Source organism: Triticum urartu, chromosome 2A (assembly GCF_056163025.1).
Source record: "Triticum urartu cultivar PI428250 chromosome 2A, HENAU_Tu73, whole genome shotgun sequence".
Lineage (NCBI taxonomy): Eukaryota > Viridiplantae > Streptophyta > Magnoliopsida > Poales > Poaceae > Triticum > Triticum urartu.
This window is the reverse complement of record NC_141874.1, coordinates 556,105,391-556,177,479: the sequence shown is the minus strand read 5'-3', so window position 1 is coordinate 556,177,479 and position 72,089 is coordinate 556,105,391. Positions and strand designations below refer to the sequence as shown.

The 72,089-nt window shown below is 43.0% G+C and overlaps 1 pseudogene; it reads right to left on the bottom strand.

Moving 5' to 3' along the window:
* Window positions 1-70,691: 70,691 nt before the first annotated feature.
* LOC125537268 (NAC domain-containing protein 67-like) lies at window positions 70,692-71,590 on the bottom strand (annotated as a pseudogene).
* Between the last annotated feature and the right edge of the window lie 499 nt (window positions 71,591-72,089).

The window sequence follows — 72,089 nt, the reverse complement described above, 5'->3', positions numbered from 1 at the left end:
AATATGCTGGCAAAGTAACACATAAAGAGTAATTGAATGAAACAGCTATACTATATGCATATTTGGCTGGTGGAAAGCTCTATGGTTACCGTTTTGCAAAAAGCCAATTTTTCCCTACTGCAAAGGAATAAATTTTATTTAACTATCATGGTAGTTGTTAAACATTGAGAATGGTTAACAGCATTCTCAATCCCAATTAAGCATCATCATTAAACAAACCCAACAAAATTAATTTTTTTAGAGTAACATGTTGAGATTCACATGATAATCCAAATACTAGATACTCAAGCTGTCCATAACCGGGGACACGGCTAACCATGATTAGTTTATACACTCTGCAGAGGTTTGCGCACTTTTCCCCACAAGACTCGATCGCCTCCATTTGGTTTCTCACACTACATGGTGTTTGAGAAACGGATGACCGAGACATAGTCTTTCAGAAGCGCTAGCACCTTACGATGGATAGACCGTTACACCTACTTTCCCCTACATCTGCTAGTTGAAGGAAATATGCCCTAGAGGCAGTAATAAAGTTATTATTTTATTTCCTTATATCATGATAAATGTTTATTATTCATGCTAGAATTGTATTATCCGGAAACATAATACTTGTGTGAATACATAGACAAACTAAACGTCACTATTATGCCTCTACTTGACTAGCTCGTTAATCAAAGATGGTTATGTTTCCTAACCATAGACATGTGTTGTCATTTGATTAACGGGATCACATTATTAGGAGAATGATGTGATTGACATGACCCATTCCATTAGCTTAGCACCCGATCGTTTAGTATGTTGCTATTGCTTTCTTCATGACTTATACATGTTCCTATGACTATGAGATTATGCAACTCCCGTTTGCCGGAGGAACACTTTGTGTGCTACCAAATGTCACAACGTAACTGGGTGATTACAAAGGAGCTCTACAGGTGTCTCCAAAGGTAAATGTTGAGTTGGCGTATTTCGAGATTAGGATTTGTCACTCCGATTGTCGGAGAGGTATCTCTGGGCCCTCTCGGTAATGCACATCACATAAGCCTTGCAAGCATTGTAACTAATGAGTTAGTTGCGAGATGATGTATTATGAAACGAGTAAAGAGACTTGCCGGTAACGAGATTGAACTAGGTATTGAGATACCGACGATCGAATCTCGGGCAAGTAACATACCGATGACAAAGGGAACAACGTATCTTGTTATGCGGTCTAACCGATAAAGATCTTCGTAGAATATGTGGGAGCCAATATGAGCATCCAGGTTCCGCTATTGGTTATTGACCGGAGACATGTCTCGGTCATGTCTACATTGTTCTCGAACCCGTAGGGTCCGCACGCTTAAGGTTTCGATGACAGTTATATTATGAGTTTTGATGTACCGAAGTTAGTTCGGAGTCTCGGATGTGATCACGGACATGACGAGGAGTCTCGAAATGGTCGAGACATAAAGATTGACATACTGGAAGCCTATGTTTGGACATCAGAAGTGTTCCGGGTGAAATCGGCATTTTACCGGAGTACCGGGAGGTTACCAGAACCCCCCGGTAACCTAATGGGCCTTAATGGGCCTAGTGGAGGAAGAGGAGAGGAGGCCTAGGGGCTGCCGTGTGCCCCTCCCCCCCCCCCAAGTCCGAATTGGACAAGGAGGGGGGCGGCGCCCCCCTTTCCTTCCTTCCCTCACCTACTTCCCCCCCCCCCCCAAGTCCTAATCCAACTAGGGAAAGGGAGGGGAGTCCTACTCCCGGTAGGAGTAGGTCTCCTCCTGCGCGCCTCCTCCTAGGGCCGGCCGCACCCCCCCTTGGCTCCTTTATATACGGGGGCAGGGGCACCCCTAGACACACATGTTGATCTCCAAGATTGTTCTTTTAGCCGTGTGCGGTGCCCCCTTCCACCATAGTCCTCGATAGTATTGTAGTGGTGCTTAGGCGAAGCCCTGCGACAGTTGAACATCAAGATCGTCACCACGCCGTCGTGTTGACGGAACTCTTCCCCGACACTTTTCTGGATCAGAGTCCGGGGATCATCATCGAGCTGAACGTGTGCTAGAACTCGGAGGTGCCGTAGTTTCGGTGCTTGATCGGTCGGGCCGTGAAGACGTACGGCTACATCAACCGCGTTGTCATAACGCTTCCGCTGTCGGTCTACGAGGGTACGTAGATCACACTCTCCCCTCTCGTTGCTATGCATCACCATGATCTTGTGTGTGCGTAGGAAATTTTTTGAAATTACTACGTTCCCCAACAGTGGCATCCGAGCCAGGTTTTATGCGTTGATGTTATATGCATGAGTAGAACACAAGTGAGTTGTGGGCGATATAAGTCATACTACTTACCAGCATGTCATACTTTGGTTCGGCGGTATTGTTGGACGAAGCGGCCTGGACCGACATTACGCGTACGCTTACGCGAGACCGGTTCTCCCGACGTGCTTTGCACAAAGGTGGCTAGCGGGTGTCAGTTTCTCCAACTTTAGTTGAACCAAGTGTGGCTACGCCCGGTCCTTGCGAAGGTTAAAACAGCACCAACTTGACAAACTATCATTGTGGTTTTGATGCGTAGGTAAGAATGGTTCTTGCTAAGCCCGTAGCAGCCACGTAAAACTTGCAACAACAAAGTAGAGGACGTCTAACTTGTTTTTGCAGGCATGTTGTGATGTGATATGGTCAAGACATGATGCTAAATTTTATCGTATGAGATGATCATGTTTTGGAACTGAGTTATCGGCAACTGGCAGGAGCCATATGGTTGTCATTTTATTGTATGCAATGCAATTGCGCTGTAATGCTTTACTTTATCACTAAGCGGTAGCGATAGTTGTGGAAGCATAAGATTGGCGAGACGACAATGATGCTACGATGATGATCAAGGTGTCGCGTCGGTGATGATGGTGATCATGACGGTGCTTCGAAGATGGAGATCACAAGCACAAGATGATGATGGCCATATCATATCACTTATATTGATTGCATGTGCTGTTTATCTTTTATACATCTTATCTTGCTTTGACGGTAACATTTTAAGATGATCTCTCACTAATTATCAAGAAGTGTTCTCCCTGAGTATGTACCGTTGCGAAAGTTCTTCGTGCTAAGACACCACGTGATGATCGGGTGTGATAGGCTCTACGTTCAAATACAACGGGTGCAAAACAGTTGCACACACGGAATACTCAGGTTATACTTGATGAGCCAAGCATATACAGATATGGCCTCGGAACACGGAGACCGAAAGGTCGAGCGTGAATCATATAGTAGATATGATCAACATAGTGATGTTCACCGATGAAACTACTCCATCTCACGTGATGATCGGACATGGTTTAGTTCACTTGGATCATGTGATCACTTAGAGGATTAGAGGGATGTCTATCTAAGTGGGAGTTCTTTAGTAATATGATTAATTGAACTTAAATTTATCATGAACTTAGTACCTGATAGTATCTTGCTGGTTTATGTTTGATTGTAGATAGATGGCCCGTGCTGTTGTTCCGTTGAATTTTAATGCGTTCCTTGAGAAAGCAAAGTTGAAAGATGATGGTAGCAATTACACGGACTGGGTCCATAACTTGAGGATTATCCTCATTGCTGCACAGAAGAATTACGTCCTGGAAGCACCGCTGGGTGCCAGGCCTGCTGCTGGAGCAACACCAGATGTTATGAACGCCTGGCAGAGCAAAGCTGATGACTACTCGATAGTTCAGTGTGCCATGCTTTACGGCTTAGAATCAGGACTTCAACGACGTTTTGAACGTCATGGAGCATATGAGATGTTCCAGGAGTTGAAGTTAATATTTCAAGAAAATGCCCGGATTGAGAGATATGAAGTCTCCAATAAGTTCTATAGCTGCAAGATGGAGGAGAACAGTTATGTCAGTGAGCATATACTCAAAATGTTTGGGTATAATAATCACTTGATTCAATTGGGAGTTAATCTTCCAGATGATTGCATCATTGACAGAATTCTCCAATCACTGCCACCTAGCTACAAGAGCTTCGTGATGAACTATAATATGCAAGGAATGAATAAGACTATTCCCGAGCTCTTCGCAATGCTGAAAGCTGCGGAGGTAGAAATCAAGAAGGAGCATCAAGTGTTGATGGTCAACAAGACTGCTAGTTTCAAGAAAAAGGGCAAAGGGAAGAAGAAGGGGAACTTCAAAAAGAACAGCAAGCAAGTTGCTACTCAAGAGAAGAAACCCAAATCTGGACCTAAGCCTGAAACTGAGTGCTTCTACTGCAAGCAGACTGGTCACTGGAAGCGGAACTGCCCCAAGTATTTGGCGGATAAGAAGGATGGCAAGGTGAACAAAGGTATATGCAATATACATGTTATTGATGTGTACCTTACTAATGCTCGCAGTAGCACCTGGGTATTTGATACTGGTTCTGTTGCTAACATTTGCAACTCGAAACAGGGTCTACGGATTAAGAGAAGATTGGCTAAGGATGAGGTGACGATGCGCGTGGGAAATGGTTCCAAAGTCGATGTGATCGCGGTCGGCACGCTACCTCTACATCTACCTTCGGGATTAGTATTAGACCTAAATAATTGTTATTTGGTGCCAGCGTTGAGCATGAACATTATATCTGGATCTTGTTTGATGCAAGACGCTTATTCATTTAAATCAGAGAATAATGGTTGTTCTATTTATATGAGTAAAATCTTTTATGGTCATGCACCCATGAAGAATGGTCTATTCTTATTAAATCTCGATAGTGGTGACACACACATTCATAATGTTGAAGCCAAAAGATGCAGAGTTGATAATAATAGTGCAACTTATTTGTGGCACTGCCGTTTAGGTCATATCGGTGTAAAGCGCATGAAGAAACTCCATACTGATGGACTTTTGGAACCAATTGATTATGAATCACTTGGTACTTGCGAACCGTGCCTTATGGGTAAGATGACAAAAACACCATTCTCCGGTACTATGGAGAGAGCAACACATTTTTTGGAAATCATACATACAGATGTATGTGGTCCGATGAATGTTGAGGCTCGTGGCGGATATCGTTATTTTCTCACCTTCACAAATGACTTAAGCAGATATGGGTATATCTACTTAATGAAACATAAGTCTGAACATTTGAAAAGTTCAAAGAATTTCAGAGTAAAGTTGAAAATCATCGTAACAAGAAAATAAAATTCCTACGATCTGATCGTGGAGGAGAATATTTGAGTTACGAGTTTGGTGTACATTTGAAACAATGCAGAATAGTTTCGCAACTCACGCCACCTGGAACACCATAGCGTAATGGTGTGTCCGAACGTCGTAATCGTACTTTACTAGATATGGTGTGATCTATGATGTCTCTTACTGATTTACCGCTATTGTTTTGGGGTTATGCTTTAGAGACGGCCGCATTCACGTTAAATAGGGCACCATCAAAATCCGTTGAGACGACGCCTTATGAACTGTGGTTTGGCAAGAAACCAAAGTTGTCGTTTCTGAAAGTTTGGGGCTGCGATGCTTATGTGAAAAAGCTTCAACCTGATAAGCTCGAACCCAAATCGGAGAAATGTGTCTTCATAGGATATCCAAAGGAAACTATTGGATACACCTTCTATCACAGATCCTAAGGCAAGACTTTTGTTGCTAAATTCGAAAACTTTCTAGAGAAGGAGTTTCTCTCGAAATAAGCGAGTGGGAGGAAAGTAGAATTTGATGAGGTAACTGTACCTGCTCCCTTATTGGAAAGTAGTACATCACAGAAACCGGTTTCTGTGACACCTAGACCAATTAGTGAGGAAGCTAATGATGAAGATCATGAAACTTCAGAATAAGATACCACTGAACCTCGTAGATCAACCAGAGTAAGATCCGCACCAGAGTGGTACAGTAATCCTGTTCTGGAAGTCATGCTACTAGATCATGATGAACCTACGAACTATGGAGAAGCGATGGTGAGCCCAAATTCCACAAAATGGCTTGAAGTAACATACGGATGATCGAATCTCGGGCAAGTAACATACCGTTGACAAAGGGAACAACGTATGTTGTTATGCGGTCTGACCGATAAAGATCTTCGTAGAATATGTGGGAGCCAATATGAGCATCCAGGTTCCGCTATTGGTTATTGACCGGAGACGTGTCTCGGTCATGTCTACATTGTTCTCAAACCCATAGGGTCCGCACGCTTAAGGTTTCGATGACAGTTATATTATGAGTTTATGAGTTTTGATGTACCGAAGTTAGTTAGGAGTCCCAGATTGTGATCACGGACATGATGAGGAGTCTTGAAATGGTCGAGACATAAAGATTGATATATTGGAAGCCTATGTTTGGACATCGGAAGTGTTCCGGGTGAAATCGGCATTTTACCGGAGTACCGGGAGGTTACCGGAACCCCCCGGTAACCTAATGGGCCTTAATGGGCCTAGTGGAGGAAGAGGAGTGGAGGCCTAGGGGCTGCCGCGCGCCCCTCCCCCCCCCCCCCCCAAGTCCGAATTGGACAAGGAGGGGGGCGCCCCCCCTTTCCTTTCTTCCCTCTCCTCCTTCCCCCCAAGTCCTAATCCAACTAGGGAAAGGGAGGGGAGTCCTACTCCCGGTAGGAGTAGGACTCCTCCTGCGCGCCTCCTCCTAGGGCCGGCCGCACCCCCCCTTGGCTCCTTTATATACGGGGGCAGGGGGCACCCCTAGACACACAAGTTGATCTCCAAGATCATTCTCTTAGCCGTGTGCGGTGCCCCCTTCCACCATAGTCCTTGATAATATTGTAGTGGTGCTTAGGCAAAGCCCTGCGACAGTTGAACATCAAGATCATCACCACGCCGTCGTGCTGACGGAACTCTTCCCCGACACTTTGCTGGATCGGAGTCCGGGGATCGTCATCAAGCTGAACGTGTGCTAGAACTCGGAGGTGCCGTAGTTTCGGTGCTTGATCGGTCGGGCCGTGAAGACGTACGACTACATCAACCGCGTTGTCATAACGCTTCCGCTGTCTGTCTACGAGGGTACGTAGATCACACTCTCCCCTCTCGTTGCTATGCATCACCATGATCTTGTGTGTGCGTAGGAAATTTTTTGAAATTACTACATTCCCCAACACTAGTCTGCCCTGTAAGAGTTCGCACGACTTAATAAACTATGTTAGAGCCCATAATAGCTTGTGGCTGCACACGGAAGTTTCTGGTATGAAAATCTCATGATCCCTTTGGGCCTGGGTGGCGGTCCATAAAGAAAAATAGGCAATCCTGGAATATCCAGGTACCTCAATCCACCCAGATGTGTGTTTAAGTTGCCACCTTAGATAAACCATTAATTAACAAACTCACATCTGTCATGGATATCACTCACCCAATCCACGTCTACTAGCATAGCATGGCATAATAGGCAAACATAAAGTAACTCCCAAAGGTTTGATAATACAACAGGTAATAGGTACTACCTCAACTACTTCCCATCCCACAATTTAATTAGATCCTAATCATGCAACGTTTGAGGATTGATCTAATGCAATAAAACTGGGTAGTAGGAGGTATGATCAAAGTGTTACTTGCCTTGCTGATGATCCGTGAAACCTAGAGATTCGAAGTAACAGGCGGTGCACTCCGGGTATTCTATCGCAGACAAATAAACAAGCATACAATAAGTATTCATCTAATGCACGGGTAAAACTCAAATAAGATATCTAACCAGAAGGTTCAACTTAAGAACTCCGGTTTGCAAAAAGAATCAAATCAAACGAAGCAACGAAAGTCAAACGGCAAAAGAAACAAGCTTCGTTTACTATTATGGATCTAGGGAAATTTTTACAGTGGAAAAAACTTGTTTAAGTTGGTTAAACGGATAGAGGGTTTCGAGACGAAACTCCAGGCGCTTGAATTGCCTGATTCCGATAAACGAGCGAAAAGTTATACTAAAACGAAAATCGGATCAGGAATCGCGATCAGAAAAATCGCGGATTTAATCCGAGAAAAAGAAAAACGACGAATGTTCGCTAGAACGAACGAACGGACGAACGCTCGCTAAATAAATAAACCGAAAAACCCGATCTATTTAAAAAACCGAAACTAAAAAAATAAAAACCGTGACTTTTTTTCTTTCTAAAAAAAACGGGCGGCGAAAACGAGGTTGACCTCGGGCGGCGGGTCCGGCGGCGGCGGCGGCGGCTGATTAGGGTTTCGGGCGCGGTGGGCTGGCAGCTCGGGTCGGGCGGCTTATAAAGGCTGCCCCCGGGCGGAGTCCTGCTCGGGTACGGCCCAAAGTCGGGTCGTGTTTTTTTTATTATTATTCCACGCAGAAAAAAAAAATAAAAGAAATACTAAACGGACTCCAAAAATCCCGAAATAAATTTTCCCGGGATTCTAAAATCAAGCCGCACAAGGTGAACATTTATTTGGGGCCTAAATGCAATTTTGAAAAACGCACATTTTTCCTAAATTCAAATAAAATACCGAAAAACTCCGAAATAAAATCTTATTTGATTTTGTTATTAAGTCCTCAATATTTATTTATTTTGGGAAAGTCATTTTATTCCCTCTCTCATATTTTTGTAGTAGAAATAATTGATGATAAAATAATTAAAATCAAATGATCCTATTCGCAAGATTTGAGAAAACTCAAATATGAAAATAACGAAATCCCCAACTATCTCCGTGGGTCCTTGAGTTGCGTGGAATTTCTAGTATCAAAACCAAAAGCAAATAAATTATGATATGCAATGATGGTCTAATGTATAACATTCCAAATTGAAAATTTGGGATGTTAAATGAAAGAACGGAAATAAATGAAATATATTCTTTAAATAGGGACCTATTTTGAAACACAACTTGTCGAAATTCTAGGGGATCCTCCTCCACCCAAGGGTGATCCCTTATTTGAACTTAAACCATTGCCTAATACTCTTAAATATGCTTATCTTGATGAAAAGAACATATATCATGTTATTATTAGTGCTAAACTTTTTGAGCAAGAAGAAGAGAAATTATTGAAAACTCTGAAGAAGCACCATGCTGCTATTGGATATACTCTTGATGATCTTGAGGGCATTAGTCCCACTCTATGCCCGTACAAAATAAAACTAGAGAAATACGCTAAACCGGTTGTTGATCACCAACGGCGGTTAAATCCTAAGATGAAAGAAGTGGTAAGAAAAGAAATAATAAAGCTTTTGGAGGCAGGTATAATTTATCCCGTTGCTGATAGTCATTGGGTAAGTCCTATCCATTGTGTCCCTAAGAAAGGAGGTATTACTGTTGTTCCTAATGATAAAGATGAATTGATCCCACGAAGAATTGTTACTAGTTATAGAATGGTAATTGACTTCCGCAAATTAAATAAAGCTACTAAAAAGGATCATTACCCTTTACCTTTTATTGATCAAATGCTAGAAAGATTATCCAAACATACACATTTTTGCTTTCTAGACGGTTATTCTGGTTTCTCTCAAATACATGTGTCAAAAGAGGATTAGGAAAAGACCACTTTTACTTGTCCTTTCGGTACATTTGCTTATAGACGTATGCCTTTTGGTTTATGTAATGCACCTGCTACCTTTCAAAGATGTATAACTGCTATATTCTTTGACTTTTGTGAAAAGATTGTTGAGGTATTCACAGATGATTTTTCTGTATATGGAACTTCTTTTGATGATTGCTTAAGCAAGCTTGATCGAGTTTTGCAGAGATGTGAAAAACTAATCTTCTCCTGAATTGGCAGAAGTGCCACTTTATGGTTAATGAAGGTATTGTCTTGGGGCATGAAATTTCTGAATGAGGTATTGAAGTTGATAAAGCTAAAGTTGATGCAATTGAAAATATGTCATGTCCTAAGGACATTAAAGGTATAAGAAGTTTCCTTGGTCATGCCGGTTTTTATATGAGGTTCATTAAAGACTTCTTAAAAATTTCCAGGCCTCTGACTAATCTCTTACAAAAAGATCTTCCTTTTGTCTTTGATGATGATTGCGTAGAAGCATTTGAAATACTTAAGAAAGCTTTGATTTTTGCACCCATTGTTCAGCCACCTGATTGGAATTTACCCTTTGAAATTATGTGTGATGCTAGTGATTATGTTGTAGGTGATGTTTTAGGAAAAAAAGTTGATAAGAAATTAAATGTTATCCAATATGCTAGTAAAACTCTAGACACTGCCCAGAGAAATTATGCGACTACTGAAAAAGAATTTTTAGCAGTCGTATTTGCTTGTAATAAGTTCAGACCTTATATTGTTGATTATAAAGTAATTGTTCACACTGATCATGCTTCTATTAAATATCTTATGGGAAAGAAAGATGCTAAACCTAGACTTATTAGATGGGTCCTCCTACGACAAGAATTTGATTTGCATATTATTGATAGAAAAGGAGCTGAGAACCCCCTTGCAAACAACTTGTCTAGGTTAGCTAATGTTCTTGATGACCCACTACCTATTGATGATAGCTTTCCTGATGAATAATGAGCTGTCATAAATGCTTCTCGTACTGCTCCATGGTATGCTCATTATGCTAATTACATTGTTGCTAAATTTATACCACCTAGTTTCACATACCAGCAAAAGAAAAAAGTTTTTTCTATGATTTAAGACATTACTTCTCGGATGACCCACACCTTTATAAAGAAGGAGTAGATGTTGTTATTAGATGTTGTGTACCTGAGCATGAACAGGAACAGATCCTACGCAAGTGTCACTCCGAGGCTTATGGAGGACACCATGCTAGAGATAGAACTGCACATAAGGTATTGCAATCTGGTTTTATTGGACTACTCTCTTCAAGGATGCCCGTAAGTTTGTCTTGTCTTGTGATGAATGTCGAAGAATTGGTAATATTAGTAGACGTCAAGAAATGCCTATGAATTATTCACTTGTTATTAAACTATTTGATGTTTGGGGCTTTGATTATATGGGACCGTTTCCTTCCTCTAATGGGTATACACATATTTTAGTTGCGGTTGATTACGTTACTAAGTGAGTAGAAGCTATTCTGACTAGTAGTGCTGATCATAACACCTCTATTAAGATGCTTAAAGAAGTTATTTTTTCGAGGTTTGGAGTCCCTAGATACTTAATGACTGATGGTGGTTCACATTTTATTCATGGTGCTTTTCGTAAAATGCTTGCTAAGTATGATGTCACTTATAGAATTGCATCTCCATATCATCCACAGTCTAGTGGTCAAGTAGAACTGAGTAATGGAGAGCTTAAATTAATTTTGCAAAAGACTGTTAATAGATCTAGAAAGAATTGGTCCAAGAAACTTGATGATGCATTATGGGCCTATAGAACTGCATATAAAAATCCTATGGGTATGTCTCCATATAAAATGGTTTATGGAAAAGCATGTAACTTACCTCTCGAACTAGAACATAAGGCATCTTGGGCGATTAAAGGTCTCAATTATGATTTCAAACTTGCCGGTGAGAAGAGACTATTTGACATTAGCTCACTTGATGAATGGAGAACCCGGGCCTATGAGAATGCCAAACTGTTTAAAGAAAAAGTTAAAAGATGGCATGAGAAGAGGATACAAAAACGTGAGTTTAATGTAGGTGATTATGCATTGTTATACAACTCTCGTTTAAGATTTTTTGCAGGAAAACTCCTCTCTAAATGGGAAGGTCCTTACATTATTGAGGAGGTCTATTGTTTCGGTGCCATAAATCAACAACTTCGAAGGGACAAATCTAAGGGTGGTGAATGGTCAAAGAATCAAACATTATATCTCAGGTAACCCTATAAATGTTGAAACTAATGTTATTGAAACCGTAACCCCGGAGGAGTATATAAGGGACACCTTCCAGAACATCTCAGCCTCCGAAAAGGAGGAGGTAAGTGGTACGGTAAGTAAACCAAATCTAAAATAGTTCTAATAGAAATTTTCCTCCATTTCGGAATATTTAAGAAAATAGGAAAATAAGAAGTAGTCCGAAAAGGACACAAGGCGTCCATGAGGGTGGAGGGCGCGCCTAACCCCCTGGGCGCACCCCTGCCTCGTGGGCACCTCGTGTGCCCTCCGGACTCCATTGAGGGAGTCCTGGATTAAGGGGTCCTCGGGAGTCCGACCTGTTGGACATGGGCCTGACTAATGGGTCGTGAAGATACAAGACAGAAGACTCTCTCCCATGTCTGGATGGGACTCTCCTTGGCGTGGATGGCAAGCCTGGCGTTCGGATATGAAGATTCCTTTCTTTGTAACCGACTTTGTACAAACCTAGTCACGTCCGGTATCTATATAAACCGGAGGGTTTAGTCCGTAGAGGCAATCATAATCATACAGGTTAAACTCCTAAGGTTTAGCTATCATGATCTCGTGGTAGATTAACTCTTGTAACCCTCATACTCATCAATATCAATCAAGCAGGACATAGGGTATTACCTCCATCAAGAGGGCCCGAACCTGGGTAAAACATTGTGTCCCTGCTTCCTGTTACCATCAACCTTAGACGCATAGTTCGGGACCCTACCCGAGATCCGCCGGTTTTGACACCGACATTGGTGCTTTCATTGAGAGTTCCATTGTGTCGCCACCAAAAGGTTCGATGGTTCCATCCATCATCTGCAACGAGGCTACCCTAGGGGTGCTTTTTCTCCCCAGCTAGATCTTCGTATTCGGTGGCTTCACACTGCGGGCGAACTCGCTTGGCCATCTGGAGCAGATCGACAGCTACGCCCCAGGTCACCAAATTAGTTTTGGAAACCTGGATTATGTCGCTGATATCTGAGGAGACTTGATCTTCCAAGGATTCACGACCCCAACCTTTTCTCTGGCCTTAGAGCCGGAGCACCTCGCTAGGACCGAAGACGGGATTTCTAAACTCGCCGGATTATCTGTGGCCACTAGGCCCAGTACGGGAGAGCCGGAGGAAGTAGTGTCGCCTGCAACCATCACCAAGCCGGACTCTTCCCTGGACGTTGGCTCCGAACTCTCGGAGTCAGCATCGTGTGAGCTCGGCCGAGGAATTCCCTTCCCGCCATACTCCATGGATTCTTTTCTCCCTCGACAAACCTAGCCTTTAAGCGAGGTTCTAGACTTGATGTGATCCCTCGTGATTATGGAGGAGCAACGTCTGAACTATGCCCAGCCCGGACTAGGGGCTGAGAGCGGGGAATTTTATGTCCAACCCACCACCCACTTCATCTCCATAGTAGAGGACTTAACTGACATGCCCGATTACGGCTCTAAAGACATTGACGGTATGGACGATGATGCCGGAGAGGAGCAAGCCGAAAACCCGCCGTTTACCGAACGCTGGACGGCCACCTCTTCGTATGACGTGTACATGGTGGATACACCCAAGGAGGGTGACAGCGATAATGAGAAAAATCTAGTAGAGGATAAACCTCCCAAGATACAACCAAAGCGCTGATGGCGCCACTCTAAATCACGTCGCAGCAAAGACAGCAATACTGGCACGAGAGACAACAACACTCTGGACAATGCCGAAGACCAAGAAAACCCTGTCGAGCAAAACTCTGAACAAGACGATCGGGAGGATGGGAAAGTTAGCCCTGATGAACAGCATGCAAACGAAGACTTGGAGGATAGTAATTACCTTCCACCCTCCGAGGATGAGGTGAGCCTCGGTGACGAAGACTTTATCATGCCTGAGGAACCTCTCGAGCAGGAGCACTTTAAGCAACAACTAATAGCCACTGCAAGGAGCCTGAAAAGGAAGCAGCAGCAGAAGCTTCAAGCTGATCAAGATCCGCTCAACGATAGATGGACTAATGTCCTGCAAGAAGAGGAATACGGCCTCGAGCGCCCAACCAAAAGTTACCCGAAGCATAAACTACTACCTCAATTCAATGACGAGGCATTTGAGCCTGTACCATCAGCGAGTTAATGCGGCTGATTGACCACCACATGGCCGAGACAAAGCGGCAACTCAAGCCAAACACCAGCCCGTCCTACCTCATCATAAAGGGAGAGATAAAACAGCTTGGGAATATACATATGACCTGCGACAGGACCTGAAAAATAAAGCAGGTCCGGCCAGATTGATCTATGGATCGCGGGGGCGTGCCCCAATGCGCGACGATGGCTATCAAGCCGAACATAGCAAGCACAATCATGTCTGGGCCGAAAACCATAGACGGACTCCATCCGAACTACGTCACGATCTGGCTCGATATAGAGGCGCCGCACACCCCTCTGCTTCACTGATGAAGTAATGGAACATGAATTCCCAGAAGGGTTCAAACCCGCGAATGTCGAATAATATGATGGAACCACAGATCCCGCGGTATGGTTTGAAGACTTTATTCTCCATATTCATATGGCCCACGGCGATGATCTTCATGCCATCAAATACCTCCCCCTATAACTCAAGGAACCAGCCCGGCACTGATTGAACAGCCTTCCTGAAAACTCTATTGGCAGCTGGGAAGACCTAGAAGACGCCTTCCGCGACAACTTCCAAGGCACATACGTCAGACCTCCGGATGCCGATGACTTAAGTCACATAATCCAACAGCCCGGAGAGTCAGCAAGGAAATTCTTGACTAGGTTCTTAACTAAAAAGAACCAAATCATCGACTGTCCGGATGCCGAAGCCCTAGAGGCCTTCAAACATAGCATCCACGACGAATGGCTCGCCCGACACCTCGGCCAAGAAAAGCCGAAGTCCATGGAGGCCTTCACGGCACTCATGAACCACTTTTGCACGGGCGAAGATAGCTGGCTAGCCCACAGCAATAACAATGCAAGCGAACCTGGCACCTCGGAAGCCAGAAATAGCAACGGCAAGCCCCGACGCAACAGGCAGAAGCGTCGAAACAATGGTGACAATACTGATGACACGGCAGTCAATGCCGGATTCAGTGGATCCAAGTCCGGTCAGCGGAAGAAGCCATATAAAAGGAATAATCAGGGCCCTTCTAGCCTGGACCGCATACTCGATCGTCCATGTCCGATCCATGGCACCCCTGATAAACCAGCCAATCATACCCACCGGAGTTGTTGGGTCTTCAAACAGGCCGGCAAGTTAAATGCCGAAGACAAGGAGAAGGGGTCGCAATGCGAGAATGACGACGAGGAGCCCCGTCCACCGAACACAGGGGGACAGAAGAAGCTTCCCCCTCAGGTCAAAACGGTGAACATGATATACGCTACCAATATCCCTAAGAGGGAGCGCAAGCGCGCGCTCAGGGACGTCTATGCGATAGAGCCACTCGCCCCAAAATTCAACCCATGGTCATCATGCCCGACCACCTTTGATCGCAGGGACCATCCAACGAGTATCTATCATAGCGGTTCAGACACACTGGTTCTCGACCCAATAATTGATGGATTCCACCTCACATGAGTCCTCATGGACGGTGGCAGCAGCCTCAACCTGCTCTATCAGGATACAGTGCGCAAAATGGGCATCGATCCGTCAAGGATCAAGCCCACCAAAACTACCTTTAAAGGAGTTATACCAGGTGTAGAGGCCCGTTGCTCGGTCTCAATCACATTGTAAGTCGTCTTCGGATCTCCGGACAACTTCCGAAGCGAAGAGTTAATCTTCGATATCGTCCCCTTCCGCAGTGGCTATCACGCACTGCTCGGACGAACCACGTTTGCTCGATTCAATGTGGTGCCACACTATGCTTATCTCAAGCTCAAGATGTCTGGACCACGCAGTGTCATAACAGTCAATGGAAACATGGAGTGCTCCTTCCGTACCGAGGAACACACCACGGCCTTGTTAGCGGAAGTACAGAGCGGCCTTTTAAGGCAGAACTTTAATTCAGCGGCCAAGCTCCTGGACACTGTCAAACGAGTCCAAACTACTCCGCAGCATGACAGTCCGGCTCATCAGGAGTTAGACTAGCAATTCGACCTCCGTATCAGCCCCGACCAAGTGGCGGCATACATATCGCGTGTACATAACTATGCACTAAAAATACCATGGGCAGAGACGAAGGCATAACCAGACTGTGGCCCACAATACGGCTCGACCTTCTCGGGACATGCATACTCTTACTTTTTATCCTTTTCAGGTTTCTTTTTCCACAGGCCCCTCTCGACGGCCTGATAATTGGTCCTCTCGAAGGACGGATATAACAAGGTGGCAAGTAGCACAGACGTATGGGGAATCTCCAGATGTTCTTCTTAACGATCATTCTACCTGTTTTCAGGACCCGTACGCAGCTCCCCTTGGTCTTGGCATGTTAAATAGCCACTGTTGCTTATCTACTATTTGTACAAATACGCTTTGATGTATTAATCAAAATTATAATGGAAACAGTTTGCGGCGCAACTTATGTGGCACTAGCTTACTACTTCATTTTTATTTCGCTATTCTTATTTGCATCCGTACACTTTGGTATGCTATAGTTCGCCAGGGGCTTTATTGCGCTCCATACTAAGACATCAAGTCTAAATACTTTTACAGTATAGTTTGGCCCTCGAATTTAGCATTATATGCATCGGCTCCGAACCATGTCTTTGGTCAACAATTGGGTTGCCCGGCTCATGTGCTTACTACTTTACGTTCCGCTCTATCGGCTAGGGTAGTAAAGGGAGAACTACTGCGACTGTGTCCTGGTTTATCCAGATGAGCACCTCATAGAGAAAGCCGAAAACTGACTGTCATGATGCAGCGTGAGCCGGACAGCTCGTCGAAGGATAAAAATCTTTTGCGATTTTTTCCGCATTATGCGATGAATCGTCCTTCATCCGATCAGGTGTTTACAGCACCCTAGTCTGGATTAAATGCTAACTTGGGGCTGCGTCTACATTTTTATTGTCAAACTCCTATGGCTAAGTGAGGGTGATAAAGCCACATAGTCTGATTGCCTAGTTCGTTGCGCTAAACACCTCCTTCAAGGACCAAATTCTTGGATCAAGAGTGTTTAGATTCCATCCCGAACACCCCCGTACTACCTACGTGGGGGCTGAAGCCGACGACTGGCCAACTCTCAGATTTAATACAAACGGCCGCACAGGAGGAAAAATTTCAAATAATAAACAAGCATTATATTACATAATGGCTTTGTTTCATCATACAAGACAAGATGACATGAATGTGTTCATTCAAAGATAATGTCTTTTGAACATTGGCCCTCTATAATGCGGGACCCCTTGAGGACATCGTCAAAATATCATTCCGGCATGTGGTGCTCCTTGCCAGGGGGCGGTACCTCGGTCGCGAGCTTGACGTCGTCCATCTTTGCCCACTTCACCTTGACACGGGTGAAGGCCATCCACGCACCTTCAATGCAGACTAACCGCTTGATGACGTCAAGCCGGGGGCAGGCATTGACCAGCCGCTTCACGAGTCCGAAGTAGCTGCTGGGTATGACTTCGGCAGGCCATAGCCAGATTCTTAAATCCTTCATGGCTAGTTCGGCCACCCTATGCAGTTCGACCAGCTATTTTAGCTGATCGCTAAAGGGCACCGGATGTTCTGGCGCAAGGTATTGCGACCAGAACAGCTTCTCTGTCGAGCTCCCCTCTTCGGCTCGGAAGAACTCCACAGCATAGGCAACACTGTGCGGTAAATCCGCAAACGCTCCTGGAGAACTCTAAATCCGGGTTAGTAAGAGATGCATCTTCTTCACATATTTGCTCTGCAGAATGAAGGCCTTACCCACCGCGATTTTTCTAGCCTCTTGGATCTCCTGGAGGGCACCTTGGGCTTCGACCCAGGCATCTTGTGCGCTTTGGTGGGCATTGGCGAGTTCGGAATCTTGATCCGCAATGTGCCGCTCCAAGGACTCGTATTTCTTCACGGCATCCTGGAGCTCCTGCTGGACCTCGCCGACCCTGGCCTCATGCTTTTCACGGGCGGCTTGTTCTTTTGCCACTTTCTCCTCAGCCTTGGCCAGCGCCTTCTTGAGGGCCTCCACCTCGGTCGCCGCCCCTAATAAATATCATGGCACTATGGTCAGCACAAACCATTCATCCTTTCTGGATATACACAAGGTCATTGCATACCTTGCTTGTCTTCTAGTTGCTTTTTTACATGGCCGAGCTCTTCCTCTGCTCGCTCCAGACTCTGCTTTAGTCCGGAGACCTCGGCAGCATGAGAGGTTGCGGCCAGCAACGACCCCTGCTTATTAACATAAGACATATTTAGTTAGTCTCCTGCGAAAATTACTTGATCCCCTTTCCGGCTTTTCTTTCCGAACACCGGACAGAGTCTCAGGGGCTACTTTCTATATTATGACATTCTTTTTATACAATTGCGTCGCTTACCTCAAAGCCTGTTAGAAGGCTTGTGCAGGCTTCGGTCAGTCCGCTCTTTGCAGACTGAATCCTCTCAACCACCGTACCGATGAGGGTACGGTGTTCCTCAACAATGGAAGCACTTCGTAGTGCTTCCAGTAGAGTATCCGGTGCCTCTGGATGGACAGAGGGCACCGGTGGAATTGGTGCACCTCCTTCTTTCGAAGGAGGTTGGTTGCCGGATTCTGGAGCTGTATAGGTCTCTGGGATCGTATTCAGCTGGGGGCCAAATTGGATATTGCCCCCATCGCCAGTCTCCATGGGGATCTGCTCCCCCATGTGTTCGGTGGCCGAGGTATTATCCTCTGGTGCCACCGTGACGGCTTCCTATGCCTCCCCCTGAGCCAGGGGGGTCCTTCGGGACATCACTTCAGTGTCCTCCGTAGCCTTGGGAGAGGAGGTCGCCGGAAGGGAACCGCTGTCCATCACCTTCGGATCCAGCGAATTTCCTGAAGATTAGGATCGCTCGAGGTCGGAACGATCCGGACTACAAGTGCATGATTTAACATGTTAAAATTTTAAGTAAAGAGGCTGGGTATTTGTGTGCATCTTTGAGTACTTATGATTCAGCCAGGGGCTTATTCATGGGGCGCCACTTGGAGCTGCTATCAACCTCCCACGTGGAGTTGTCCGCGGCAGAGGCCTTCCCCTTCTTGGACGCCTCTACCTCCAAATGCGTGGAGGCCGCCCTTTTCTTCCTTACCCCCTCAGGGGGAGAATTGCTTTCCTCCTCTTCCTCTTCATCGGTGGAAGGAGGGGAGTGGGTTTCGGCGTCTTTGGACATCACATCCGAAGTGCCCTTATGGCGGAGACCACCTCTGGTCCCCTTGGCCTTCTTCTCCGATGCTTGATAGGGCGCCGGAACCAGCATCTTCGTTAGAAGCGGGATAGCTGGTTCTTTGTGCAGTGGAGCCGGACATCGAATCCACTCCGCCTTCTTTGTCCATCCCTGAAAAAACAAATAGGGAAGCTTAGACATATTCCTTGAGTAAGCAAGTAAAGGATACACCTTGAAATATGGAAAACTTACCGCACTAGCGGGATGGGCCAGGTCGTGCCCAGAATCTTCGGTCATCCTCGGCCACATCTCGTCGGCCTTGAAGAGCACCTTCCAGATATCTTCGTGCGTAGTGCCGAAGAACCATTGCAAGGTCTGGTGCTTGGCCGGATCGAACTCCCACAAGTGGCAAGTCCGGCTTTGGCACAGAAGAATCCGGCGAGCGAGCATCACCTGGATCACATTGACAAGCTTGACGTTCTTGTCGACCATGCTCCTGATGCGCGTCTGAAGCGCTGTCAGCTCGTACAACGAAGACCAGTCCAGGCCCTTCTCTAGCCAGGAGGTGAGCCGCATTGGGGCGCCGGACTGGAATTCACGAGTCGCGACCCAGGTGGCGTCGTGAGGCGGTGTGACATAGAATCACTGTTGTTGCCACCCATTGACAGTCTCCATGAAAGTAGCTTTGGGCCAGGTGACGTTGGGCAGCTTGCTCACCATGGCGCCTCCGCACTCTGCATGTTGGCCGTCCACCACCTTCGGCTTCACGTTGAAGATCTTCAACCACGGTCCAAAGTGGTGTGGGATACGAAGGAAGGCCTCACACACGACAATAAATGCCGAGATATTGAGGAAGGAGTTGGGGGCTAGATCGTGGAAATCCAGCCCGTAGTAGAACATGAGACCACGAACGAATGGGTGGAGAGGAAATCCCAACCCACGGACGAAGTGGGGGGTGAACACGACACTCTCACGGGGCTCTGGGGTGGGGACAATCTGTCGCTTGGCCAGAAGCCGGTGGTCGATTTCCTTGGCTAGGTACCCGGCCTCCCGGAGCCTAGTGATGTCCTTCTCCTTGACAGAGGAAACCATCCACTTGCCTTGCACTCCAGATCCGGATATGGCTGGAATGCTTTTTGGAGGCGGAAAGGATGGAAGCTTGGGCGATGGAGCTCGAGAATGGATGGGCAGAGAGGAAGAGGGCGTGGGTGAAAGAGGTGAATCCTCATCCCTTTATAGAGGCAGTGAATATCAAGCGCCTCCCAACTCGCCTATTCCCCAAGGGTCGTGCAGGCGGCACGGTTGGATTACCCATGCCCGTTTTGATGAGAATCCCGCAAGAAGGTGACATGATCTTTGCTTTGACAAGACGTACCAATAAAACCACATCTTGAAACATGGAGCCGGAGGCTAAAAAATGGTTTGAAATAATGACCGGGCTAACACATGATGTCATGCTACAAAAGTTGTCAGTGGATTGGACTCATAAAATATTATACTCTCTGCGGATATATGTGGTGTTTGTTTTACAGAGCCGGACACGTTCTTTGTGTTCGAGAGCTGTTTTGGAGTATTCGGAGAAGGAACCCGCCTTGCAATGCCGAAGACAATTTGCGCTCCGGTCACCTTGTCATTGAAGCCTGGTTCAGGGGCTACTGAGGGAGTCCTGGATTAAGGGGTCCTCGGGCGTCTGACCTGTTGGACATGGGCCAGACTGATGGGCCCTGAAGATACAAGACAAAAGACTCTCTCCCGTGTCCGGATGTGACTCTCCTTGGCGTGGATGGCAAGCCTGGCGTTCAGATATGAAGATTCCTTCTCTGTAACTGACTTTGTACAACCCTAGTCCCCTTCGGTGTCTATATAAACTGGAGCGTTTAGTCCATAGAGGCAATCATAATCATACAGGCTAAACTCCTAGTGTTTAGCTATTATGATCTCATGGTAGATCAACTTTTGCAACCCTCATACTCATCAATACCAATCAAGCATGACGTATGGTATTACCTCCATCAAGAGGGCCCGAACCTGGGTAAAACATTGTGTCCCTGCTTACTGTCAACATCAACCTTAGACGCACAGTTTGGGACCCCCTACCTGAGATCCGCCGGTTTTGACACCGACATTGGTGCTTTCATTGAGAGTTCCACTGTGTCCCTACTTCCTGGTACCATCAAACTTGCCGGTAAGAAGAGACTATTTGACATTAGCTCACTTGATGAATGGAGAATCCAGGCCTATGAGAATGCCAAATTGTTTAAAGAAAAATTTAAAAGATGGCATGACAAGAGGATACAAAAACGTGAGTTTAATGTTGGTGATTATGTATTGTTATACAACTCTTGTTTAAGATTTTTTGCAGGAAAACTCCTCTCTAAATGGGAAGGTCCTTACATTATCAAGGAGGTCTATCATTTCGGTGCCATAAAAATCAACAACTTTGAAGGCACAAATCCGAGGGTAGTGAATGGTCAAAGAATCAAACATTATATCTCAGGTAACCCTATAAATGTTGAAACTAATGTTATTGAAACCGTAACCCCGGAGGAGTATATAAGGGACACCTTCTAGAACATCTCAGCCTCCGAAAAGGAAGAGGTAAGTGGTATGGTAAGTAAACCGACTCCAAAGTAGTTCTAATAGAAATTTTCCTCCGTTTTGGAATATTTAAGAAAATAGGAAAATAGGAAGCGGTCCAGAAAGGAAACGAGGCATCCACAAGGGTGGAGGGCATGCCCTACCCCCCCCCCCCCTAGGCGCACCCCCTGCCTCGTGGGCACCTCGTGTGCCTTCTAGACTCCATTAAGGGAGTCCTGGATTAAGGTGTCCTCGGGCGTCCGACCTATTGGACATGGGCCGGACTGATGGGCCGTGAAGATACAAGACAAAAGACTCTCTCCCATGTCCGGATGGGACTCTCCTTGGCGTGGATGGCAAGCCTGGCGTTCGGATACGAAGATTCCTTTCTTTGTAACCGACTTTGTACAACCCTAGTCCCCTCCGGTGTCTATATAAACCAGAGGGTTTAGTCCGTAGAGGCAATCATAATCATACAGGCTAGACTCCTGGGGTTTAGCTATTACGATATCGTTGTAGATTAACTCTTGTAACCCTCATACTCATCAATATCAATCAAGCAGGACGTAGGGTATTACCTCCATCAAGAGGGCCTGAACCTGCGTAAAACATTGTGTCCCTGCTTCCTGTTACCATCAACCTTAGACTCACAGTTCGGAACCCCCTACCCGAGATCGTCCGGTTTTGACACCGACATCCTTTTTCTTGCATGATACTCCTTTTGGTCGGTAAAAAATCATTATACAATCTCCCGAAGGTTTTGACCATCGTACCACGCAAATATCCTCTGTTTTTGTTTCGAGCAGTTTCTGCTGCAGATTTAGATCGAGATGTCTTCTCAAGAGTCAGTTGGGGAGGGCCGGGTATCCCACCCCGACACCGGTACCAGGAGAAAACAGTGATGCTGACCACTTTGGACCATCAACGGAGGAAGAGATGGAGGCCGACATGAAAAGGATAGATGCCATGGAAGAGGATCAAGAAGTTACTTCTCGTTTCCGAGCCGGATTCATGATGGGGGAACTACATAGCTCAGCAATTCCAAACTCGGTCATCCCTTCCAATGTTAGATTTCTTTCTTATGAAAATATGATAGGAGTGTTACTTGTTCCGCCGCAGCTATGCAACATTCATGGGTGAAAGGAGCTTTAGGCATCACGTGCAAGCTCCGTTAGGAAACAATGGACCTCAAGCGGCAAGTCAATAAGCTCGAGGAAGAGAATCGTATCCTGAGGGGCATCATCGCCAAGAATATCACGTCACCACCTCCGAAGAAAGAGACATAAATACATGGGTATGGGCACTCCCCTTGGCAACTGCCAAGCTTGGGGGAGTGCCCCGGTATTGTATCACCATCACACTTTTATCTTTACCTTTTTCTTAGTTTGATCCTTTTGGTAATATCTTGATCTAGTAGAATAAAGTTTTAGTATGATTTAGTTTTGAGTTTTGCTTTATGATCCTTCTATGTAATCGAGTCTGTGAGCTAAATATATTAAAGATTAGTTTTGAGTCAAGGGCTTGGTTCTCTTGCTATGGTCTTGAGGGAATAAAAGTAAGAATAAAAAGAAATAAAGAGATCATATGGATCTTATGGAGAGTAATGACTTCACATATAAACAGTATGATGAATAAAAGTTGTTGAGAGTTGACAAACATAGTTTTGGTCATCGTTGCAATTAACAGGAAGTAATAAACAAAGAGAGGTTTTCAAATATAAATATATTATCTTGGACATCTTTTATGATTGTGAGCACTCATTAAAATATGACATGCTAAAATGTTGATGTTGGACAAGGAAGACAACGTAATGGGTTATGCTTTCTTACATCCAAAATAAATTATATTTTCATGGATCATCCAACATGTTGAGCTTGACCTTCCCCCTCATGCTAGCCAAATTCCTTGCACCAAGTAGAGATACTACTTGTGCTTCCAAATGTCCTTAAACCCAGTTTTGCCATGAGAGTCCACCATATCTACCTATGGATTAAGTAAGACCCTTCAAGTAAGTTGTGATTATTTCAAGCAATAAAAAATGCTCTCTAAATATGTATGATTTATTAGTGTGGAGAAAATAAGCTTTATACGATCTTGTGATGTGGAAGAAATTAATAAAAGCGACGGCCTGCATAATAAAGGTCCATATCACAAGTGGCAATATAAAGTGACGTTCTTTTGCATTAAGATTTCATGCATCCAACCATAAAAGCACATGACAACCTCTGCTTCCCTCTGCGAAGGGCCTATCTTTCCTTTTTACATTTTATCTTTTGGCAAGCACTGCGTGTTGGAAAGATCCTGATATATATATATATATATAATATATAGGACAGCACTATTCTAATCCCAGGATTAGAATAGTTATTTGGATCATGGAGCGCCCTATATAGGTGGCGACCGAAATTCCTGAACCCCGCGCCTATATATAGGCCGACCAGATCCTCCCGAACTACCCAGTTAGCAGCGACAAAAAAAATACCCACACCCGGATCCAACCGGCGACGCCGCCACTCCCCGCGCCCAACCGGCAACGCCGCCGCTCCCCGCGCCTAATCGGCGCTGCCGCCGCTCCCCGCGCCCAACCGGCGCCGCCACCGCTCCCGGCACCCAATGGGCGACGCGCTGCATCCTCCAACCAGAAAAGCAGCCGCAAACTCCTTTCTAGATCCGGGCGCCATCGTCCCGCACGCGCTACCGCGCACAACGGCAGAACCCACCGGCGTGAGCCGCGGCACCACCTACCGGCCATCGCCGTCCCCCTCAACCAGCCCTGGCGATGGCCCTGCCCCAGCCACCGAGCGCCGGCCTCCCTCATCTCCTTCCATCTTCCTCTACGCCTGATGGACGCCATGGCAGGGGTCGTGGGCTCGCCGGATTCCTTATTGTCGGCGCCACCACCCACAGCCGACACCGTAGCGTCCAGGCCGTTCAACTTCTCCGCCTTCGGCCGTGCACGTCCGGCTGTGTGAGTGCGCACCGCACATTGCAATTTTCTTTGCTTCGAGGAGCCAAGCTTGTGGCAGGTGACCTCGTTTGATGTCTGAAATTGGTTCCTCCCCCTGTCCAAAAACTGTATCCAAATCAAAACATCAATTTGTTCACCCTTTCCAGTGTTTTATTGTTCTGTAAGTGATTTTGATGTCTGAAGTTCAGCTATACTTGTCCTTCGTGTCCAGTTTGTGTACCTGTAGACACCAGCATGTCGTCGTCATCCCAACTTAGCCCCATGTCGTGTGCCAAATCATTTGAAAATATGTGGTTGTTGTTGTTAGTTGGCGGCGGCATAATGAAGGCCAAGGTGGGCTCCCGCGCGGGCAACTCCAGGTCAGTGCCCCGACCCCTCCCTCGCTCGTCTCCCCATCTCATTTTTATTCTGACCGGTTAGTTTGCCAACACCACCCACAACCGTTCAACTTTGCATCAGTAGGTCGTTCGCTGGTAGCCTACTACAAAAATTGAAGAGCACAAACGCATGCCCGCATGGATCCAACTGTCTTGTTATCTTATTTTTTAGGAATTGAAGTTCAGACATAACTAAGGAAGAAAAGTTCAGAGATTTTGTCTATATAAATTCAGAATTTTCTTGTTCAGATAGCGATGCACTTTTCATTATAAATGTATGTACATGTTTATACTAGTTCACGCTGGATCGTACTATCTATTTCTCTCACTCTGTTATGGTTTTGGTTTCTTAAACTATGTGCATGTTTAGAGAAGCAACAAATCTATGCAGGTTCAGAGAAGTTCAAATATAATTGCCACGCAGGTTCATGTATTACCAAGATGGCACGAGGAGGCCGAGATTTTGCACGACAGTCAACGCGACGTCCTGTCCGGTGGGAGCTAGAGGCATAAACATCCTCTTCCGCCTTGTATGCCATCCAACAGCCCTCTGTCACCGCATCCATAATCTGCCTCTATAGCTATCGTGCTGATGCCTGCAACCTGTAGTCAAGATTCAGGGTGCTCCATGCGACTACCTGCAGTATGGATTGGGGTTTCTGAACCGAACATATTGTAATTTTTTGGCTTGTAGGTTTTCTAGAGTTTTCCCCCATCTGTTTTGGGGTGAATCAATCGATGTTTACCGAACATATTTTACATTTCTAGAGAACATCAAGTATGTTAATTGTATCAAAACATATTTACAAATTTTCCTCTTTTAATTTTTTTTGTGTGCAAAAGGTCAAAATCTTATGTTTGAGAAGGTCAAGTATGTTAATTATAATACAAAAGGTCCAATGCTGTGTGGAAGAAGGTCACGTATTGTAAGTATGTTCGAGAAGGTAAAAAATATGTTAATTGTAGCAAACACTTTGATGTTTATTGAAAAATCAGAAAACCAAGAAAAAGGACAGGTTTGGGTTGTATTATTTCCAATTGTATTCTTCCGAGGTTGTGTACTAATTTGTTTAAGCGAGACAAAAAGAACTTATCTTTGGCTTTCCCGTGTAGGTAGTTCAGATAAGAAAAAAGAATCCATTCTTGTGCATTTGTGAGAGAAAGTTTTCTTATGAAATTGGTGCCTTCGTGTGAGAAACATTTACTTATGAAATGATAAAAAATGTGAAGTTCAGGTTTTAGAAGTATGTAAGCTCAAATACATAAGCTAGATAAGTGCAGAGAAAACAAGAGTTTCATAAAACAAAAAAAGAGACCATGTTGGAATTTTCCTCTAGAAAATTGGATAAATGTGGTGTGAACGAAGCAAAATAAAAACCTAAAAGTTCAAATAAAAAGAAACAAAGAAATTCAATGTTTGTAAAAAAGGATTCATCTCTCTTTTTTAAAAACAAAGAACTACGAAAAATTAAAAACATGGTAGTTCCACAAATTATTTAAAAAAGCATTTTCCATGTTTCCAAAAAGAAATTGGAGGTTCAAATTTCAAAAAGATAGAGGTTCAATGTTTATTACAGAACCAAGAAAGTAAAATTAAAAAAACCAAGAATTTCAATTTAAAAAATAGAGTAGTTCAATGTATATGAAAAAGTCAAATTTTCCTCATTACTAAAAAATAAACCAAGAACTTCAATTTCCGAAAACGGAGGAGTTCGATATTTATTACAAAAACTTGATTTTTTTGCATTACTATGAATAAACCAAGAAGTTCAATTCGAAATAACGAAGAAGTTCGACATTTAGTAAAGAACTCCATTTTTTGCCATTTCTAATAATACACAAAGAGGTTCAATTTTTTCACAAAAACGCGACAGATGTTCATAGTAAAAACAGCGAGAAGTTCAAGTACTGCAAGGAATGCATTTCAAGTGAAATAAAAGTATAGAAAAATAAATGCTTAAAAGGTTTTTGAAAGAAGTTCAAGTGCTCTGTCCGGGGAAGATCAAAAATTCTTGTGAGAGAGGTTCACCTTGTATTTTCCATGTTCAAAAACACAAAAAATTTGTTGCTAGAACTTCAAGTCCTTGACCGGAGAAAGTTCAAAAATTCTTGTGAGAGAGGTTGAAAAAAATATGTGACAGGAGTTCGAGGTGAAAACAATGAGAAGTTCAACTAGTGCAAGGAATGCATTTCAGGTGAGAATAAAAGTATAGAAAAATAAAAGCATAAAATGTTTGTTGAAAGAAATTCAAGTGCTTTGTCCGGGGAGGTTAAAAAATCCTTGCGAGAGAGGTTCACCTTGTATTTCCATGCTCGATTTATTTCGTATAAAAATCAAATACAATTCTTTAATCAAAATATAAAAAGGTGTAGTTCAAATTGAAATGACACAGAAGTTCGGAGTTTATTAAAACCTAGGATTTACATGTTCAAAAAATTAAAAACACAACGCCATTTTTTGCACTTTTAAAAACAACTCATAAATGAAAAAAATAGTTGCTAGAAGTTCAAGTGCTCGGCGAGGAAAAGTTTAAAAAATTCTTGTGAGAGAGGTTCACCATGTATTTAGATTTCCAAAATACATAAAAATGTAGTTTTTTGTGTTTTAAAATAATTCTCTCAAACCAAAGAGAGGTTCAAAGTGATAACAATCAGAAGTTCACGTACTACATGGTGTGTATTTCATATAAGAAAAATACAATAAAGTGAAATAGTGTGGAGTTCAAACAGACATGCTCCAGAAGTTCAACTACTTCACGCGGTGCAAAAAGCAACACGTCAAAAACAGAGTGAAGTTCAAACAAACATGCCCCATAAGTTCAACTACTTCACACAGTGCATTTTCGTTCGCGATGAACGCATAAATCATGATCTTGCCATTTTCTAATTTACCTCAAAACAACAGGAATATCATTTGTGTAAGTTCAAGTCCTCGGTTGGAGAAAGTTAAAAAAATTATTGTGAGAGACGTTTGCACAAAAGGAATAGTATTTGTGTAACACTAACGAATGGATAAGAAAATTGCAAAAAAAAAATACGTCACAGAAGTTCAACATGAAAACAGCAGCAAGTTCAACTACTACGCTGAATGAATTTTAGATGAAAAACTTTTAAAATCGTCGCGAGTATGAAAAGATGATCAACACGGGAAACTTGCGTGCTTACAACAGCTTTCCATCGGTATATCACCTGCTCAATTTCGGTGAATGGATGGAGAGTTACGAGCAGTGGATGGAGACCTACGAGAAAAAAAAATCACGTGAAAAACAGAGTGAAGTTCAGGTACACGCGCCGAGAAGTTCAGGTTCTTAACGCGGTGCATTTTAGAAGAATTTGTTTCGCGATAAAGGCAGAACGCATGATCCCGCCATTTTCGAAATTACTTGAAAACGGCTAGGAATCAGAGAAAACCATCAACATGAAAAAGTTTCGCATTTTCCGTAGCTTTTCAGCGGTATATTATTTGCCCCATTCCGATAAAGTTTGTAGAAATTATGGCAAAAATATGTTTTTTGCCATTTTCGAAACTAACTTAAAATCGTAAAGAATTGGGTGAAACAATACATATCAAAAAGTTACGCATTTGTTCAAGCTTTCCAACGCCATATCATTTGCTGCATTCGGACGCACGGTTAAAAAATTAGCTCGAAAATACGAATTCGGTAGGACTTCGACAATTTTCTAAATTACTCTTAAACCATTCAAAATTTGAAAAAAACTTTCAAGATGAAAAAGTAGCGCATTTTCATAAGCTTTCCAACGCCGTATCATATGCCTCCATTGGATTAGCCGTTTAGAAATGACATTGAAAAAATCAACTCAGCTGTTCGGTTTACGAAATTTTACGTTTTTTCAAATTACTCTTTAACCATAGGGAATTAGAGAAAACTTTCAACATGTGGAAGGAGCGCTTTTGCAGCAGCTTTTCAACACCATATTGTATGCCTCATTCCGATAAACGGTTTCGAAATGCGATCGAAAATACGATTCATGTTTTTTGTGCGAAGAAAAAACGGTTTTCAAAACTGCTCTTAAACCGCTTATATTTTGCCAAAAATTTAAGTTGGGTCATGATATTGGTGTCCATAGCTTTCCAACGATATATCGCAAGCCCCATTTGGGCAATGTTGGCGGAAGTTCAGCCAAGTTCACAGGGAAGTTCAACGTACTACTAGCAGGGCAGGTCAGGTTGTGATCAGAATATTATTCTGATCCCGTGATCAGAATAGTGTTTATGTATATATATATATCTAATTGGACGTGAATTGTCATGAACTATTATTGTTGACATTACCCTTGAGGTAAAAGGTTGGGAGGCAAAACTACAAGCCCCTATCTTTCTCTGTGTCCGATTAAAACTTCATACCCATAAGTATTGCGTGAATGTTAGCAATTGTGAAAAAATAACTGATAGTTGAGTATGTGGACTTGCTAAAAAGATCTTATATTGACTCTTTCCAATGTTATGATAAATTGCAATTGCTTCAATGATTGAGGTTATAGTTTGTTAGTTTTCAATGGAGTTTCTGATTCATACTTGAAATTGTGAATGAATTGTTACTTTAGCATAAGAAATCATATGACAATATATGTGTATGTTGCTGTTATAAGAATGATCATGATGCCCTCATGTTCGTCTTTAATTTTATCGACACCTCTATCTCTAAACATGTGGACATGTTTGGAGATATCAGCTTCCGCTTGAGGAAAAGCGAGGTCTAAGCTTGGGGGAGTTGATACGTCCATTTTGCATCATGCTTTTATATCGATATTTATTGCATTATGGGTTGTTATTACACATTATGTCACAATACTTATGCCTATTCTCTCTTATTTTACAAGGTTTGCACGAAGAGGGAGAATGCCGGCAGCTAGAATTCTGAGCTGGAAAAGGAGCAAATATTAGAGACCTATTTTGCACAACTCCAAAAGTCCTGAAACTCCACGGGAGTCATTTTTAGAATATATAAAAAATATTGGGCGAAGGAAGCACCAGAGGGGGGCCACCCACCATCCATGAGGGTGGGGGGCGCGCCCTACCCCCTAGGCGCGAGCCCCTATCTCGTGGGCCCCCTGGTAGGCCTCCGGTGCCCATCTTTGGCTATATGAGGTCTTTCACCCTGGAAAAATCATAAGGAAGCTCTTGGGACGAAACTCCGCCGCCACGAGGCGGAACCTTGCCGGAACATATCTAGGGCTCCAGCGGAGTTGTTCTGCCGGGGAAACATCCCTCCAGGAGGGGGAAATCATCACCATCGGTATCACCATCGATCCTCTCATCAGGAGGGGGTCAATATCCATCAACATCTTCACCAGCACCATCTCATCTCAAACCCTAGTTCATCTCTTGTATCCAATCTTTGTCTCAAAACCTCAGATTGGTACCTGTGGGTTGCTAGTACTGTTGATTACTCCTTGTAGTTGATGCTAGTTGGTTTATTTGGTGGAAGATATATGTTTCGATCCTTTATGCATATTAATACCCCTCTGATTAAGAACATGAATATGATTTGTGAGTAGTTACGTTTGTTCCTGAGGACATGGGAGAAGTCTTGCTATAAGTAGTCATGTAAATTTGGTATTTGTTCGATATTTTGATGAGATGTTTGTTGTCTCTCCTTTAGTGGTGTCATGTGAATGTTGACTACATGACACTTCACCATTGTTTGGGCCTAGGGGAAGGCATTGGGAAGTAATAAGTAGATGATGGGTTGCTAGGGTGACAGAAGCTTAAACCCTAGTTTATGCGTTGCTTCGTAAGGGGCTGATTTGGATCCATATGTTTCATGCTATGGTTAGGTTTACCTTAATACTTCTTTTGTAGTTGCGGATGCTTGCAAGAGGGGTTAATCATAAATGGATGCTTGTCCAAGTAAGGGCAGTACCAAAGCACCGGTCCACCCACATATCAAATTATCAAAGTATCGAACGCGAATCATATGAGCATGGTGAAACTAGCTTGACGATAATTCCCATGTGTCCTCGGGAGCATTTTCCTTTATATAAGAGTTTGTCCAGGCTTTTTCTTTGCTACAAAAAGGATTGGGCCATCTTGTTGCACCTTATTTACTTTTCTTACTTGTTACCCGTTACAAATTACCTTATCACAAAACTATTTGTTACCTATAATTTCAGTGCTTGCAGAGAATACCTTACTGAAAACTTCTTATCATTTCCTTCTGCTCCTCGTTGGGTTCGACACTCTTACTTATCGAAAGGACTACGATAGATCCCCTATACTTGTGGGTCATCAGTCTACATCGAAGGTGCGCGGATGGCCTTCGCCCATGTCAAGGTGCAGTGGGCGAAGATGGACGCCGTCAAGCTTGCAACTTAGGGAGCACCCGCAGGCAAAGAGCACCGCACGCCAGAGCGGTACTTTGATGATGTCCTGAAATGATCCTGCATTGTAGAGGGCCAATGTTCAAAGGACATCATTTTTGAATGAATGTATCTATGTTGTCCAATCTTGTATTATGAAACAAGGCTTATGTATGATATGTTTCTTATTTTACTTTAAAATATCTCCTCCTGTACGACTGTTTATGACATCTGAGAGTTGGCCAGTCATCGGCTTCAGCCCCCACGTAGGTAGTACGGGGGTGTTCGGGATAACACTTAGACATTCTTGACCCAATGTACTGGTCCGTGAAGGAGGTGTTAGTGCGGCGAACCAGGCAATCGGACTATGCGGCTTTATCGCCCTCACTTAGCCATAGGAGTTTTATAATGGGAGTGCGGGCGCAACCCCTAGTATTGTTCGATTATCCGAACTTGGGTGCTATGAATGCCCAGCCGGGTGGAGGCCAGCCTATCGCATAATGCGGAAAAAATTACAAGAGATTTATACTTAGTCACCGAATAGCTGACCAGCTCTCGCCGCATCATGACAGTCAGTTTTCGGCTTTCTCTACTGAGGTGTTTGCCGGGTAAACCAGAAACACAATCACACTAGTTCTCCCTTTACTACCTTAGCCGATCAGATGGAACGTAAGGTAGCAAGCACAGGAGCCAGGCAACCCAACTATTGACCAAAGACATGATTCGGAGCCAATGCATATAATGCTATATTCGGGACGCCGAATTGTTGGGAAGCGTAGTATTTCAAAAAAATCCTACGATCACGCAAGATCTATCTAGGAGAAGCATAGCAACGAGCGGGGAGAGTGTGTCCACATACCCTCGTAGATCGAAAGCGGAAGCGTTTACTAACGCGGTTGACGTAGTCGAATGTCTTCGCGATCCAACCGATCCAAGTACCGAACGCACGACACCTCTGCGATCTGCACACATTTAGCTCGGTGACGCCCCTTGAACTCTAGATCTAGCTGAGGCCAAGGGAGAGTTTCGTCAGCACGACGGCATGGTGACGGTGAAAATGATGTTACCGGCGCAGGGCTTTGCCTAAGCACTACGATGATATGCCCGAGGTGTTAACTGTGGAGGGGGCGCTGCACACGGCTAGGAACAATTAATGTGTGTTCTAGGGGTGCCATCCCCATGTATATAAAGGAGGGAGAGGGAGGGAGGCAGCCTACGGTGCGCCCAAGTAGGAGGAATCCTACTTGGGCCCCTAGTCCAATTCGGCCCCCCTTACCATATTTGGACAAGGGGGAAAGGAAGGAGGGGGGAGGTGAAGGAAGTAGGAGTCCTACTTCATACTTTCCTTTTCCTCCTCACCTTTTCCTTTCTCCCCATGTGGCTGGCCCTATAGGGGGCGCACCAGCCCCTTGTGGGCTGGTGTGTTCCCTTACTTGGCCCATTAAGCCCATATATTTGCCGGGGGTTGCCCGGAACCCCTTCCGGTGAGCCGGCACCACCCGAAACACTTCGGGTGTCCGAATATAGCCTTCCAATATATGAATCTTTACCTCTCGACCTTTCCAGAATCCTCGTCATGTCCGTGATCTCATCCGGGACTCCGAACAAACGTCGGTACATCAAATCACATAACTCATAATACAAATCGTCATCGAACGTTAAGCGTGCAGACCCTATGGGTTCGAGAACTATGTAGACATGGCCGAGACACATCTCCGGACAATAACCAATAGCGGAACCTGGATGCTCATATTGGCCTACATATTCTATGATGTTCTTTATCGATCAAACCGCATAACAACGTACGTTGTTGCCTTTGTCATCGGTATGTTACTTGTCTGAGATTTGATCGTCGGTATCATCATACCTAGTTCAATCTCATTACCGCCAAGTCTCTTTACTCGTTCCGTAATGCATCATCCTGCAACTAACTCATTAGTCACATTGCTTGCAAGGCTTATAGTGATGAGCATTACCGAGAGGGCCCAGAGATACCTCTCCGATACACAGAGTGACAAATCCTAATCTCGATCTATGCCAACTCAACAAACACCATTGGAGACACCTGTAGAGCATCTTTATAATCACCCAGTTACGTTGTGATGTTTGATACCACACAAGGTGTTCCTCATGTATAAGTCATGATGAAAGCAATAGCAATAAAACTAAACGATCATTTATGCTAAGCTAACGGATGGGTCATGTCCATCGCATCATTCTCAAATGATGTGATCCCATTCATCAAATGACAACACATGTCTATGGTTAGGAAACTTAACCATCTTTGATTAATGAGCTAGTCAAGTAGAGGCATACTAGGGACACTCTGTTTGTCTATGTATTCACACATGTACTAAGTTTCCGGTTAATACAATTCTAGCATGAATAATAAACATTTATCATGATATAAGGAAATATAAATAACAACTTTATTATTGCCTCTAGGGCATATTTCCTTAGTCTCCCACTTGCACTAGAGCCAATAATCTAGTTCACATCGCCATGTGATTTAACACCAATAGTTCACATCGTCATGTGATTTAACACTCTATAGTTCACATCACCATGTGACCAATACCCAAAAGGTTTACTAAAGTCAATAATCTATTTCACATCATCATGAGATTAACACCCAAAGAGTACTAAGGTGTGATCACGTTTTGCTTGTGAGAGAAGTTTAGTCAACGGGTCTGCCACATTCAGATCTGTATGTATTTTGCAAATTTCTATGTCTACAATGCTCTTCACAGAGCTACTCTAGCTAATTTCTCCCACTTCCAATATATATCTAGATCGAGACTTAGAGTCATCCAGATCGGTGTCAAAGCTTGCATCGACGTAACTCTTTACGATGAACTCTTTGTCACCTCCATAACCGAGAAACATTTCCTTATTCCACTAAGGATAATTTTGAACGCTGTCCAGTGATCCACTCCGGGATCACTATTGTACCCTCTTGCCAAACTCATGGTCAGGTACATAATAGGTCTGGTACATAGCATAGCATCCTTTATAGAACCTATGACTGAGGCATATGAAATGACTTTTCATTCTCTTTCTATTTTCTGTCGTGGTTGGGTTTTGAGTCTTCACTCAACTTCATACCTTGCAACACAGGCAAGAACTCTTTCTTTGACTGTTCCACTTTGAACTACTTCAAAAACTTGTCAAGGTATGAACTCATTGAAAAAATTTATCAAGCGTCTTGATCTATCTCTATAGATCTTGATGCTCAATATGTAAGCAGCTTCACCAAGGTCTTTCTTTGAAAAACTCCTTTCAAACACTCCTTTATGCTTTTCCAGAAAATTCTACATTATTTCCGATCAACAATATGTCATTCACATATACTTATCAGAAATGTTGTAGTGCACCCACTCACTTTCTTGTAAATACAGGCTTCACCGCAAGTCTGTAGAAAATTATATTCTTTGATCAACTCATAAAAGCGTATATTCCAACTCTAAGATGCTTACACCAGTCCATAGATGGATCGCTGGAGCTTGCACACGTTGTTAGGACCTTTAGGATTGACAAAACCTTCTTGTTGTATCATATACAACTCTTCTTTAACAAATCCATTAAAGAATACAGTTTTGACATCTATTTGCCAGATTTCATAAAATGTGGCAACTGCTAACATGATTCGAACAGCCTTAAGCATTGCTACGAGTGGGAAAATCTCATCGTAGTCAACACCTTGAACTTGTCGAAAACTTTTTGCGATAATTTGAGCTTTGTAGATAGTAACACTTTGTTCTCTATGGCTTGTCGATCATCGGGCAAGTCAACCAAAGTCCACACTTTGTTCTCATATATGGATCCCATCTCAGATTTCATGGCCTCAAGACATTTCGCGGAATCTGGGCTCATCATGGCTTCCTCATAGTTCGTAGGTTCGTCATGGTCAAGTAACATGACCTCCAGAACAGGATTGTCGTACCACTCTGGTGCGGTACCTTACTCTGGTTGACCTACGAGGTTTGGTAGTAACTTGATCTGAAGTTTCATGATCATCATCATTAGCTTCCTCACTAATTGGTGTAGGAATAACATGAACTGATTTTTGTGATGAACTACTTTCCAATTTGAGAGAAGGTACAATTACCTCATCAAGTTCTACTTTCTTCCCACTCACTTCTTTCAAGAGAAACTCCTTCTCTAGAAAGGATCCACTCTTACCAACAAAAGATCTTGTCTTCAGATTTGTGCTAGAAGGTGTACCCAATAGTTTCTTTTGGGTATCCTATGAAGACGCACTTCTCCGATTTGGGTTCGAGCTTATCAGGCTGAAACCTTTTTCACATAAGCATTGCAACCCCAATCTTTTAAGAAACGACATCTTAGGTTTCTTGCTCAAACCATAGTTCATACGGTGTCGTCTCAACGGATTTAGATGGTGCCCTATTTGACATGAATGCAGCTGTCTCTAATGCATAACCCCAAAATGATAGTGGTAAATTGGTAAGAGACATCATAGATTGCACCATATCTAACAAAGTATGGCTACGACGTTAGGACACACCATTATGTTGTGGTGTTCTAGGTGGCGTGAGTTGTGAAACTATTCCACATTGTTTCAAATGAAGACCAAACTCGTAACTCAAATATTCGGCTCCACGATCAGATCATAGAAACTTTATTTTCTTGTTACGATGATTTTCCACTTCACTCTGAAAATTATTTGAACTTTTTCAAATGTTTCAGACTTATGTTTCATTAAGTAGATATACACATATCTGCTCAAATCATCTGTGAAGGTCAGAAAATAACGATACCCGCAGCGAGCCTCAACACTCATCGGACCGCATACATCAGTATGTATTGTTTCCAATAAGTCAGTGGCTCGCTCCATTGTTCCAGAGGACGGAGTCTTAGTCATCTTGCCCATGAGGCATGGTTCGCAAGCATCAAGTGATTCCAAAAGTCCATCCACATGGAGTTTCTTCATGCACTTTACACCAATATGACCTAAACGGTAGTGCCACAAGTATGTTGCACTCTCATTATCAACTTTGCTTCTTTTGGCATCAATATTATGAATATGTGTATCACTACGATCGAGATTCAATAAACCATTTATATTAAGTGTATGACCATAGAAGGTTTTATTCATGTAAACAGAACAAAAATTATTCTTTGACTTAAATGAATAATCGTATTGCAATAAACATGATCCAATTATATCCATACTCAATGCAAAACACCAAATAACATTTATTTTAGGTTTAACACTAATCCTAAAGGTAAAAGGAGTGTGTGATGGTGATCTTATCAACCTTGGAATCATTTCCAACACACGTCGTCACCTCGCCCTGAACTAGTCTCTGTTCATTTTGCAACTCCTGTTTTAAGTTACTAATCATATCAATTGAACCAGTATCAAATACCCAGGGGCTACTATAAACACTAGTAAAGTACGCATCAATAACATGTATATCATATATACTTCTGTTCACTTTGCCATCCTTCTTATCCACCAAGTATTTGGGCAGTTCCGCTTCAAGTGACCATTTCCTTTGGAGTAGAAGCACTCAGTTTCAGGCTTGGGTATAGCTTTGGGCTTCTTCATGGGAGTGGCAACTTGCTTGCCATTCTGTTTTGGGGTGAATCAATTGATGTTTATCGAACATATTTTACATTTCTGGAGAACATCAAGTATGTTAATTGTAACAAAACATATTTACAAATTTTCTGCTTTTAATTTTTTTGTGTGCAAAAGGTCAAAATCTTATGTTTGAGAAGGTCAAGTATGTTAATTATAATACAAAAGGTCCAATGCTGTGTGGAAGAAGGTCACGTATTGTAAGTATGTTCAAGAAGGTAAAAAATATGTTAATTGTAGCAAACACTTTGATGTTTATTAAAAAAATCAGAAAACCAAGAAAAAGGAGGGGTTTGGGTTGTATTATTTCCAATTGTATTCTTCCGAGGTTGTGTATTAATTTGTTTAAGCGAGACAAAAATAACTTATCTTTGGCTTTCCCGTGTAGGTAGTTCAGATAAGAAAAAAGAATCCATTCTTGTGCATTTGTGAGAGAAAGTTTTCTTATGAAATTGGTGCCTTCGTGTGAGAAACATTTACTTATGAAATGATAAAAAATGTGAAGTTCAGGTTTTAGAAGTATGTAAGCTCAAATACATAAGCTAGATAAGTGCAGAGAAAACAAGAGTTTCATAAAACAAAAAAAGAGACCATGTTGGAATTTTCCTCTAGAAAATTGGATAAATGTGGTGTGAACGAAGCAAAATAAAAACCTAAAAGTTCAAATAAAAAGAAACAAAGCAATTCAATGTTTGTAAAAAAGGATTCATCTCTCTTTTTCAAAACAAAGAACTGCAAAAAATTAAAAACATGGTAGTTCCACAAATTATTTAAAAAAGCATTTTCCATGTTTCCAAAAAGAAATTGGAGGTTCAAATTTCAAAAAGATGGAGGTTCAATGTTTATTACAGAACAAAGAAAGTCAAATTAAAAAAACCAAGAAGTTCAATTTAAAAAATAGAGTAGTTCAATGTATATGAAAAAGTCAGATTATCCTCATTACTAAAAAATAAACCAGGAACTTCAATTTCCGAAAATGGAGGAGTTCGATATTTATTCCAAAAACTTGATTTTTTTTTGCATTACTACGAATAAACCAGGAAGTTCAATTCGAAATAACGAAGAAGTTCGACATTTACTAAAGAACTCCATTTTTTGCCATTTCTAATAATACACAAAGAGGTTCAATTTTTTCACAAAAACGCGACAGATGTTCATAGTAAAAACAGCGAGAAGTTCAAGTACTGCAAGGAATGCATTTCAAGTGAAAATAAAAGTATAGAAAAATAAATGCTTAAAAGGTTTTTGAAAGAAGTTCAAGTGCTCTGTCCGGGGAAGATCAAAAATTCTTGTGGGAGAGGTTCACCTTGTATTTTCCATGTTCAAAAACACAAAAAATTTGTTGCTAGAAGTTCAAGTCCTTGACCGGAGAAAGTTCAAAAATTCTTGTGAGAGAGGTTGAAAAAAATATGTGACAGGAGTTCGAGGTGAAAACAATGAGAAGTTCAACTAGTGCAAGGAATGCATTTCAGGTGAGAATAAAAGTATAGAAAAATAAAAGCATAAAATGTTTGTTGAAAGAAATTCAAGTGCTTTGTCCGGGGAGGTTAAAAAATCCTTGCGAGAGAGGTTCACCTTGTATTTCCATGCTCGATTTATTTCGTATAAAAATCAAATACAATTCTTTAATCAAAATATAAAAAGGTGTAGTTCAAATTGAAATGACACAGAAGTTCGGAGTTTATTAAAACCTAGGATTTACATGTTCAAAAAATTAAAAACACAATGCCATTTTTTGCACTTTTAAAAACAACTCATAAATGAAAAAAATAGTTGCTAGAAGTTCAAGTGCTCGGCGAGGAAAAGTTCAAAAAATTCTTGTGAGAGAGGTTCACCATGTATTTAGATTTCCAAAATACATAAAAATGTTGTTTTTGTGTTTTAAAATAATTCTCTCAAACCAAAGAGAGGTTCAAAGTGATAACAATCAGAAGTTCATGTACTACATGCTGTGTATTTCATATAAGAAAAATACAATAAAGTGAAATAGTGTGGATTTCAAACAGACATGCTCCAGAAGTTCAACTACTTCACGCGGTGCAAAAAGCAACACGTCAAAAACAGAGTGAAGTTCAAACAAACATGCCCCATAAGTTCAACTACTTCACACAGTGCATTTTCGTTCGCGATGAACGCATAAATCATGATCTTGCCATTTTCTAATTTACCTCAAAACAACAGGAATATCATTTGTGTAAGTTCAAGTCCTCGGTTGGAGAAAGTTAAAAAAATTATTGTGAGAGATGTTTGCACAAAAGGAATAGTATTTGTGTAACACTAACGAATGAATAAGAAAATTGCAAACAAAAATAAGTCACAGAAGCTCAACATGAAAACAGCAGCAAGTTCAACTACTACGCTGAATGAATTTTAGATGAAAAACTTTTAAAATCGTCGCGAGTATGAAAAGATGATCAACACGGGAAACTTGCGTGCTTACAACAGCTTTCCATCGGTATATCACCTGCTCAATTTCGGTGAATGGATGGAGAGTTACGAGCAGTGGATGGAGACCTACGAGAAAAAAAAATCACGTGAAAAACAGAGTGAAGTTCAGGTACACGCGCCGAGAAATTCAGGTTCTTAACGTGGTGCATTTTCGAAGAATCTGTTTCGCGATAAAGGCAGAACGCATGATCCCGCCGTTTTCGAAATTACTTGAAAACGGCTAGGAATCAGAGAAAACCATCAACATGAAAGAGTTTCGCATTTTCCGTAGCTTTTCAGCGGTATATTATTTGCCCCATTCCGATAAAGTTTGTAGAAATTACGGCAAAAATATGTTTTTCGCCATTTTCGAAACTAACTTAAAATCGTAAAGAATTGGGTGAAACAATACATATCAAAAAGTTACGCATTTGTTCAAGCTTTCCAACGCCATATCATTTGCTGCATTCGGACGCACGGTTACAAAATTAGCTCGAAAATACGAATTCGGTAGGACTTCGACAGTTTTCTAAATTACTCTTAAACCATTCAAAATTAGAAAAAAAAACTTTCAAGATGAAAATGTAGCGCATTTTTATAAGCTTTCCAACGCCGTATCATATGCCTCCATTGGATTAGCCGTTTAGAAATGACATTGAAAAAATGAACTCAGCTGTTCGGTTTACGAAATTTTACGTTTTTTCAAATTACTCTTTAACCATGGGGAATTAGAGAAAACTTTCAACATGTGGAAGGAGCGGTTTTGCAGCAGCTTTTCAATGCCATATTGTATGCCTCATTCCGATAAACGGTTTCGAAATGCGATCGAAAATACGATTCACGTTTTTTGTGCAAAGAAGAAACGGTTTTCAAAACTGCTCTTAAACCGCTTATATTTTGCCAAAAATTTAAGTTGGGTCATGATATTGGTGTCCATAGCTTTCCAATGATATATCGCAAGCCCCATTTGGGCAATGTTGGCGGAAGTTCAGCCAAGTTCACAGGGAAGTTCAACGTACTACTAGCGGGGCAGGTCAAGTTGTGATCAGAATATTATTCTGATCCCATGATCAGAATAGTGTTTATGTATATATATATATATATATATATATCTAATTGGGTGTGAATTGTCATGAACTATTATTGTTGACATTACCCTTGAGGTAAAAGGTTGGGAGGCAAAACTACAAGCCCCTATCTTTCTCTGTGTCCGATTAAAACTTCATACCCATAAGTATTGATGAATGTTAGCAATTGTGAAAAAATAAATGATAGTTGAGTATGTGCACTTGCTGAAAAGATCTTATATTGACTCTTTCCAATGTTATGATAAATTGCAATTGCTTCAATGATTGAGGTTATAGTTTGTTAGTTTTCAATGCAGTTTCTAATTCATACTTGAAATTGTGAATAAACTGTTACTTTAGCATAAGAAATCATATGACAATATATATGTATGTTGCTGTTATAAGAATGATCATGATGCCCTCATGTCCGTCTTTTATTTTATCGACACCTCTATCTCTAAACATGTGGACATGTTTAGAGATATCAGCTTCCGCTTGAGGAAAAGCGAGGTCTAAGCTTGGGGGAGTTGATACGTCCATTTTGCATCATGCTTTTATATCGATATTTATTGCATTATGGGTTGTTATTACACATTATGTCACAATACTTATGCCTATTCTCTCTTATTTTACAAGGTTTGCACGAAGAGGGAGAATGCCGGCAGCTAGAATTCTGGGCTGGAAAAGGAGCAAATATTAGAGACCTATTTTGCACAACTCCAAAAGTCCTGAAACTCCACGGGAGTCATTTTTAGAATATATAAAAAAATATGGGCGAAGGAAGCACCAGAGGGGGCCACCCACCGTCCACGAGGGTGGGGGGCGCGCCCTATCCCCTGGGCGCGCGCCCCTGTCTCGTGGGCCCACTGGTAGGCCTTCGGTGCCCATCTTTGGCTATATGAGGTCTTTCGCCCTGGAAAAATCATAAGGAAGCTCTTGGGACGAAACTCTGCCGCCACGAGGCGGAACCTTGCCGGAACCTATCTAGGGCTCCAGCGGAGTTGTTCTACCGGGGAAACATCCCTCCAGGAGGGGGAAATCATCACCATCGGTATCACCATCGATCCTCTCATCAGGAGGGGGTCAATCTCCATCAACATCTTCACCAGCACCATCTCATCTCAAACCCTAGTTCATCTCTTGTATCCAATCTTTGTCTCAAAACCTCAGATTGGTACCTGTGGGTTGCTAGTAGTGTTGATTACTCCTTGTAGTTGATGCTAGTTGGTTTATTTGGTGGAAGATATATGTTTCGATCCTTTATGCATATTAATACCCCTCTGATTAAGAACATGAATATGATTTGTGAGTAGTTACGTTTGTTCCTGAGGACATGGGAGAAGTCTTGCTATAAGTAGTCATGTAAATTTGGTATTTGTTCGATATTTTGATGAGATGTTTGTTGTCTCTCCTTTAGTGGTGTCATGTGAATGTTGACTACATGACACTTCACCATTGTTTGGGCCTAGGGGAAGGCATTGGGAAGTAATAAGTAGATGATGGGTTGCTAGGGTGACAGAAGCTTAAACCCTAGTTTATGCGTTGCTTCGTAAGGGGCTGATTTGGATCCATATGTTTCATGCTATGGTTAGGTTTACCTTAATACTTCTTTTGTAGTTGTAGATGCTTGCAAGAGGGGTTAATCATAAATGGGATGCTTGTCCAAGTAAGGACAGTACCAAAGCACCGGTCCACCCACATATCTAATTATCAAAGTACCAAACGCGAATCATATGAGCATGATGAAACTAGCTTGACGATAATTCCCATGTGTCCTCGGGAGCATTTTCCTTTATATAAGAGTTTGTCCAGGCTTTTTCTTTGCTACAAAAAGGATTGGGCCATCTTGTTGCACCTTATTTACTTTTATTACTTGTTACCGTTACAAATTACCTTATCACAAAACTATCTATTACCTATAATTTCAGTGCTTGCAGAGAATACCTTATTGAAAACTTATTATCATTTCCTTCTGCTCCTCGTTGGGTTCGACACTCTTATTATCGAAAGGACTATGATAGATCCCCTATACTTGTGGGCCATTAGTCTGCATCGAAGGTGCGCGGGTGGCCTTCGCCCATGTCAAGGTGCAATGGGCGAAGATGGACGCCGTCAAGCTTGCAACTTAGGGAGCACCCGCAGGCAAAGAGCACCGCACGCCAGAACGGTACTTTGATGATGTCCTGAAATGATCCTGCATTGTAGAGGGCCAATGTTCAAAGGACATCATTTTTGAATGAATGTATCTATGTTGTCCAATCTTGTATTATGAAACAAGGCTTATGTATGATATGTTTCTTATTTTACTTTAAAATATCTCCTCCTGTACGACTGTTTATGACATCTGAGAGTTGGCCAGTCGTCGGCTTCAGCCCCCACGTAGGTAGTACGGGGATGTTCGGGATAACACTTAGACATTCTTGACCCAATGTACTAGTCCATAAAGGAGGTGTTAGTGCGGCGAACCAGGCAATCGGACTATGCGGCTTTATCGCCCTCACTTAGCCATAGGAGTTTTATAATGGGAGTGCGGGCGCAACCCCTAGTATTGTTCGATTATCCGAACTTGGGTGCTATGAATGCCCAGCCGGGTGGAGGCCAGCCTTTCGCATAATGCGGAAAAAATTGCAAGAGATTATACTTAGTCACCGAATAGTTGACCAGCTCTCGCCGCATCATGACAGCCAGTTTTCGGCTTTCTCTACTGAGGTGTTTGCCGGGTAAACCAGAAAAACAATCAAAGTAGTTCTCCCTTTACTACCCTAGCCGATCAGACGGAACGTAAGGTAGCGAGCACAGGAGCCAGGCAACCCAACTATTGACCAAAGACATGATTCGGAGCCAATGCATATAATGCTATATTCGGGACGCCGAATTGTTGGGAAACGTAGTATTTCAAAAAAAATCCTACGATCACGCAAGATCTATCTAGGAGGAGCATAGCAATGAGCGGGGAGAGTGTGTCCACGTACCCTCATAGACCGAAAGCGGAAGCGTTTACTAACGTGGTTGACGTAGTCGAATGTCTTCGCGATCCAACCGATCCAAGTACCAAACACACGACACCTCTACGATCTGCACACGTTTAGCTCGGTGACGTCCCTCGAACTCTAGATCTAGTTGAGGCCAAGGGAGAGTTTCGTCAGCACGACGGCATGGTGACGGTGAAAATGATGTTACCGGCGCAGGGCTTCGCCTAAGCACTACGATGATATGCCCGAGGTGTTAACTGTGGAGGGGGCGCTGCACACGGCTAGGAACAATTAATGTGGGTTCTAGGGGTGCCATCCCCATGTATATAAAGGAGGGAGAGGGAAGGAGGCAGCCTAGGGCGCGCCCAAGTAGGAGGAATCCTACTTGGGCCCCTAGTCCAATTCGGCCCCCCTTACCATATTTGGACAAGGGGGAAAGGAAGGAGGGGGGAGGTGAAGGAAGTAGGAGTCCTACTTCATACTTTCCTTTTCCTCCTCACCTTTTCCTTTCTCCCCATGTGGCTGGCCCTATAGGGGGCGCACCAGCCCCTTGTGGGCTGGTGTGTTCCCTTACTTGGCCCATTAAGCCCATATATTTGCCAGGGGTTGCCCGGAACCCCTTCAGGTGAGCCGGCACCACCCGAAACACTTCCGGTGTCCGAATATAGCCTTCCAATATATGAATCTTTACCTCTCGACCTTTCCAGACTCCTCGTCATGTTCGTGATCTCATCCGGGACTCCGAACAAACTTTGGTACATCAAATCACATAACTCATAATACAAATCGTCATCGAACATTAAGCGTGCGGACCCTATGGGTTCGAGAACTATGTAGACATGACCGAGACACATCTTCGGACAATAACCAGTAGCGGAACCTGGATGCTCATATTGGCTCCTACATATTATATGAAGTTCTTTATCGATCAAACCGCATAACAACGTACGTTGTTGCCTTTGTCATCGGTATGTTACTTGTCCGAGATTCGATCGTCGGTATCATCATACCTAGTTCAATCTCATTACCGCCAAGTCTCTTTACTCGTTCTGTAATGCATCATCCCGCAACTAACTCGTTAGTCACATTGCTTGCAAGGCTTATAGTGATGAGCATTACCGAGAGGGCCTAGAGATACCTCTCCGATACACGGAGTGACAAATCCTAATCTCGATCTATGCCAACTCAGCAAACACCATCGGAGACACCTGTAGAGCATCTTTATAATCACCCAGTTACGTTGTGATGTTTGATACCACACAAGGTGTTCCTCCGGTATTCAGGAGTTGCATAATCTGATAGTCAGAGGAACATATATAAGTCATGATGAAAGCAATAGCAATAAAACTAAACGATCATTTATGCTAAGCTAACGGATGGGTCATGTCCATCGCATCATTCTCAAATGATGTGATCCCATTCATCAAATGACAGCACATGTCTATGGTTAGGAAACTTAACCATCTTTGATTAATGAGCTAGTCAAGTAGAGGCATACTAGGGACGCTCTGGTTGTCTATGTATTCACACATGTACTAAGTTTCCGGTTAATACAATTCTAGCATGAATAATAAACATTTATCATGATATAAGGAAATATAAATAACAACTTTATTATTGCCTCTAGGGCATATTTCCTTAGTCTCCCACTTCCACTAGAGCCAATAACCTAGTTCACATCGCCATGTGATTTAACACCAATAGTTCACATCGTCATGTGATTTAACACTCTATAGTTCACATCAACATGTGACCAATACCCAAAAGGTTTACTAAAGTCAATAATCTAGTTCACATCATCATGAGATTAACACCCAAAGAGTACTAAGGTGTGATCACGTTTTGCTTGTGAGAGAAGTTTAGTCAACGGGTCTGCCACATTCAGATCCGTATGTATTTTGCAAATTTCTATGTCTACAATGCTCTTTACGGAGCTACTCTAGCTAATTTCTCCCACTTCCAATATATATCTAGATCGAGACTTAGAGTCATCCAGATCGGTGTCAAAGCTTGCATCGACGTAACTCTTTATGATGAACTCTTTGTCACCTCCATAACCGAGAAACATTTCCTTATTCCACTAAGGATAATTTTGAACGTTGTCCAGTGATCCACTCCTGGATCACTATTGTACCCTCTTGCCAAACTCATGGTCAGGTACATAATAGGTCTGGTACACAGCATAGCATCCTTTATAGAACCTATGACTGAGGCATAGGGAATGACTTTTCATTCTCTTTCTATTTTCTGCCGTGGTCGGGTTTTGAGTCTTCACTCAACTTCATACCTTGCAACACAGGCAAGAACTCTTTCTTTAACTGTTCCATTTTGAACTACTTCAAAAACTTGTCAAGGTATGTACTCATTGAAAAAATTTATCAAGCGTCTTGATCTATCTCTATAGATCTTGATGCTCAATATGTAAGCAGCTTCATCAAGGTCTTTCTTTGAAAAACTCCTTTCAAACACTCCTTTATGCTTTTCCAGAAAATTCTACATTATTTCCGATCAACAATATGTCATTCACATATACTTATCAGAAATGTTGTAGTGCACCCACTCACTTTCTTGTAAATACAGGCTTCACCGCAAGTCTGTAGAAAATTATATGCTTTGATCAACTCATCAAAGCGTATATTCCAACTCTAAGATGCTTACACCAGTCCATAGATGGATCGCTGGAGCTTACACATGTTGTTAGGACCTTTAGGATTGACAAAACCTTCTTGTTGTATCATATACAACTCTTCTTTAACAAATCCATTAAAGAATACAGTTTTGACATCTATTTGCCAGATTTCATAAAATGTGGCAACTGCTAACATGATTCGGACAGCCTTAAGCATTGCTACGAGTGGGAAAATCTCATCGTAGTCAACACCTTGAACTTGTCGAAAAAAATTTGCGACAATTTGAGCTTTGTAGATAGTAACACTTTGTTCTCTATGGCTTGTCGATCATCGGGCAAGTCAACCAAATTCCACACTTTGTTCTCATATATGGATCCCATCTCAGATTTCATGGCCTCAAGACATTTCGCGGAATCTGGGCTCATCATGGCTTCCTCATAGTTCGTAGGTTCATCATGGTCAAGTAACATGACCTCCAGAACAGGATTGCCGTACCACTCTGGTGCGGTACCTTACTCTAGTTGACCTACGAGGTTCGGTAGTAACTTGATCTGAAGTTTCATGATCATCATCATTAGCTTCCTCACTAATTGGTGTAGGAATCACATGAACTGATTTTTGTGATGAACTACTTTCCAATTTGAGAGAAGGTACAATTACCTCATCAAGTTCTACTTTCTTCCCACTCACTTCTTTCGAGAGAAACTCCTTCTCTAGAAAGGATCCACTCTTACCAACAAAAGATCTTGTCTTCAGATTTGTGATAGAAGGTGTTCCCAATAGTTTCTTTTGGGTATCCTATGAAGACGCACTTCTCCGATTTGGGTTCGAGCTTATCAGGCTGAAACCTTTTTCACATAAGCATTGCAACCCCAATCTTTTAAGAAACGACATCTTAGGTTTCTTGCTTAAATCATAGTTCATACGGTGTCGTGTCAACGGATTTAGATGGTGCCCTATTTGATGTGAATGCAGCTGTCTCTAATGCATAACCCCAAAATGATAGTGGTAAATTGGTAAGAGACATCATAGATCGCACCATATCTAACAAGTATGGCTACGACGTTAGGACACACCATTATGTTGTGGTGTTCCAGGTGGCGTGAGTTGTGAAACTATTCCACATTGTTTCAAATGAAGGCCAAACTCGTAACTCAAATATTTGGCTCCACGATCAGATCATAGAAACTTTATTTTCTTGTTACGATGATTTTCCACTTCACTCTGAAAATTATTTGAACTTTTTCAAATGTTTCAGACGTATGTTTCATTAAGTAGATATACACATATCTGCTCAAATCATCTGTGAAGGTCAGAAAATAACGATACCCGCAGCGAGCCTCAACACTCATCGGACCGCATACATCAGTATGTATTGTTTCCAATAAGTCACTGGCTCGCTCCATTGTTCCAGAGAATGGAGTCTTAGTCATCTTGGCCATGAGGCATGGTTCGCAAGCATCAAGTGATTCCAAAAGTCCATCCGCATGGAGTTTCTTCATGCACTTTACACCAATATGACCTAAACGGCAGTGCCACAAGTATGTTGCACTCTCATTATCAACTTTGCATCTTTTGGCATCAATATTATAAATATGTGGATCACTACGATCGAGATTCAATAAACCATTTATACTAAGTGTATGACCATAGAAGGTTTTATTCATGTAAACAGAACAACAATTATTCTTTGACTTAAATGAATAATCGTATTGCAATAAACATGATCCAATTATATCCATACTCAATGCAAAACACCAAATAACATTTATTTTAGGTTTAACACTAATCCTGAAGGTAGAAGGAGTGTGTGATGGTGATCTTATCAACCTTGGAATCATTTCCAACACACGTCGTCACCTCGCCCTTAACTAGTCTCTGTTCATTTTGCAACTCCTGTTTTAAGTTACTAATCATATCAATTGAACCAGTATCAAATACCCAGGGGCTACTATGAACACTAGTAAAGTACGCATCAATAACATGTATATCATATATACTTTTGTTCACTTTGCCATCCTTCTTATCCACCAAGTATTTGGGCAGTTCCGCTTCAAGTGACCATTTCCTTTGGAGTAGAAGCACTCGGTTCCAGGCTTGGGTATAGCTTTGGGCTTCTTCATGGGAGTGGCAACTTGCTTGCCATTCTTCTTGATGTTCTCTTTTTTTCTTTGCCCTTTTACTTGAATCTAGTGGTTTTGTCAACCATCAACACTTGATGCTTTTCTTGATTTCTACCTTCACCGATTTCAGCATCACGGAGAGCTCGAGGAATCGTTTTCGTCATCCCTTAAATATTATAGTTCATCACGAAGTTCCAGTAACTTGGTGATAGTGACTAGAGAACTTTGTTAATCACTATCTTATTTGGAAGATTAACTCCCACTTGATTCAAGCGATTATAGTACTCTGACATTCTGAGCACATGCTCACTAGTTGAGCTATTCTCCTCCATCTTGTAGGCTAAATACTTGTAAGAGGTCTCATACCTCTCGACTCGGTCATGAGTCTGAAATACCAATTTCAGCTCTTTGAACATCTTATATGATCCGTGGAGTTCAAAACATTGAAGTCCCAGTTCTAAGCCATAAATCATGGCGGACTAAACTATCAAGTAGTCATCATACCGAGCTTGCCAAACGTTCATAACGTCTGCATCTGCTCCTGCAAATAGGTCTGTCACCTAGCAGTGCATCAAGGACATAATTCTTCCATGCAACAATGAGGATAATCCTCAGATCAAGGACCTAGTCCGCATCATTGCTACTATCATCTTTCAACTTAGTTTTCTCTAGCAACATATCACAAATAAAACGGGGAAGCTATACGCGAGCTACAGATCTACAACATAGATATGCAAATTACTATCAGGTACTAAGTTCATGATAAATTAAAGTTCATATTACTTAAGAACTCCCACTTAGATAGACATCCCTCTAGTCATCTAAATGATCACGTGATCCATATCAACTAAACCATGTCCGATCATCATGTGAGATGGAGAATTTTTCAATGGTGAACATCACTATGTTGATCATATCTACTATATGATTCACGCTCAACCTTTTGGTCTCAGTGTTCCGAGGCCATATCTGCATATGCTAGGCTTGTCAAGTTTAACCTAAGTATTCTGCTTGTGCAAAACTGGCTTGCACCCGTTGTATGTGAATGTAGAGCTTATCACGTGGTGTCTCGGCACGACGAACTGTAGCAACGATGCATACTTAGGAACAATACTTATACCTTGAAATTTTAGTAAGGTATCATCTCATAATGCTACCGTCGTACTAAGCAAAATAAGATGCATAAAAGATAAACATCACATGCATTCAAAATATGTGACATGATATGGCCATCATCATCGTGTGCCTTTGATCTCCATCTCCAAAGTACCGTCATGATTTCCATCGTCACCGGATGACACCATGATCTCCATCATCTTGATCTTTATCAATGTGTCGTCACATGGTCATCTCGCCAACTATTGCTTTTGCAACTATTGCTATCGCATAGCGATAAAGTAAAGCAATTATATGGCGCTTGCATCTCATGCAATAAAGAGACAACCATAAGGCTCCTGCCAGTTGCCGATAACTTTAACAAAACATGATCATCTCATACAACAATTTATATCTCATCACGTCTTGACCATATCACATGACAACATGCCCTGCAAAAACAAGCTAGACGTCCTCTACTTTGATGTTGCAAGTTTTACGTGGCTTCTACGGGCTTAGCAAGAACCGTTCTTACCTGCGCATGAAAAACCACAACGATTTTTCGTCAACTGTGTTGTTTTAACCTTCAACAAGGACCGGGCGTAGTCACACTCGATTCAACTAAAGTTGGAGAAACAGACACCCACTAGCCACCTATGTGCGAAGCATGTTGGTAGAACCAGTCTCATGAACGCGGTCATGTAATGTCGGTCTGGGCCGCTTCATCCAACAATATGGTCGAATCAAAGTATGACATGCTGGTAAGCAGTATGACTATTATCGCCCACAACTCTTTGTGTTCTACTCGTGCATATAACATCTACGCATAGACCTGGCTCGGATGCCACTGTTGGGGCACATAGTATTTCAAAAAAAATCCTACAATCACGCAAGATCTATCTAGGAGAAGCATAGCAACGAGCGGGGAAAGTGTGTCCATGTACCCTCATAGACCGAAAGCGGAAGTGTTTAGTAACGCGGTTGATGTAGTCGAACGTCTTCACGATCCAACCGATCCAAGTACCGAATGCACGGCACCTCCATGATCTGCACACGTTCAGCTCGGTGACGTTCCTCGAACTCTTGATCCAGTTGAGGCCAAGGGAGGGTTTTTTCAGCACGACGGCATGGTGAGAGTGATGATGATGTTACCAGCGCAGGGCTTCGCCTAAGCACCACAACGATATGACCGAGGTGTTAACTGTGGAGGGGGCGCCTCACACGGCTAGGAACAATTGATGTGTGTTCTAGGGGTGCCCTCCCCACGTATATAAAGGAGGGAGAGGGAGGGAGGCAGCCTAGGGCACGCCCAAGTAGGAGGAATCCTACTTGGGCCCCTAGTCCAATTCGGCCCCCCTTACCATATTTGGACAAGGGGGAAAGGAAGGAGGGGGAGGCGAAGGAAGTAGGAGTCCTACTTCGTAGTTTCCTTTTCCATTATCCCCATGTGTCTAGCTCTATAGGGGGGTGCACCAGCCCCTTGTGGGCTTGTGTGTTCCCTTACTTGGCCCATTAAGCCCATATCTTTGCCGGGGGTTGCTCGGAACCCCTTCTAGTGACCCGGTATCACCCGGAACACTTCCGGTGTCCGAATATAGCCTTCCAATATATGAATCTTTACCTCTCGACCATTTCGAGACTCCTTGTCATGTCCGTTATCTCATCCGGGACTCCGAACAAAGTTCTGTACATCAAATAACATAACTCATAATACAAATCGTCATCAAACGTTAACCGTGCGGACCCTATGGGTTTGAGAACTATGTAGACATGACCGAGACACATCTCCGGTCAATAAACAATAGCGGAACTTAGATGCTCATATTGGCTCCTACATATTCTATGAAGATCTTTATCGGTCAAACCGCATAACAACATACATTGTTCCCTTTGTCATCGGTATGTTACTTGCCCGAGATTCGATCGTCAGTATCATCATACCTAGTTCAATCTCGTTACCGGCAACTCTCTTTACTCGTTCCGTAATGCATCATCCTGCAACTAACTCATTAGTCACATTGCTTGCAAGGCTTATAGTGATGACATTACCGAGAGGGCCCAGAGATACCTCTCCGATAGACAAAGAGACAAATCCTAATCTCGATCTATGCCATGTCAACAAACACCATCGGAGACATCTGTAGAGCATCTTTATAATTACCCAGTTATGCTGTGACGTTTGATACCACACAAGGTGTTCCTCCGGTATTCGGGAGTTGCATAATCTCATAGTCAGAGGAACATGTATAAGTCATGATGAAAGCAATAGCAATAAAACTAAACGATCATTTATGCTAACCTAACGGATGGGTCATGTCCATCACGTCATTCTCTAATGATGTGATCCCGTTCATCAAATGACAACACATGTCTATGGTTAGGAAACTTAACCATCTTTGATTAACGAGCTAGTCAAGTAGAGGCATACTAGGGACACTCCATTTGTCTGTGTATTCACACATGTACTAAGTTTCCGGTTAATACAATTCTAGCATGAGTAATAAACATTTATCATGATATAAGGAAATATAAACAACAACTTTATTGTTGCCTCTAGGGCATATTTAATTCACGAATTGCACTGTGAAAGTGTTCGGACTTTGTTTTAGTATTTAAAAGTTGTACGCGTCTTAATAAAGCCCCTGGCAATTTAGGTCATACCAAGGTGTACATGACAATCAGATAAAAACAGGGAAACATATGTTAAGAGATAAGCCAGCGCCACGTTGGTTTGGGCTAAAAACTGTTTCCATTGTAGTCTAGTTGATACGTTGAAACATATTGATACAAATAGTGCAATAAGCAACAAGGCTATTTTACATGCCAAACACAAGGGGAAGCTGTGCATGCATCCTGAAAGGGGATGCGGTGATCTTTAACGATCCTTTAGGTACTCTAGCACGCGTCTATGCTTCTTTTCTCCTTGGTATATTGTCCTTCGAGAGGATCATCGACCGGTGTTTTCATAATAGGCCATGGAAAGAGGCCTTGGTACCGTAGAAAGGGTGGTGTGGGTTGTAATGAACCTAGAAAAATAAAAAGAAAATAAAAAGGAAATGTAAGTGTCCTTATATGGTCTAGCCGTATTGTAGACCTTGTCATTATTATGCCTCCATCCTTTCCCATGGTATTTTTAGCATGTAATTATGTACGCGTGGTACATATGCCACAATTTGGTAGGGGATGAGATGGAGGCCGAATTGCTAATCGAGCTCCTGAGGAGTTGGACTGTCGTAAAGTGGGGTAGTCCGGACTCGTTTGACAGTGTCCGAGGACTTGGCCGCCGACGTAATAGTTGGCTTGATGAGGCCACCCTGTACTTCCGCTACTAGGGCCGCGGTGTGCTCCTCAGTGTGGAGGGAGCATTCCATGTGTTCCATACACTGTTATAACACCGCGTGGTCCAGGCATCTTGAGTTTGAGATAGGCGTAGTGCGGGACTGCATTGAAGCAAGCGAACGCGGTTCGTCCGAGCAGTGCATGGTAGCCACTACGGAAGGTTCGATATCGAAGATCAAGTCTTCACTGCGGAAGTTGTCCGGCGTACCGAAGACCACTTCCAATGTGATTGAGCCCGTTCGGCGGGCCTCTACACCGGGAATCACTCGTTTAAAGGTAGTTTTAGTGGGCTTGATTCTTGACGGATCAATACCCATCTTGCGGACTGTGTCCTGATAGAGCAGGTTAAGGCTGCTGCCGCCGTCCATGAGGACTCGCGTAAGGTGGAATCCATCGGTAATTGGATTGAGGACTAATGCGGCCGAACCTCCATGACAGATACTAGACGGATGGTCCCTGCGATCAAAGGTGATCGGCCAGACCGACCATGGGTTGAATTTTGGGGCGACTGGCTCTATTGCATAGACGTCCCTTAGTGCGCGCTTGCGCTCCTGATACGTCTTGAACGTATCTATAATTTTTGATTGTTCCATGCTATTATATTATCTATTTGGATGTTTAATGGGCTTTATTATGCACTTTTATATTATTTTTGGGACTAACCTATTAACCAAAGGCCCGGTGCAAATTGCTGTTTTTTTGCCTATTTCAGTGTTTCGCAGAAAAGGAATATCAAACGGAATCCAAACGGAATGAAACCTTCGCGAGGATATTTTTTGGAACAAACGCAATCCAGGAGACTTGGAGTGGACGTCAAGGAAGCAGCGAGGCGGCCACGAGGTAGGGCAATGTACCTAGGGGGCAGGCGTGACCCCACCCTCATGGGCCCCTCGCAGCTCCACCGACCTACTTCTCTCGCCTATATCTACTCTTATACACTGAAAACATCTAGGGGAGCCACGAAACCACTTTTCCACCGCCGCAACCTTCTGTACCCGTGAGATCCCATCTAGGGACCTTTTCCGGCGATCTGCCGGAGGGGGATTCGATCACGGAGGGCTTCTACATCAACACCATAGCCTCTCCGATGATGTGTGAGTAGTTTACCATAGACCTTCGGGTCCATAGTTATTATCTAGATGGTTTGTTCTCTCTCTTTGGATCTCAATACAAAGTTCTCCTCGACGTTCTTGGAGATCTATTCGATGTAATTCTTTTTGCGGTGTGTTTGCCGAGATCCGATGAATTGTGGGTTTATGATTAAGATTATCTATGAACAATATTTGATTCTTCTCTGAATTCTTATATGCATGATTTGATATCTTTGCAAGTCTCTTCGGATTATCAGTTTGGTTTGGCCTACTAGATTGATCTTTCTTGCAATGGGAGAAGTGCTTAGCTTTGGGTTCAATCTTGCGGTGTCCTTTCCCAGTGACAGCAAGGGCAGCAAGGCACGTATTGTATTGTTTCCATCAAGGATAAAAAGATGGGTTTTATATCATATTGCTTCAGTTTATCCCTCTACATCATGTCATCTTGCCTAATGCGTTACTCTGTTCTTATGAACTTAATACTCTAGATGCATGCTAGATAGTGGTCGATGTGTGGATTAATAGTAGTAGATGCTGAATTGTTTCGGTCTACTTGACATGGACGTGATGCCTATGTTCATGATCATGCCTAGATATCATCATAACTATGCGCTTTTCTATCAATTGTTCGGCAGTAATTTGTTCACCCACCATAATATATGCTATCTTGAGAGAAGCCACTAGTGAAACCTATGGCCCCCGGGTCTACTTTACATCATATTGTTTTCCCATGAACTAGCTATTTCTGTCACCGTTTATTTTGCAATCTTCACTTTTCAATTTATACAACAAAAATACCAAAAATATTTATCTTATTATCACTATCAGATCTCTCTTTTGTAAGTGACCATGAAGGGATTGACAACCCCTTTATCGCATTGGTTGCGAGGTTCTTGTTTGTTTGTGCAGGTACTAGCCAACTTGCGTGTAGTCTCCTACTGGATTGATACCTTGGTTCTCAAAAACTGAGGGAAATACTTACGCTACTTTGCTGCATCACCCTTTCCTCTTCAAGGGAAAACCAAACGCATGCTCAAGAGGTTGCAAGAAGCATTTCTGGTGCCGTTGCCGGTGAGATCTACGCCAAGTCAAGACAAACCAAGTACCCATCACAAACTCTTATCCCTCGCATTACATTATTTGTCATTTGCCTCTCGTTTTCCTCTCCCCCACTTCACCCTTGCCGTTTTTATTCCCCTATTTTCTGTTCACCCTTTTTCCGTTCGCCTTCTTTCACTTGCCTCTTGTGTGATTGTTTGTTGGATTGATTGTTTGTCATGATGGCTCAAGATAATACTAAATTATGTGACTTTTCCAGTACCAACAATAATGATTTGATTAGCACTCCGATTGCTCCTCTTACCAATGCTAAATCTTGTGAAATTAATACTACTTTGCTGAATCTTGTCATGAAAGATCAATTTGCTAGCCTTACTAGTGAAGATGTCGCTACCCATCTAAACATCTTTGTTGATTTATGTGATATGCAAAAGAAGAAAGATGTGGATAATAACATTGTTAAATAGAAGTTATTTCCATTTGCTCAGAGATCGTGCTAAAACTTGGTTCTATTCTTTGCCTAAAAATAGTATTGATTCATGGAATAAGTGCAAAGATGCTTTTATCTCTAAGTATTTCCTCCCGCTAAGACCATCTCTCTTAGAAACGATATTATGAACTTTAAGCAACTTGATCATGAGCATGTTGCACAAGCTTGGGAGAGGATGAAATTAATGATACGTAATTGCCCTACACATGGTTTGAATTTATCGATGATTATACAGAATGTTTATGCTGGATTGAATTTTGATTCTAGAAATCTTTTAGATTCGGCCGCGGGAGGCACTTTTATGGAAATAATTTTAGGATAAGCTACTAAACTCCTAGATAATATTATGATTAATTATTCTCAATGGCACACTGAAAGATCTACTAATAAAAAAGTTCATGCGACTGAAGAGATTAATGTTTTGAGTGGAAATATGGATGAACTTATGAAATTGTTTGCTAATAAGAGTGCTTCTTCTAATCCTAATGATATTCCTTTGTCCACTTTTATTGAGAATAGTAATGAATCTATGGATGTGAATTTTGTTGGTAGGAACAATTTTGGTAACAACGCGTGTAGAGGAGATTTTAATTCTAGGCTGTTTCCTAGTAATTCCTCTAATAATTATGGTAATTCATACAACAACTCTTATGGAAATTTTAATAAGATGCTCTCTGATTTTGAGACTAGTGTTAAAGAATTTATGAATTCGCAAAAGAATTTCAATGCTTTGCTTGAAGAAAATTTGCTTAAGATTGATGAGTTGGATAGGAACATGGATAGAATTTCTCTTGATGTTGATTCTTTGAAACTTAGATCTATTCCACCTATGCATGATATCAATGAGTCTCTCAAAGCCATGAGAATTTCCATCGATGAGTGCAAAGAAAGAACCGCTAGGATGCATGCTAGATTGCTTTGTGAAGGCATGTTCTTCTACTTTTCATGATAATAATGATGAAGATCTAAAAGTGATTGGTGTGTCTCCTATTAAATATTTGTTTTCCAATATGAATCTTGATAAAGATGGGACTGGAGATGAGTCAACTTTAGTTAGAAGGCATCCCAATGGTTTGGAGTTTTTAGATCTTGATGCAAAAATTGATAAAAGTGGGATTGAAGAGGTCAAAACTTTACATAGCAATGAACCCACTATTTTCGATTTCAAGGAATTTAATTATGATAATTGCTCTTTGATAGATTGTATTTCCTTGTTGCAATCCGTGCTAAATTCTCCTCATGCTTATGATCAAAACAAAGCTTTTACTAAACATATCGTTAATGCTTTAATGCAATCCCATAAAGAAAAGCTTGATCTAGAAGTTTCTATTCCTAGAAAACTTTATGATGACTCGGAACCTACTATTAAAATTAAGATTAAAGATCATGAATGCTATGCTTTATGTGATTTGGGTGCTAATGTTTCCACGATTCCAAAAACTTTGTGTGATGTGTTAGGTTTCCGTGAATTTGATGATTGTTCTTTAAATTTGCATCTCGTGGATTCCGCCATTAAGAAACCTATGGGAAGGATTAATGATGTTATTATTTTTGCAAATAGGAATTATGTGCCCGTAGATTTCATTGTTCTTGATATAGATTGCAATCCTATATGTCCTATTATTCTTGGTAGACCTTTCCTTAGAACGATTGGTGCAATTATTGACATGAAAGAAGGAAATATTAGATTCCAATTTCCATTAAGGAAAGGCATGGAACACTTTCCTAGAAAGAAAATTAAATTACCTTATGAATCTATTATGAGAGCCACATATGGATTGCATATCAAAGATGACAATACCTAGATCTATTCTTGCTTTTATGCCTTGCTAGGGTGTTAAGCGATAGCGCTTGTTGGGAGGCAACCCAATTTTATTTTTGTTCCTTGTTTTTTGTTCCTGTTTAGCAATAAATAAATCATCTATCCTCTGTTATGATTGTGTTTTTTATGTTTTAATTAGTATTTGCCAAGTAAAGCCTTTAGGATCTTCTTGGACGATTGTTATTTGATCTTGCTAGAAAAAAACAGAAACTATCCGCTCACGAGAAGAATTTTCATTTTTTACCAGTCTGAGATAAAATACTGATTCCAACTGAAGTAGATAAATATACAAATTATTTAGGACGTCCTAATTTCTCGGGATTTTTGGAGTTACGGAAGTATTTACTACAGACTGTTTTGTTTTTGACAGATTCTGTTTTTCGTGTGTTGTTTGCTTATTTTGATGAATCTATGGCTAGTATCAGGGGGTATGAACCATAGATAAGTTGGAATATAGTAGGTTTAACACCAAAATAAATAAATAATGAGTTTATTACAGTACCTTAAGGTGGTGATTTGTTTTCTTATACTAACGGAGCTCATGAGATTTTCTGTTGAGTTTTGTGTTGTGAAGTTTTCAAGTTTTTGGGTAAAGATTTGATGGATTTCGGAACAAGGAGTGGAAAGAGCCTAAACTTGGGGATTCCCAAGGCACCCCAAGGTAAAATTCAAGTACAATGAAAAGCCTAAGCTTGGGGATGCCCCAGAAGGCATCCCCTCTTTCGTCTTCATCTATCGGTAACTTTACTTGAGGCTATATTTTTATTCACCACATGATATGTGTTCTGCTTGGAGCGTATTGTATGATTTGAGTCTTTGATTTTTATTTTACAACAATCATCCTTGATATACACACCTTTTGGGAGACACACACATGAATCGGAATTTATTAGAGTACTCTGTGTGCTTCACTTATATCTTTTGAGCTAGATAATTTTGCTCAAGTGCTTCACTTATATCTTTTTAGAGCACGGTGGTGGTTTTATTTTATAGAAATTATTGATCTCTCATGCTTCACTTATATTATTTTGAGAGTCTTTTAGAACAACATGATAATTTGCTTTGGTTATGAAATTAGTCCTAATATGATAGGCATCCAAGATGGGTATAATAAAAACTTTCATATAGAGTGCATTAAATGTTATGAGAAGCTTGATACTTGATAGTTTTTTGGATATATAAATATGGTAATATTATAGTTGTGCTAGTTGAGTAATTGTGGAATTGAGAAATACTTGTTTTGAAGTTGGCAAGTCCCGTATCATGCATGTATGGTAAAAGTTCTGTGACAAAATTGAAGCATGGGGTGTTCTTTGATTGCTTTCCTTATGAGTGGCGGCCGGGGACGAGCGATGGTATTTTCCTACCAATATATCCCCCTAGGAGAATGCGCGTAGTGCTTGGTTTTGATGACTCGTATATTTTTGCAATAAGTATGTGAGTTCTTTATGACTAATGTTGAGTCCATGGATTATATGCACTCTCACCCTTCCATCATTGCTAGCCTCTTCGTTACCGCGCATTACCCTTTCTCACCTCGAGAGTTAGTGAAAACTTCGCCGGTGCATCCAAACCCCGTGATATGATACGCTCTATCACAAATAAGCCTCCTTATATCTTCCTCAAAACAACCACCATACCTACCTATTATGGAATTTCCATAGCCATTCCGAGATATATTGACATGCAACTTTCCACCGTTCCGTCTATTATGACACGCTCCATCATTGTCATATTGCCTTGCATGATCATGTAGTTAACATCGTATTTGTGGCAAAGCCACCTTCATAATTCTTTCATACATGTCACTCTTGATTCATTGCATATCCCGGTACACCGCCGGAGGCATTCACATAGAGTCATATTTTGTTCTAAGTATCGAGTTGTAATTCTTGAGTTGTAAGTAAATAAAAGTGTGATGATTTTCATTATTAGAGCATTGTCCCATGTGAGGAAAGTTCTTCAAAAAAAAGGAGAAAGTCCATAAAAAAGAGAGGCCAAAGAAAAAAATGTGAGAAAAAGAGAGAACGGGCAATGTTACTATCCTTTTTCCACACTTGTGCTTCAAAGTAGCACCATGATCTTCATGATAGAGAGTCTCTTATGTTGTCACTTTCATATACTAGTGGGAATTTTTCATTATAGAACTTGGCTTGTATATTCCAATAATGGGCTTCCTCAAAATGCCCTAGGTCTTCGTGAGCAAGCAAGTTGGATGCACACCCACTTAGTTTCTTTTGTTGAGCTTTCATATATTTATAGCTCTAGTGCATCCGTTGCATGGCAATCCCTACTCCTTGCATTGACATCAATTGATGGGCATCTCTAGCCTGTCGATTAGTCGCGTCAATGTGAGACTTTCTCCCTTTTGTCTTCTCACACAACCTCCATCATCGTATTATATTCCACCCATAGTGCTATGTCCATGTCTCGCGCTCATATATTGCGTGAAAGTTAAAATAGTTTGAAAAGGCTAAAGTATGAAACAATTGCTTGGCTTGTCATCGGGGTTGTGCATGATGGGAGCATTTTGTGTGACGAAAATGAAGCATGGCCAAACTATATGATTTTTTAGGGATAAGATTTCTTTGGCTATGTTATTTTGATAAGACATAATTGCTTGGTTAGCATGCTTGAAGTATTATTATTTTTATGTCAATATTAAACTTCTGTCTAGAATCTTTTGGATCTAAACATTCATGCCGCAATAAAGAGAAATACATTGAAAATTATGTTAGGTAGCATTTCACATCAAAAATTCTGTTTTATCATTTGCCTACTTGAGGACGAGCAGGAATTAAGCTTGGGGATGCTTGATACGTCTCCAACGTATCTATAATATTTGATTGTTCCATGCTATTATATTATCTGTTTGGATGTTTAATGGGCTTTATTATGCACTTTTATATTATTTTTGGGACTAACCTATTAACCAAAGGCCCAGTGCAAATTGCTATTTTTTTCCTATTTCAGTGTTTCGCAGAAAATGAATATCAAATGGAATCCAAACGGAATTAAACCTTCGCGACGATCTTTTTTGGAACAAACAAAATCCAGGAGACTTGGAGTGGACGTCAAGGAAGCAGCGAGGCGGCCACGAGTTAGGGCGACGTGCCTAGGGGGGACAGGCGTGCCCCCACCCTCGTGGGCCCCTCGCAGCTCCACCGACCTACTTCTCTCGCCTATATCTACTCTTATACACTAAAAACATCCAGGGGAGCCAGAAAACCACTTTTCCACCGCTGCAACCTTTTGTACCTGTGAGATCCCATCTGGGGACCTTTTCCGGCGATCTGTCGGAGGGGGATTCGATCACGGAGGGCTTCTACATCAACACCATAGCCTCTCCGATGATGTGTGAGTAGTTTACCATAGACCTTCGGGTCCATAGTTATTAGCTAGATGGGTTCTTCTCTCTCTTTGGATCTCAATACAAAGTTCTCCTCGACGTTCTTGGAGATCTATTCGATGTAATTCTTTTTGCGGTGTGTTTGCCGAGATCCGATGAATTGTGGGTTTATGATTAAGATTATGTATGAACAATATTTGATTCTTCTCTGAATTCTTATATGCATGATTTGATATCTTTGGAAGTCTCTTCGAATTATCAGTTTGGTTTGGCCTACTAGATTAATCTTTCTTGCAATGGGAGAAGTGCTTAGCTTTGGTTTCAATCTTGTGGTGTCCTTTCCCAGTGACAGTAGGGGCAGCAAGGCACATATTGTATTGTTGCCATCGAGGATAAAAAGATGGGGTTTATATCATATTGCTTGAGTTTATCCCTCTACATCATGTCATCTTGCCTAATGTGTTACTCTATTCTTATGAACTTAATACTCTAGATGCATGCTGGATAGCGGTTGATGTGTAGAGTAATAGTAGTAGATGCATAATCGTTTCGGACATGATGCCTATGTTCATGATCATGCCTAGATATCATCATAACTATGCGCTTTTCTATCAATTCCTCGACAGTAATTTGTTCACCCACCGTAATATATGCTATCTTGAGAGAAGCCACTAGTGAAACCTATGGCCCCGGGTCTACTTTACATCATATTATTTTCCCGTCAACTAGCTATTTCTGTCATCGTTTATTTTGCAATCTTTAGTTTTCAATCTATGCAACAAAAATACCAAAAATATTTATCTTTTTATCTCTATCAGATCTCACTTTCGTAAATGACCGTGAAGGGATTGCCAACCCCTTTATCGCGTTGGTTGCGAGGTTCTTGTTTGTTTGTGCAGGTACTAGGCGACTTGCGTGTAGTCTCCTACTGGATTGATACCTTGGTTCTCGAAAACTGAGGGAAATACTTACGCTACTTTGCTGCATCACCCTTTCCTCTTCAAGGGAAAACCAACGCATGCTCAAGAGGTAGCAGCTCCCTCTTGGGGATATGGGTGACGTATATCATATTCACCATTTTGACTTCGGGGGGAAATTTGTTCTGACCCCCTGTTTTTGGTGCGCGAGGTTCCTCGTCGTCATCCTCACTAGGCGACCCTTTCTTCTTATGTTCAGCATTTAAGTTGCCGGCCTGTTTGAAGACCCAACAGCTTCTGTTGGTGTGGTTGGCAGGCTTATTAGGAGTGCCGTGGATCTGGCAGGGTCGATCAAGTATTCGGTCCAGGCTTGATGAACCGTCTTTCTTTCGTTTGAATGGCTTCTTTCATTGACCTGATTTGGAGCCACTGAATCTGACGTTGACTGTCGTATTCTCTGTATCATCATTGTTGCTCTGATGCTTATGTTTGTTCCACCGGGGCCTTCCTTTGCCGTTTCGGGCTTCGGAAGTGCCGGGGTCGCTGGTACTGTTACCGCTATGGGCTAGCCAGCTATCCTCGCCTGCGCAGAAGCGGGTCATTAGTGTTGTAAGGGCTGCCATGGACTTCGGATTTCTTGGCCAAGGTGTCGGGAGAGCCATTCATCGCGGATGCTCTGTTTGAAGGCCGCGAGGGCTTTGGCGTCTGGACAGTCAACAATCTGGTTCTTTTTAATTAAGAACCTGGTCCAGAATTTCCTGGCCGACTCTCCGGGCTGTTGGACTATATGACTGAGGTCATCGGCATCCAGAGGCCAGACATAAGTTCCTTGGAAGTTGTCTCTAAAGGCATCTTCCAAGTCTTCCCAGCTTCCTATAGAGTTTTCTGGGAGGCTTCCAGTGCCTAGTTGGCCCCTTAAGTTTTAGGGGAAGGTATTTGATGGCGTGTAGATCACCGCGAGCCATGTGAATGTGGAGAAGAAAATCTTCAATCCATACCGCGGGACCTTTTGTGTCGTCATATGATACGATGTTCACGGGTTTAAACCCTTCAGGAAACTCATGCTCCATTACCTCATCGGTGAAGCATAGGGGGTGTGCAGCGCCTCTGTATCGGGCCAAGTCGCAACACAGTTCGGATGAAGTCCGTACACTGTTTTTGGCCTGGGTGTGGTTATCCTTGTCGCGCCAGGCTTGATAGCCGTCTTCTCGCGTCGGTGCACGCCCCCGCGATCCGTAGATCGATCTGGTCTGACCTGTTCTATTTTCCAGGTCCTGTTGTAGGTCATATGTGTATCCCCGAGCTTTTGTTTCTCTGCTTTTGCGGCGAGGTGGTGCAGGTTGGTGTTCGTCTTGAGTTGCCATTCTGTCCCGGCCACGTGGTGGTCTATCGGGTCCGTCAGCCGCATTACGCACGGGTAGTATGGGCTCCAACGCCTCATCATTGAATTGGGGTAGCAGCTTATGCTTCGCGTATCTCTTTTTTGGTCGCTCGAGGCCGTATTCTTCGGCTGCGAGGACATTAGTCCATCTTTCATTGAGCAGGTCTTGGTCAGCTTGAAGCTTCTGTTGTTTCTTTTTTAGGCTTCTAGCTGTGGCTATTAGCCGGCGCTTGAAGTGCTCTTGTTCGAGGGGTTCCTCTACACTGGTAGAAAAAGGGCCTATAGTCCCGGTTCGTAAGGGCCTTTAGTCCCGGTTCTTGAACCGGGACTAAAGGGTCGGTACTAATGCCCTGACCCTTTAGTCCCAGTTCAATCCAGAACCGGGACTAAAGGCCCCCCACGTGGCCGGTCCACCTTTTTCTGATTTTTTTTGAAATTTTTTTTTGAATTTTTTTATTTTCAAATTTCTGAATTTTTTAACCTCTAATCTCTAATCACCCCTCATCACTGCTCAATTTAATCTCTAATCACCCCTCATCATTCCAAATCATCTAACTTCCCGGACGGTCACCCATCCTCCCACTCCCCCAATCATTGAATTGGGGTAGCAGCTTATGCTTCGCGTATCTCTTTTTTGGTCGCTCGAGGCCGTATTCTTCGGCTGCGAGGACATTAGTCCATCTGTCATTGAGCAGGTCTTGGTCAGCTTGAAGCTTCTGTTGTTTCTTTTTTAGGCTTCTAGCTGTGGCTATTAGCCGGCGCTTGAAGTGCTCTTGTTCGAGGGGTTCCTCTACACTGGTAGAAAAAGGGCCTATAGTCCCGGTTCGTAAGGGCCTTTAGTCCCGGTTCTTGAACCGGGACTAAAGGGTCGGTACTAATGCCCTGACCCTTTAGTCCCAGTTCAATCCAGAACCGGGACTAAAGGCCCCCCACGTGGCCGGTCCACCTTTTTTCTGATTTTTTTGAATTTTTTTTTTGAATTTTTTTATTTTCAAATTTCTGAATTTTTTAACCTCTAATCTCTAATCACCCCTCATCACTGCTCAATTTAATCTCTAATCACCCCTCATCATTCCAAATCATCTAACTTCCCGGACGGTCACCCATCCTCCCACTCCCCCAGCCTGAGCACGCTTAACTTCCGGGTTCTATTCTCCCTCGTTTCCAAGTCTGCACTCGTTGTTTTCCTGACAATAGTAAGATGTCAATCCTATTAACCCTCAGGAGTTTAGCTTGAGCATGAAGTCACACATTTCACTGTTTGAGTTTGAAACTATTGTTCTAAAAAACAATAATTTTTTAGTAACACTAATATTTCTTGAATAAGTAGTTTGACCATTGTTTGACCAAAGTTTGACCATAGTTTGACCAGATTTGACCAAAATTCAAAAAAGCTGAAATAATTATTTAATAACACTAATATTCTTGAATAATTATTTAGTAACACTAATACTTCTTGAATAAGTAGTTTGACCATAGTTTGACCAGATTTAATGAAAATTTAAAAAAACTGAAATTTGAGCATAACTTTTTTTCCTTATGGAATTTGAGGATTCTACAAATTTGCAAACAGGCCGTAGGCGGTCTCTATCGGATGTAACTTTTCGAGTAGATGATTTTTCATATAAAAAACTTTTTAATCCGAGTTCGTATGCAAAAGTTATGCCCATTTTACAAATTCCAGAGAGATTTTGTAAATAAAGTCGAAATTCATATTTGTAAATTTTCCCAACAACTAGACCACATATCACATGGGAAACTTATTTTATTTTATTTTTTGACATTTCCATCATTTTCTTTTCTTTTTTCTAAAACTGAAAAGGCGGTCCACCGGGGGGGAGTTTGAAAATGGGACCTTTAGTACCGGTTCGTGCCATGAACCGGTACTAATGCCTGAAAGCCCATTAGTCCCGGTTGGTGGCACCAACCGGTACTAAAGGTCTAACCTTTAGTACCGGTTGGTGCCACCAACCAGGACTAATGGGCATCGCACCCTTTAGTCCCGGTTCGTGGCACGAACCAGGACTAAAGGGCCCAGGTGAACCAGGACTAATGCCTTAGCCGCACGAACCGGGATAAATGCACCCATTGGTCCCGGTTCTGGACTGAACTGGGACTAATGGGCTTACCCGGCCTGGACCAAAGCCCCCTTTTCTACTAGTGCTAGCACGATAAAATCTTTGTCACCGAGGCTTACGTCATCCTTGGAGAGTGGCAGATAGTTGATGTCCTCTGAGTCATTGTTCCCTGTTTGTTCATCAGGATCAACTTGCCCGTCCTCCCGATCATCCTGTTCGTATGTTGGTTCGATGGGGTCCCACTACTAGGAAAAAGCCTAGTAGTAGCGCGGGTTAAAAGCTAGTAGTAGCGCGGGTGCCTGTGCTACTACTACGACGCTACAGCTAACTAGTAGTAGTAGCGCGGTGCATCCCGCGCTACTAGTACGTGTGTTAGTAGTAGCGCGTGTCGGTGACCCGCGCTATTACTATTAATTTGAAAAACCAAAAAAATCTCGACCCCATGACGCGCGCACGTTGGCCGGGAGCAGGGAGATCTCGTCCATGACGCGTGCCTCGTGGAAGCAGTCGAGGGAGGCCACGGAGGCCAGCCCGGCGTGGGCCAGGAGCTGGAGGACCTACATCTTGGCATCTACGTGGGGAGCAACACCTCGCGGCGGTCGTCGCCGTTGAGGTCGGCGACGAGCGGTGGCAGGAGGCGGTCCACGTCTTCCAGAACGAGAAGTCGCCCTCGTGCTGCCGGAGGAGGAGGGGGATGGGTCAGCTAGCGTTCCGGATTGAATCGGAGAGGGGGGAGGGCTGACCAGGAGCAAGAAGAAGACGGTGAAGGCGGCGAGGAGGAGGATGCCGTGGTCGCGCTTCCGCATCTTGGCGGCGGCGAGGAGGAGGATGCCGTGGTCGCGCTTCCGCATCTTGGCGGCGGCGAGGAGCTTCGGCGACTGCCCACCGAAGGGATCTCGGAGAGGGAGGGGCGAAGAAAGCAGAGTGTACCAGCGGCGGCCACCGCTGGAGTATGAGGGAGAGACGAGGAAAGTGAGAGAGGGGGAAAGTGAGGGAGAGAGGAGGGATTCGGCTGAGGATACGGGGATTTCACCTACCTCGTACTTAGTAGTAGCAAGGGGTGTAAAAGCGCGCTACTACTATCAACTTAGTAGTAGCACGGGTTTGTACCCCTCGCTACTACTATGGCATGTCCCGGGAGGGCACGGTAGAGACCGCTTAGTAGTAGCGAGGGTTAAAAACCCGCGCTACTAGTATCAACTTAGTAGTAGCGAGGGTTAAAAACCCGCGCTACTAGTAAGTAGCAGTAGCGAGGGTTATAAACCCTCGCTACTAGTAAGCGTCTGTCTATAAGATTTTCCCTAGTAGTGTCTTCTTGGTCTTCGACGTTCTCCGGAGTATCATGATCTTCGGTGCCGGTATTGTTGTTCTTAACGCGACGTAATTTAGAGCGGCGCCACCGACGTTGATGTTTCGGCGGTATCTCAGGAGGTTCGTCCTCGACTGACTGGGTTTTTCTCATCATCGACGTCGCCGTTTTTAGGTGTATCCACCATGTATACGTCATACGAGGAGGTGGCGGTCCAACGTCAGGTGACCGGCGGGTTTTGGGCACGCTCCTCTCCGGCATCGGCATCCATACCATCGATGTCTTCGGAGGCGTAATCAAGCATGTCGGTTAGGTCCTCGACAGTGGCTATGAAGTGGGTGGTGGGTGGGAAGTAAAATTCCCTATTTCCAGCCCCTAGTCCAGGCTGGGCGTGTTTCAGGAGTGGTTCCTCTGTGATGATGAGGGATCACATTAGGTCCAAAGCCTCGTTTAAGAGCGGGGTTTGCACGGGGTCAGAAGTTTTTGGGCCGAGCTCGCATGATGCGGGCCTCCAGGGTTCGGAATTAGTGTCCGGAGAAGAGTCCATCTTTGCAATGATTGCCGGAGACGTTATTCTCTCTGGTTTTCTGGTGTTGAGCTCTAAGGCCGTAGAGAGTCTGGCGGGCTCTAGACTCCCATCTTCGGAACTGATGACGCGCATCGGATCTATGGCCGGAGTGGTGGTTGGGGTCGCGAACCCTTGGAAGATCAAGTCTCCTCGGGTATCAGCGACATAGTTTAGATTTCCAAAACTGATCTGGTGACCAGGGGCGTAGCTGTCCATCTCCTCCAGATGGCCAACCGAGTTGGCACGTAGTGCGAAGCCGCCGAATACAAAGATCTGGTCGGGGAGAAAAATCTCCTTCGCGACAGCATTGTTGTAGATGATTGATGGAGCTATCGAGCCTTTCGACGACGGCACAGTGGAACTCTCAATGAAAGCACCAATGTCGGTGTCAAAACCGGCAGATCTCGGGTAGGGGGTCCCGAACTGTGCGTCTAAGGATCAAAGGTAACAGGAGACAGGGGACACGATGTTTACCCAGGTTTCGGGCCCTCTTGATGGAGGTAATACCCTACTTCCTGCTTGATTGACTTTGATGAGTATAGGGGTTACAAGAGTTGATCTACCACGAGATCGTAATGGCTAAACCCTAGATGTCTAGCCTATATGATTATGATTGTGATTGTCTCTACGGACTAAACCCTCCGGTTTATATAGACACCGGAGGGTACTAGGGTTTGTACAGAGTCGGTTTACAGAAAAGGAATCTTCATATCCGTACGCCAAGCTTGCCTTCCACGCCAAGGACAGTCCCATCTGGACACGGGGGAAAGTCTTCCGTCTTGTATCTCCACAGCCCATTAGTCCGGCCCATATCACATAGCCCGGACGCCTGAGGACCCCATAATCCTGGACTCCCTCACTCGTGCAACGTGGTGGCCCTTTAGTGGCGGTTCATGCTGAACCGGTACTAAAGGGGGGGACCTTTAGTCCCCACCCTTTAGTGCCGGTTACAGAACCGGCACTAAAGGGCCTTACGAACCGGTGATACAGCCCGGTTCTGCACTAGTGTGCTTCATCAGGAGTTCTTTGGACAGAAGTGCGGTGATTGATATGGTTATTGTTCTTGCCAACATATGAAGTGATTAAGTTGAAGTCGCCGCCAAGCAGCCATGGACCGGCACACAACACCCTGCATCCTGGAGGTCTGCCAGGAACTGCAACTTGTCATCGTCGCCTTGAGGGCCATAAACCCTAGTCAACCACGAGCACAGGTTCTCCGCGATAGTAGAGACGAGAGCCGTAATGTGGTGCAAGACAATGGTGAGACTGGAGATGGACACCGCTGAGCGCTGCCAGGCGAGAAGAATGCCTCGCCGGGTGCCAATCATGGGGAGGACGAAGAAGTCCTGAAAGCTTGGGCCAATGTCTTGATCACCATGGGCAGGATGATAAGGTCCAGTTTGATCTCTTTGAGACAAACCACAATAGGAGAGGCAACAGAAATAATAGAACGAATGGTAGCATGTTTGGTAGGACAATTAAAACCGTGAACGTTCCAGCAAATCGCACGAAGGTTGCACTCTATGAAGACCAAGGATGGGTCCAATAGGGGATGGGGAAGGGGGCAGGACACTAGGCTACGATAGTTCGGACACTGGCAGTGGTGTGGTGCAGCCTGGAAAGCACGGTGTTAGGCATGTCCCACCCGGAAAGTAAATGGATGAACCTACTTTGGAAAACTCATTCTAAATGCCAAAAAACACTGAAAAAGTTTCACGCATACATCTTCACATTCTATGTGCACACATAAAGTTTCGCGGAAAAACAACTTTTTCTTTGGCATGTACAAAAAAGACAAAAAATGCATTGTGGAATGCTTTTAGAAGCACTGAAGTTTGTCTTTTCCGTAGAGGCAAAATAAAAAGTGATTTTTTTCACAAAACTTTGTGCTGCATACACATGTGTGCGAAGATGTGTGCGTTTGTTTCGATTTTTTTGACATTTTAAAACGCGTTTAAAACGCATTTTTGAAAAGCGGGTTCATATGCCCATGAGTTCAAGACTAATTCCCACTCTATCTCACTCATAGTAATCTGCAAACACCTGGACAACGTCCTCCGCAAGGGGATGTTCAAACAGCCTGGAGTACTTGACTAGACTCTTCGTCATCTTCTTGCAGAATGACACGACAGCGTAGAACACGATTGGTCTTAGTATCGGGAAAAGCAATGCACCGGCTGCGTCTAGGCATGGATGGGGTAGCTAGCAACGGCAAGGGTGCAAATTTGCACGCGATGCACAAACCTATACAAAGCGGGGTCCACCACCGAAGCCGCATGGGGTGCAGCAATGTTTGGCTAGAAAAGACGCAACCAAAACGTTGCTGGGGCCGGACAGTGTTTAGCTGGAAGAAACATCCAAAACGTTGCTTCAGAGGTAGTAGCAAATATTGTTCCTACACTACTGTTGTGGAATCATTTTCCAAAAATATATCAATTGATGTCAGGACGCAAGTCACAGATATACATGAATATTACGGCTTACAAGTATGGTTATTGTATTCAGCAAGTTATTTGAAATGCAAAATCGTTGGTCGGCCTCGGCCATGGAGCCATGGTCTGCTGCTATTGGAAGTGGAAACTAACTACTCGGCACATGCAAGTGCTACAAGACCTACCTGACCAGGCTAAGCTCTGGAGTGAAATGACCAGCACAAATTTAGTCCCCTGGATTATGAACATATATAGCCTTATAAACTGAAACTGCACATCCTTGCAATGATTGCCCACTCCAGTCAGTAGCATTGACATTTGGGGGTCAAAAAAAATAGCATTGACATCTACTGCTAGTCTATAGTTCAAACAAAAATAACATCTACTGCTGGTGTCTCAGTTCAGTCCAATTTACAGAAAGGCAAACTATTTATATGTGCACTGAATAAAATAAGGGAGTACCAATTTTCACATGTTTACAAGTTTCGGCACTATTATTAGGTGATTACAACTTTTCTGTATCCAACCCTAATTTTCTCTCTCTAAACAACTACTCTTGAAGGTTGAAGGATATACCTCCTGAACTATCCTGGCAGTTTTTTAAAATGTTGTAATTACATGACTCAGCCTTATTTCCCGAACTAGATGAACGAAACAAAGCTACGAACAACCCAAACATGGGAAGAGACGACCAAGACTCACGTCCACATAAAATCTAAATCATAATATGGAACAACCAAGACCTGCATCGGCCCATTGCCAAGCATCAGTTTTAAACTGATTGATGACTCTTCACGAAGGCATGTATGTGTTGTTGAAAACTCTCTTGTTCCTCTCTCACCATATGCTCCAGATGATAAGAGACACCTAGGAATTTAAAGCCTTTCTCTTTGTGCCATGAGTTCTCGACCTAGCCTCCTGCCACCATCATGGATTGGAAGGGAAGCCGAGGGAACAATCTCGCTCAGATTTGCCCATTGCAACACCGAGGTCCAAATGATTGAAATGAGCCGCCTCCTATGTAGAGGTACAGAAACAACAAGTATCATTATGTGCTAAATCCCTCTTGGCAAGACGGTCTGCCGTCCAAACATGACGACGAGCCAAAGAAAAAGTTTGCACTTCAACGGCGCCCAGAATTTCCTTATGGTGCAATCCGTACTGCAATTGATTGCCGCAGTGAAATAAGCACTATATACTAACTTCGCCGAAAAAACTCCTTTTGAATCCCAACTCCAGGTCCACTTATCTTCAATGCCATGGATCATCGGGGTTTAAGAAATAATTTCCAGAATTGGGTAACCATCTGCAGGAAAGTGTGAATGTTGATCTCACCATTGATCTTTGATCCAAGCTTCATTAGAATTTAGAAGTCGCTTCAGCAACAGTCCTGCGCGACCTGACGACCGGATGTACTATTTGTTGGTTTAAAATCCGTTAGGTAAGTCACAGATGCATGAACATTACAGCTTATAGTAATATGGTGCTTATGTCCAGCAAAGCCATCCAAAGCTTAATTAGCTCCCAATTATTCAGATGTGAAGACATCTTTAGCTTGTTTCCTGGAGTGGTATTCAAAATTATATCTCTCTCCAACCATTTTGAAACTGAAACTGGAGTAGTAACCATTACTCCTAAATAAACTACTGCAATTCCAATTATTCGAAACAAAGCGAACCATGAAGATCATAAAATCTGAAGGAGTAGATCATAAAATCTAAAATTATTCAGATGGGAAGACATCACACACCAAAACTCACGTTCACATAAAACATAGTAAATCATAAAACGAAACGGTGGTAATTGTACTTCGAACTGTTCTGGCAGATGCTGCGAGAGAAGCTGATTGCATTGTACTTCGAACGAAACGGACCAATAAAACTACCTCAACTAGATCCAGAACTGAAATGAAGCGGAATAGAGACACAACAACTCTGAAGAAATCAACATGCAGTTGCATAATTCTACGACCGCTTCCTCTTCAACACCATGGAGCGCTCGCAGCCCTCCTCCTCGCTGTCGCTGGAGCTGCTGTCGGCGCCGGCGGGCGGGGGAAGCCGGTAGACCTTGTGGACCACGACGACGACGTCCCGCGCCTCGGGGTCCAGGTGCGCGCGACGGAAGGCGGCCGCGTCCCTGTTGAGCCAGTACTCCTTCATCAGCCAGCGCGTCGGCGACCATACCGCCCCGCCTTTCCACGTGTGGCGGTACGTGAACCTGCGCCGGAACGCCACTGCCTCCCGGCCGTCCTCGCTGCCGTAGTACGGCTTCTTCGTGCCGTACTGCACCCAGCACCCGCCCGCGCGCGCCCGGCGTCAGGCACGTCTCGCCGGCGGGCTTTGCCGCGAAGAAGAAGCCCCATACCTCGCCGTAATCCCTTATGTGGTTTTCCCGGAAGGGGAGCTCACGCGGGGGCAAGGACAAGACGTCCACGCCCTCCTCGATGAAGCCGGGGAAGATGTCGCCGCCCAGCCCCGCCCTCGGGACGAGGTAGTGGTCGATGAGCTCACGGCCGGTGGGTTGGAACACGTACCCGGCTGTCAGATTAGGGTTCGCCATCGCCGACCGATACCGAAGTTGTAGCCTAGGAGAGGTAGATTGTGTGGGCGACTCAAAATATTCAGTGGATCCGACAGAGAGAGAGAGAGAGAGAGAGAGAGAGAGAGAGAGAGAGAGAGTTCGATTATGCCATGGGATAACTCAGATTCGGAAGGTTTCAGAAGGCAAGTACAGATGGCACACTAGATAGAGGGTGTCTAATTAGGTCGGTGATAACATTTGCTCAATTAGAACAAAATTTGATGGGCCAATTGATTAGGATTGTGCAACCGGATTTGTTGCACAGCCGTGCTTGGCCCAAACAAATGGCAACCGATTAGAGTCCATAAATATTTCTAATATAAAAGAGCGATGGTGATCTATGCTTAGAAACACCTAAGCATTTCTTAGTCCCGAAATTTCAAGATAAATGATTCTCAAAATTTCTTGAGAATTAAGAGAGGCACCTATGGTTAAGTCAAGCACTAGTAGAAAAAGGGACTTCAGTCCCGGTTCATAAGGGCCTTTAGTCCCGGTTTTGGAACCGGGACTAAAGGGTCGGTACTAATGCCTATCCCTTTAGTCCCGGTTCAATCCAGAACCGGGACTAAAGGGCGCGGC